Here is a 71397-nt window from a genome sequence, read left to right as displayed (position 1 = left end):
ACCCCAACCCCAGTCCCCATCCAGGGTTAGAGGCTGGGCTTCCCGCAGCCCCGGGGAAACAGGTCTGCTCCCCCTTGGTGGCATGGCCTGGAAGCTGTCATTATGCTACCAGCAGCAGCAGTGGCCTACCCTCTCTGTGCAGCCCACTTTGAAGCCTTCTCACACCCCCTTTGGTGGCACCCCATTTCACAAAGAAACTAGGGTTGCCAAATTGAGCAAAAAATAAAATACAACAAAAAAGAGGATGCCTAGTGAAACCTGAATTTCAGACAAGCAACACATACTTTTCAGTGTAATGTTGTACAATGCTTTATCTGTGAACTCAAAAGGAGCTCAAGCCCAGGGAGGTGCTGTGGCCCGCATGGGCCCTGTGCCTGGCCGTGCAGGGTTCCTGCCACTCAGCCACGGGCTTTCTACACCCCATGGTCTGCAAGCAGGTCAAGCTTGGTCACCGCTGTAGCACCTGCCCCAGAGTCATGGGTGCTCCCCTCTAGATTGTGAGGATACTGCTGCAAGAGGGGATAATGGTCTAACCCTACCTCAAAGGGAGGCAGATACTCTGCAGCCGTGGTTTCAAAACCTCATCATGGACCAGCAGCATCAGCACCTGTGTCCACTTGACAGTGTCACGTGGTGCCCAGACATTTGGTCAAATATTATTCTGGGTGTGTCTGAGAGGCTGTTTCTGGATGAGATTAACATTGCAATCCTTAGGCTGAGTAAAGCAGCGTGCCCTCCCCAATGGGGGTGGGCCTCATCTAGTCAGGTGAAGGCCTGAATATAACAAAAAGGTTGACCCTCCTGCAAATAAGGGGGCACTCCTCCTGCCTGACTGCTTTCGAGCTGGGACATCCGTTTTTCCTGCCTTTGGACTCAAACTGAAATATTAGCTCTTCCTGGGTATCAAGCCTGCTGACCATCAGACTGGAATTACATCATTGCTCTCCTGGGTCTCCAGCCTGCTGGCTGCTGATCTCAGGACTAAGGTCACCTCTAAACCACACATACGTAGCAACTGCTGTACAGTGATAACATCTAACGCTTACGGCATTGAGCAGAGTCCTGTAGGAAAACACTGCAAAAGATAAAACTAACCCAAATTAGACTCTCGATTCTATGTATTCTCAGCCTTCATAATCACGTGAACCAACTCTCTCTCTCTCTCTCTCTCTCTCTATACATATATATATTCCATTTAGACCCTCAATAGTATATATATATAGTATAGTATATATATTCTATATACTATATATATTATTTCTATATATTCTATATTCTATATATATAGTATATATATTCCATTTAGACCCCCAATAGTGTGTATACACATACACACCCCCCCCACATATATATTCCATTTAGACACTCAACAGATTGGACGATGCCACGTTAGTGAGGGTGACCTCCTTCACTCAGTCTACTGAGATTCAGATGCAGATCTCTTCCAGAAACACCCTCACAGACACACCCAGAAATAATATTTTACCGGCTGTTGTTGGGCATCCCACAGTCCAGTCAAGTTGACACATGAAATTAACCATCACAGGCACCCACGATCATTCTCTACTCCTCTCTACTCCACTCACCCTGTTTCTAAAAGATTCTCTTGCCTGGTCTGAGGCATCTGGTCCGTATTCTTGTTGGTTCTGTCTCGCACTGCAGAGCATTTTTGAACAAGTTTCTTCAGCTCTGTGTGCCTCAGTCTCCTCATCTGTAAGACAAGGAGGTTGAGCCTTACTTCACAGGGAAGTTGTAAGGGTTTAGCAAGCTTCTGAGGATTGAGCACGTGAGGTGGGGGAGCTGTTAAAATTACATGTTCACCCCCTTCTTGCGGCCACTTACATTGGGCATCATGTGTCACCAGAGGGATGGAAAGACTGGCTGGGTTGCACCAGGCCTGTGCACTGGACAACACGAAGGGCTCTGCAGCGGGCCCCGGCTGTAGCCACAAGCACCTCCTGCCACTTGGGCCATATGGTCCAGTAGGCCCCGTGGTGATGGAAGTATCGGTGGTGGGAAAACATGCCATGTAGGGTTGTGGCTGGTCCCAGTGGGAGAATCACAGTGAAGATCCTTGCAGCTCTGGAGCGAGGCCATGCCCTCTGGGCCAGAGAACTAAATGCCTTTTGAGAAACAACTTCTGGTATGTTTCTGGGCCCTGGAACAGACAGGATTTCTGAGCACAGGACATCAAGTGACGATGTGGCTGACACTGCCCATCGTGAACTGAGTCCTATCAGAATCACCAGATCATAAGGTTGAGCAGGCCAGCAGCACTCCGCAGTGAGATGGGAGGGCGCATCTCTGAGTGCAAGCAGGACCAGAGGGCACAGCAAGTGGGTAGCCCAGAAAGAAACCCCACGGCTCCCAGCACAGTTGCACCAGCGGCTGTAGGGAGGACCCTAAGTGACCAGCAGAAGGAGGAGAAAGAAAAACAAGCTTGCTTTCTGGATAGATTCCCTTGGTTATGTGGGTGTAAGCTGGAAATGGATGGCAGCCACCCTACAGACTCTAAATAACATAGGTTAGAGCATCATGGGTGTTGATTTTCATTAATTCATTTTCTCATCTATACATTAATTTCATCCATTCATTCTCTTTCATAAAGCACCTGTGGGTTGGCCCCAGTGCCTTCTGCCTCCTCCGGTAGGACCTGATGCTTTTACTCAGGTCTTCTCTCTAGCACATCTCTAGCACTTACCTTTATGTGGGACCCTTTCCATCAGAGTTTTAAAATGCTTACGTTTCTTTCACTTTAAAAACCCAAAACTTAGACTTTCTTGGAAAAAAAAGACCAAAGAAACAAAACTTCACCCCCTTTCCCTCTATGTCTATTGCCCATCTCTCTTCTCCTCTTTATGGCTGAACTTCTTTTTTTAAGTTTTCTTTTAAAAAATTAATTATTTATTTTGGCTGTGTTGAGTCTTCGTTGCTGCCCGCGGGCTTTCTCTAGTTGAGGTGAGCGGGGGCTACTCTTTGTTGCGGTGCGCGGGCTTCTCATTGTGGTGGCTTCTCTTGTTGCAGAGCACGGGCTCTAGGCACGTGGCCTTCAGTAGTTGTGGCATACGGGCTCAGTAGTTGTGGCTCGTGGGCTCTAGAGCACAGGCTCAGTAGTTGTGGCGCATAGGCTTAGTTGCTCCATGGCATGTGGGATCTTCCTGGACCAGGGATCGAACCCATGCTCCCTGCGTTGGCAGGCGGATTCTTAACTGCTGCACCATGCTGCATGCGGGATCTTACTTCCCCGACCAGGGACTGAACCCGTATCCCCTGCGTTGACAGTGCGGAGTCTTAACCATTGGATGGCCAGGGACATCCCCAAATAATGTTTTGTATTCCTTGGGTCTATCAGACACACAACAATCAGGATGGTCTTTTAAGAACATAAATCTTAGTATTTCATATGCTTTATTTGTCTGCTAGGGTTACCATATCAAAATACCACAGACTGGGGGGCTTAAACAACATAAATTAATTTTTTCACAGTCCTGGAGGCTGCAAGTCCAAGATCAAGGTGTTGGCAGGTTTGGTTCCTAGTGAGGATTTTCTCCTTGACCTGGAGGTGGCTGTCTTCTTGCTGTGCGTCCTCACTTGGCCTTTCCTTGTACAAGCCCATGCTGTCTCCTGGTGTCTCTTCCTCATCTTATATAAGAACACCAATCACGTTGGATTAGGGCCCCACGCATATGACCTCATTTAACCTTAATTACCTACTTAAAGGCCCTATTTCCAAATACAGTCACATTGGGGGGATTCGGGTTTCAGTATATGAATTGGCAGGGGACACAATTCAGTCCAGGACGGGCCAAAATTCTTTATATGGTCTTCAAGGTCCTGCATGATCTCCTGGCTCTTGTTTGTTCTCCTGTCTCATGTGATCAACTCTCCCCTGTCTTCTATTTATTTCTCAGTTCCTCAGACATGCAGGCTTCTTCCCTTTCTAGGGCCTTAGTACACTGTTTCTTCTGCTTGAAATGTTCCTTTTTACCACCCTCCCCCATGCCCTTAGCCTATATAATGCCTACTTATTCCTCAAAAATTAGCTCACATGTCTTACTCAAGGAAGTCTCCCATGACTCCAACACCAGGCCAGGGCCCCCAACTTATATTTCTTCCTCGCATGACTTACTTCTCTTATGACACTTAATACCATTGTAATTAAATCTTTAACTGTATAATTAATTGTTTAATACCTGTCTCCCTTCCATGGGGCGAAAGTTCCAAAATAATTAGGGACTATATCTGTTTTGTCCAGTGCTGTATCCCCAGCACCTAGCATAATGCACCATACACACTGAGACCTTAAAAACAAATTATTTAAATAATTAATTCACAAAGGTTGAAGGTAGATTCTTTATTGGATTTTCAGGTGAAGAGAAATGCCAGAATCATCAATAATTTAAAAACTCTCCCTCAGTGAACCTCTTTCTAGTCAGGAAAGCCAGGGTGGTGAGAATTATACCATCTTGGCCTATTTTGGAAATTACACAGAAGACTGGCTAAAACCTCAACATTAGATTTCTAATCTGCCCATGTTGCTCAATCATGCAAGATCATTTTCGAAGACAGTTGAAGCAATTTGTCCAATGTGATTTTGCAATATCCCATGGCTTGCTCTTCCTTCTAACAAGAGGGAGTGACAACTAGTCCTCTCCTTAAATCTGGACTGGCCCTGTGACTTGCTTTGGCCAGTAGAATTTGGCAGAAGTGATGCTACGTGAGTTTTTGGCCCCACCCACAATAGTCCTTACAGCATCGGCTTCCACGCTCTTGGAATGCTGCCCCAGGACCACCATGCAAAGTGGCTGGGTTAGCCTCTTGGAGGGTGAAAGAGCGAGTGAAGGGGAATCAAGGCAACCCAGTCGACAACCGGCACCAACCTCCAGACATGCAATCAAGAGACTCTTTCTGCTCAGCGAAACTTCCAGATGAAATTAACCACATGAGCAAGCCCAGGAGAAGCCAACAGAGGAACCCACAGAACTGAGAGAATAATAAATCTTTGCTGGGTAGTTTATTACCCAGAAATGGCTGAAAGGAATGTCAGTCCTCCTGACTTCCACCTAATAATTCCATTTCTCCTTCTCTAAACAGTCGTGCCCTCCCTCCGGACTCTCTCACCCTCACACTAGGTATGAATCATCAGAACACTGCAGAATGTCAATATTTCCAACTATAAATCCAAAAGGGAAAACAGACAAGATAAGTGATTCACACTGGGTTCTATATATGTGGGGTCTATATATGAGTCTGGATGTAGGGCGTTGTCAGGACCATATTCTTGGAAAGGGGGCCACAGTCACTCACCTAGGACATGGAGCTCCCCAGGCAGAAACAGGAGGCAGAGTCACGGTGCACACTTCATTTGCCCTTAGCTGCAATTTCGAAACTTGAAATGAAACCCAGGATTTTTGTCATGTGGAAAGCTCCTTCCCATGACACAGGTGGACATCTTAGAAACCCTTCCACGTGAACGCATCAGCCTGTCCGGTTGCAGGCAGCATGGTTTGTATCAGAAAAAACTTGAAATAAACCAAATGCCCAACAACAGGACAACGGGTAAATATTTACACAGTGGAATATTCTACAGGTAAAGTGAATGATCAATAGCTATGTCTCAAAAGACGTATCATTGAGTGAGAAGAGCAAGTTGCCGAAGTTATGTAAAGTATAATACTATTCGTGTAAAAATTTAAAACATGCAAAACTCCACCAACTATTCTTTAGGACACACTCATACGTAGTAAATTTGTAAGTACATCATATCTGAGGGAGGGAGGGTGGGGAACAGGATTGGGGAGGGGTACACAGGAGTTTCATCTGAACTAAAATAATTTGAAATAAACACGGGATATTCAAAGATTGGCAAAGCTGGTGGCAGATATTACTCTCTCTATATTTTTCTTACGTTTGAATCATTATGTGACAAAAAATATAAAGCACCCAGCTCCCACCCTCACCCCCCCCACTTCCTTCTGGTCAGGTACATCTTTCCTACAGTCCAAGGTTTTCAATATTGCTTTGCTGGCAGCCCTTCTGCCACTTGGGATAAAGTAAAAACATAAAGGTGCCAATGACCTGCTTAGTTTTATTTTATGACAATAGAACTTTAAGTCACGGAGAGTTTCAGAGGGAAAGGGAAGTCGCCTCCAGGGAGTGCTGTTTTCCCAGTGTGAGCTCAAGAAATGACTGCGGAGGGAGTGAATGGTTTTGGCAGTACTTCCTGTTCCGACAGCGCTCTGCCAGGCCTGCTGGCCCCTCATTAGCCACGGCAGGCACCTGCTGGCTTTAAAGACAGACACTGCCTGGTTAGAGAAGCTCACGCAGAGGCCTGCTTCTAGAAGGGAGCAGGTGATTCACTGAGGAGGGACAAGGGGATGAGGGGACAATTTGGGAAACCCACTTCAAGGAAGGGAGTGAACAACACAGTATTCACAGCCCAAGAGTTCTGGAGTCACTTCTCTGTGTGACCTGGGCAATTAGAAGACTCTCCGCTGGAGGACCCTGGAAATAGCACCGAGTTTTCAGGCTCCTCTGAGCCAGTGTGGTAGGTGGCTGCTGCCTCCAGCACAGAGTGTTCACCAGATTCTGGTTTCAACATTTACTGGCAGTGTCACCCTAGGCCCTTTACTTAAACTCGCTAATCTCTGTGTCCTTATCTCTGAGCGGTGGAGCTAATCATAGTGTAATGCAAACAAAAGTGGCCGGCTCTCTTCTAGCTCAGTTCTGGGTTGCCTCTAGAAGATGCATAACTCCAGCTCAAAAAAATCTTGAAAAGAAATGTCAATATGTATATAAATCCCCCAAAGAGGTGGCAAAAGGGAGCAATAGTGCAAAACACACAAGAAAAATTCCCTGAAGATCCTCTTTCCCCAGCAGATTCCCCAGAGCCCTGTCCTCTGGTAGCTCCTCTCCCAAATCTCTCTTCTCTCAATCTCCTCTCACACCCACTTCTCTCTGGACCTCTCCTCTGTCCTTCTGGACAAGTTGTTTTCTTCTGGGAGAAGCTCCAGGACCTTTTAAAATGTAAATCAACTTAGCCTTTTGGCTCCTTTCAATTCTCCTCTCCACTAATGATCACAAAGAAGAGTCTGCGGTCCAGTGGGCAAACCCAGAATTGCTCTGGAAAGGGGTGAAGGGGAGATGGCAGCTGGATAAGACTCTCAGTATCAGACACCTTTTGTCTCTGCCACAATCACACCTTGCTCAGGCTTTTTGTGAGAATTAGATGAGGTAATGCATGTCAAGAGCTTAATAGTAACTAACACATAAGTCCTCAAACGGTTACTTATTAATCCTATTATTATAATCACTGTCATTGGTATTATTATTTCTAAGGACTTATTTACTTTGCTTGAATTCCAAGAACTTTAGCCAAAAGTTTAAAAAATCCAATTGTAGTCAAGACGTTGTGGAACGTTCTCCATTGGGGATGAGCCACCACCATCTGCCCTCTCCTACCCGTCACCAGGGACATTGGCTGTAGTTGGTTCATGGAGATGCGAGGGGTCTGCTGGGCCACCCTCTCATGGTTCTGGGGAGCCCACTGAAGGGCTTTGCCTTCCCCTGGTCTCCCCTCGCGTGCTGGCCAGGATGCCAGGGTGCTTTACACCCTCACCATGCTGTATGGACCATCTTGGGCAGCTCAGCATCCATTGGACCTGAGACACCTTGGTGGCAGCACCTCTGCAGAGGGCCTTACCCTGCAGCCATCTGACTGGCCTGGCCGCAGAACCAGCAGGTCTGAAGACCACCCCTGGCTCAGCGTCCTGGCCTTGGGAGTGTCCCTTAAGGAGGGCTTAGGCAAACTGGTGTGCGCTGAGAGGCCGGCTCCCAGGAAGGCAGCCGGGACCTGCAGAAATTATGGGGTTCTGGAACAGCCTGAATACAGGAAAACTTGGTCAGAGAGTAATTTCCAAGAACTGAAGGCTGTTCTGCGACAAGGGAGAGACTCCTGTGTCACCTCAGACCCAGCTTCCAGGAGCCACAAGAGGGCGCTCTCCCTCAGGACAGTCTCAGCATGGGATGCTGTTCCCCCGTCCTGTCCTGCGTGCACGCGTGTTGCTGGGAGGGGTGGGGCAAGGCGAGGCTGGACGACCCTTCACTTAGGAATGACAGCTAAGAGTTTCCAGGTACTTACCACGTGCCAGGTTCTGTTGTAAACACTTGACACGCGACAGCTCACTTAACTCGCAATAGCCCAGTGATGGAGGCAGTGCTAATGCCCCGATGCACAGATGAGAAACTGAGGCAGAGGGAGACGCTGCCCAGACCACACGATGGTCAGCAGAGGCCGGGGAAAGCTGCAACCTGGCTACAGCACACGTTCCATCAACCCATGGCCACCATCCTTCCTCCAACATAAGGTGAGGACAAGCAGTGCTTCTCGGACTTTATGTTCAAACGAATCACCTGGAGATCGTGTTGACCCCTGGATTCTGAGTCTGTAGGGGCCTGGGCTGGGTTGGGGCCTGAGATTCTCTGTTTCCAACAAGCTTCCAAGAAATGCTAATGTTGCTGGTGCCTGACCACACTTTGAGCAGCAAAAGCCTTGAAGCCCACAGAATCCTTCGCAGCTGTAACGATCACGTGTGCCCTCAGGCCCTGTGGGCATCCAGGAGAGCTGGAGCCCTGTCTGGATTGTGGTGGGAGGGAAGAGAGCAGGGCAAGGGCCCTGGGGCATCAGGTCTCCAGAGAGTGGGCTCCCCCTCCTCCTAGACGGACACAGAGCCAGCCTTCCCCTCCCCTCCTCTCATAGCCACAGCAGGTGCCCTGTTTAGGGCATACCTCTCCCAGGAGGGTGGGCATGGGAGGTGAGCCGGCCCCAACACACAGACACATAGACACGCAGATACAGAAGACACACAGGCACAGATAGACACAGACACAGACAGACACTCATACATAGATAGACACACACATAGACACACCACAGACACATACAAACACACAGATACACACAGACACACAGATATAGGCACACATATGCAGACAGACACAGACAGACACAGACACAAATAGACACACAGGCACAGACACACATATACAGATAGACATAGACACATAGATACAGACACACACCCAACCCCTGCTGGGCCTGGCAGGCCAGATCTCTCCAGGGACTAGACAGAGTGCACATGGCAACCTCGCCTGCAGAAGGCCTTTCTCCAAGGCTCCCACTGACCGGGAGAGGAGGTGACAGACTGGGAAGTGACACCTCTCACAGGTCCTGTTGTTTTCCCAAACCTCCCCCTTCCACTCCATCCTTACTCTGCCTGGATGACCAGAGGGGCCTCCTAATCGGAAGCCTGCCTCTCTACTTCCCCTGCTTGGGCTGGCTCCCATATGCAGTTAGCGTGGCCTTATGACACAAAACATAACATGCCACCCACACTTTAAAATCTCTAATGGAATAACATATTTACATTAAAAAAAAAAAACTCAGGGACTTCCCTGGCGGTCCAGTGGTTAAGACTCCATGCTTCCAATGCAGGGGGCATGGGTTCAACCCCTGGTCAGGGTACTATGATCCCACAAGCCACGTGGCACGGCCAAAAAAAAAAAAAAAAAAAATTCAAAGACTTTTTATTGTCCACGGTATAAACTACTTACTTTCCATACAGAAAGGAGTTAGGTCTGACTGCTTATCCTTAAAAAGGCCTGCTCACCAGGCTGGCCCTTGTCTGGCATCTGGGAACAGAGATTTCGAGTCGGGGGGTTCCTACACATTAACTGAGAAGAGTGGCTCCCTGTCCCTAAATTGTCTGTAGAAACAGCCAATACGATTCATGTTGAACCCCTGCTTTCCTTCTAGGAGTCTGGAATTTGGGTACGTGCCAGGCAGAGGGTGCCTCTGGGGTCAGCCCTGTATTAGTCAGAGTTCTCTAGAGAAACAGAACCAATAGGATATATTTATGGAGAGGGGGCAAGCGATTCATTTTAAGGAATTGGCTCATGCAGTTGTGGGGTTGGCACGTTTGAACTCTGTAGGGGAGTCTGGCAGGCTGGAAATTCAAGAGTCGATGTTGAGGCATTTGAGCCCAAATTCTCCGGGCAACAGGCAGGACGTCTACGCTGCAGTCTTTAGGAGGATTCTCCCTTCTTACGGAAATCTCAGTCTTTGTTCTTAAGGCCTTCAACTGTTTGGATGAAGCCCATCTATATTATAGAGAATAATCAGCTTTACTCAAAGTCCACTGATTTATATGCTAATCTCTTCTAAAAAATACCTTCACCAGCAACATCTAGACTGGTGTTTGACCAAACTGGGCATGGTAGCCTGGCCAAGCTGACATAAAAAGTTAACCGGGCTTCCCTGGTGTCGCAGTGGTTGCGAGTCCACCTGCCGCTGCAGGGGACACGGGTTCGTGCTCCGGTCTGGGAAGATCCCACATGCCTCGGAGCGGCTGGGCCCGTGAGCCATGGCCGCTGAGCCTGCGCGTCCGGAGCCTGTGCTCCGCAGCGGGAGGGGCCGCGACTGTGAGAGGCCCGCGTACCGGAAAAAAAAAAAACGAAAAACTAACCATCACAGCTCCCAGTAAAAATCCCCGGCCCTGAGTCTCTAAGGAGCTTCTTTGGTTGGCAGTGTTTTATGCGCGTTGTCATAACTCATTGCTGGGGGAAGTAGGTGTGTCCTGTGTGGTTCCCTGGGAGAGGACTCTGACTGCATACCCTCAAGAACAATTTCCCTTGCACCTGCTGTCCCCTGACTTCGCCTCATGTGCCTTCCCTTTGCTAACCTTGTTTTGCCTCCTGTTGTTCTAATAAATCACAGCTGTGAGTACAGCTACCCACTGAGTCCTGTGAGTCCTCTTAGTGAATCGTCGCCTTGGGGATTCCCGGCCCATCCTCAGATGCTCTTATCTGGGCCTGGCCAGCCTCCTCAGTTCCAGCCTCTGCTTCTCTCCACCGTATACCCCACATTCCCGCCATACTGATCTATCTAGTACCTGAATATGCTATGCTATCTCATGCCTCCATACTCTAGAAGGCCCTTCTTTTCCTTTCTTGGTCTGGCTAACTTGTATGCAGCCATCAAGACAGCCTGTTTGGTTATCCATTCCTGTGGAACAAACCGTCCTGAAACATAGTGGCTTAAGACAGCAACAATGTATTATTTCTTATGATTCTGTGGGTTGACTCAGGCAGTTCTTCTCTTTCCCATGGTGTTGGCTGGAATGTTAAGAAGGGTTGGTGCTGGCCACCGGCTTGTAGTTTAGCTGTGGCTATTGGCCAGGGACCCAATTCTTTTCCATTTGGGTTTCTCCACTTGGCTAATTGAGTTTCCATAAAGCATGGCAGCCGGGTTCCAGGAAGAAGCACTCCAAAAGGGCAAGCCCCAATATGCAAATACTTATCAAGCTGTAGCTTGCATCATTCTTGCTGATGTCCCATTGCCTTAAGCTAGTCACATGGTCAAGCTCAGACTCATCATGGGAAGGGACCCCACAAGGAGATGAATACTGGGGGTGTGTGGTTCATTGAGGGCCACCAAAGTACCAACATAGCTCTTCGTTCAAGCCTTCTCTGGCCCCTCCCCTGTGCCTACCCATTTATAGCACTCACCACACTAGATTGAAATAGTTTAATTGTTATGACTATTGTACTGTATTGCCACTTGTATTTATGGACTGAAGCTGCTCTGAGGGCTGGGACTCTGTCAAATTGCTCCCTGGCACAGAGTATGTCTGCAGAATAAATGATTGAATGAGAGCAGCAACTGTCATTACCTCCTTCATATCTGCCTGGTTCAAGCCCTGTCCCTACCTCAATTTAGACACAGGAAGTTCAACAGCTGTGAGACGCCAACTATGTCAGGTCCTTGAGTGCCTTAAAGCATGGCAGCTAGCCCTATACCGAGGCATACAGGAGGCACCTAACACATGTTAGTGGAATGAAGGGATGAATGAATGAGTGAGTGGATTTCCTAGGCATATCACTGAGATTTCCAAGCTACAAATGCATCAACTTCTTGCTTAAACATACATTGTGACCAAGCTGATCAGAAATCACACAACTCCACTTTCCAGAGATGAAACAGTTCCATGTGAGAATTGTCGAAAAGAGAGATTTTTCAGTGTTCTCCTTTCTGATTGAGGACCCTCATGAAGAACAGTCTTTTTTGCTGAGCCATGTTCCACCATCCTGTGTGGCTGGAGCAGAAGCAGAGGTCCTGGAATGGTGGAGTGAACTGTATCCTTCATAGTCTCCCCACGACTGTGACATCTGCTCCCTAGATTGCCTGGTCCTGAGCAGTGGCTCCTAATAGAGGCTCTGTCTCATGCTATAAATAGTCACAGAGCCATCTTCAGTGATAACACACTGGAGTGTGGAAACCCATTGTGTATTCAACTCCTCCCTATTGCAAAATTCTGACATCATCAGAGAATAAAAGGAGTGAATCATCCCTGTATAAATACTTTGATTAGATCATTTGCTTTCAAGACTAAAAAAAATGGGAAGAGAAAAAATCTTGGTGTTATTGCCCTCTGGACTGACATAAGGGTGTAACATCTCCCACCCTGCTCAATGCTAACCCTGAGGTAGCTGTGAGAATAACTTATTCCTTTTTTTGTTTTTAATAAATTTAGTTATTTATTTTTGGCTGCGTTGGGTCTTCGTTGCTGTGCGTGGGCTTTCTCTAGTTGTGGTGAGTGGAGGCTACTCTTCGTTGCCGTGTGCGGGATTCTCATTGTGGTGGCTTCTCTTGTTGCGGAGCATGGGCTCTAGGTGTGCAGGCTTCAGTAGTTGTGGCACGCAGGCTCGGTAGCTGTGGCTCGCGGGCTCTAGAGCACAGGCTCAATAGTTGTGGCCCACGGGCTTAGCTGCTCCGTGGCATGTGGGACCTTCCCAGACCAGGGCTCGAACCCTCATTGGCAGGCGGATTCTTAACCACTGTGCCACCAGGGAAGTCCGAGAATAACTTATTCTTACTTAAGACTATGTTTCCCTAGTTTCCATCCTTTGGAATATTTCATCTTTTGGACCTCAGTATAAGTAACTCAAATAAAAGAAAGTTTTGAAAAATAAAATTCAAGAAAAAGGATTTTTTGTTTTATAAAATTATTTTTTCAGTTTATGAAAGGATTAACAATATTATTTTCTACAGGTGAGCCCTCTTGATCTGTAAAAAATGAAAGTCATCTAGTCAGGGGCCACAGACTTTTCTGCCTGGCCAAATCCAGCCTGTTCTGTTTGTGCCTTTTTTGGACAGCACAGTAGTTGGTTTTTAAATTCGGAACTTTTATTGCTTAGATAGGGCATGTTCTCTGGTTCCCCACAGTTTCCACCACTGCCATTATGTCTCACACACAGTTAACTGCAGGACCCCTGTGGACATTTGAGTTTCCAACCTGTGAGTTCTCTCTCTCATTTTACAGATGGGGAAACTGAGACCTGGAAAGGTTGATTTGCCCAAGGCTGTACAGCTAGGAACTGGAAGACCTAAAAAGTAAGTTTCCAGGTTCCGGGTACGAGGCTCTCTCTCTTCTGCTTACTACATCTCCCCATCACTTTCCGGTAGCTTTGGGGAAGTTAACAAATCTGTGTGAAATTTCAGCATCTGTCACAGAAACAGCAAGCATTACTGGGGTGGATTTTGTAAGAACACTTATGTAAGGGTGAATTCTTGTGACCTTCCTCTTTCCTTTCTGCCTTCCCATCCCTCAGGGTGAGACAAACCTCACCCCTCAATGTCTTCAGACAAACTCAGGCGTGGAAAGAGGAACATTTTCCTACTTCTCCCTCTCAACAAATGGCTCTGATTGGAACATTTCTTCACATAATACACACAGTAAATGTTTCAGATGGTGCAAATGGGCACCTCTTCTGGAAAAATCCTACTGCTTACCCAAAGCCTTGCTCAGCCGTGGACACCAGTGTGAAGCTGACTCCATCCTTCATTTACATATTAGGGAGGTCTTCTCCCATGGTGCGGGAGGGACAAGACTTCACTACCTGTTAGTCCTAAGCTTACTTATCTTTTGTGTCTTCACCTTCCCATCCACTCTCCTTTCAATCTACATTTACTGAATTGAATTGAGAGAATTGAGGTTGATATGAGAGTTTCAGAAAACAATCTACACCTCCCATTTTTCTACCAGAATCAGACAAGGACGAGATGTTGATTCCCTTTTCTGGAAAGGAAAATAAGACGCGTGCAAAAAGGCCCAAATAGCCTCACCTGTTCAAGAAAACATCGCCTAGTGTTGGGGTGAGAGCTGGACAGACTAGGGAGGGGGCTGCTGTTTAGGGTGACAGATGAAAAGTCCTAGAGGTGTCTGGCCTGGAAAGCAGTGATGGAAAGTGGACAGGGAGGTCCCAGATGGCCCCAAAGCACGCTGTTTATCTAAGTGTCTGAGCCTGTCTGAAATCCAGCAGTGAGTTTAGAACAAACAAATGGAAATCCTACCTCTAACCCCCACAGGAAGATTAAGGGGATCCAGGGGGTTCATATAAAGGTGACTCCCCAAAAGGGCGGCGAGGGAGGGAGTTGCCAGGAAGTCACCTGAGCTTGTAGACATCTTAGAGTGGTACTATCCAAGAGAAATACAATGTAACCTACATATGTAATTTAAAATGTTCTAGTTGTCACAGTAGCAAACAGAAAAAGGTAAAATTTATTTGAATTATATATCCAAATAGATCTAACATATTAAATCTCATATTTAAAAAAAATTCACTATATCCAAAATATCATGTCAACATGTAATTAATATAAAAATATTTCGTGGACTATATTATATGTTTTTCAATCTAAGCCTTTAAATTCTAGTGTTTATTGTACAGTTACAGCACATCTCAATTCAGATGCTAAATTTTCATCACAGATGCTCAATCTGTATTTAGATTTCAAAAAATTTCCGGTAAGAAAAAGTAGCTTCATATACTCAAGTTGCTTCAAACATACATAAACATTTCCCAATAACTGAAGCGAATATCAGTTTTTATTAATTTTTTATTGAAAAAACTTTTTGGTGGTCCATATCAGTATTTTTTTTAATAGGTCTTTATTGGAGGATAATTGCTTCACAACACTGTGTTAGTTCCTGTTGTACAACAAAGTGAATCAGCCATAGGCATACACATGTCCCCACATCCCCTCCTTCTTGAGCCTCCCTCCCATCCTCCCTATCCCACCCCTCTAGGTGGTCGCAAACACCAAGCTGATCTCCCCGTTCTATGATGCTGCTTCCCACTAGCTATTTTAAATTTGGTAGTGTATATATGTCGATGCTACTCTCACTTCGCCCCAGCTTCCCCCTCCTATCCCGTGTCCTCAAGTCCATTCTCTAGGTCTATGTCTCTGTTCCTGCCCTGCAACCAGGTTCATCAGTACCATTTTTTTCTTAAGATTGCATATATATGCGTTAGCATACAGTATATGCTTTTCTCTTTCTGAGTCACCTCACTCTGTATGACACACTCTAGGCCCATCCACCTCACTGCAAATAACTCAATTTCGTTTCTTTTTATGGCTGAGTAATATTCCATTGTATATATGTGCCATATCTTCTTTATCCATTCGCCTGTCAATGGACATTTAGGTTGCTTCCATGTCCTGGCTATTGTAAATAGAGCTGCAATGAACATTGTGGTACATGACTCTTTTTGAATTATGGTTTTCTCTGGGTATATGCCCAGTAGTGGGATTGCTGGGTCATATGGTAGTTCTATTTTTAGTTTTTAAGGAACCTCCATACTGTTTTCCATAGTGTTTGTATCAATCTACATTCCCACCAACAGTGCAGGAGGGTTCCCTTTTCACCACACCCTTTCCAGCATTTATTGTTTCTAGATTTTTTGATAATGGCCATTCTGACCAGTGTGAGGTGATAGCTCGTTGCAGTTTTGATTTGCATCTCTCCAATAACTAGAGATGTTGAGCCATCTTTTCATGTGCCTCTTAGCCATCTGTATGTCTTCCTTGGTGAAATGTCTATTTAGGTCTTCTGCTCATTTTTTAATTGGATTGTTTGTCTTTTTGATATTGAGCTCCATGAGCTGTCTGTATATTTTGGAGATTAATCCTTAGTCCATTGTTTCATTTACAAATATTCTCTCCCATTCTGAGGGTTGTCTTTTCATCTTGTTTATGGTTTCTTTTGCTGTGCAAAAGCTTTTAAGTTTAATTAAGTCCCATTTGTTTATTTTTCTTTTTACTTCCATTTCTCTAGGAGATGGGTCCAAAAAGATCTTGCTTGGTTTATGTCAAAGAGTGCTTTTCCTACGTTTTCCTCTAAGAGTTTTATAGTGTCTGGTCTTACATTTAGGTCTTTAATCCATTTGGAGTTTATTTTTCTGTATGGTGTTAGGTAGTGTTCTAATTTCATCTTTTACACGTAGCTGTCCAGTTTTCCCAGCACCACTTATTGAAGAGACTATCTTTTCTCCACTGTGCGTTCTTGCCTACTTTGTCGTAAATTAGGTGACCATATGTGTGTGGGTTTATCTCTGGGCATTCTATCCTTTACCATTGATCTATATTTCTGTTTTTGTGCCAATACCATACTGTCTTGATTACTGTAGTTTTGTGGTATAGTTTGAAGTCAGGGAGCCTGATTCCTCCAGCTCTGTTTTTCTTTCTCAAGATTGCTTTGGCTATTCGGGGTCTTTTGTGTTTCCATACGAAATGTAAAATTTTTTGTTCTAATTCTGTGAAGAATGCCATTGGTAGTTTGATAGGGATTGCATTGAATCTGTAGATTGCTTTGGGTAGTATAGTCATTTTCACAACGTTGATTCTTCCAATCCAAGAAAATGGTATATTTCTCCATCTGTTTATGTCATCTTTGATTTTTTTCAACAGTGTTTTATAGTTTTCTGAGTACCATGTCAGTATTAAATCAATTATTTCTCCAGCTTTATTGAGAAATAATTGACATATAACATTGTATAAGTTTAAGGTGTACAACGGTGGTGTTGATTTGATACACTTACATATTGCAAAATGATTACCACTATAGCAATAGCTAACACCTCCATCACATCACATCATTACCATTTCTTTTTTTTTTAATATTTATTTTTATTTGATTGCGCTGGGTCTTAGTTGTGGCTCGCCAGCACCTTAGTTGTGGCATGCGAACTCTTAGTTGTGGCACACATGTGGGATCTAGTTCCCTGACCTGGGATTGAACCCAAGTTCCCTGCATTGGGAGCTCAGAGTCTTAACCACTACACCAGAGAATTCTCAACCTGTGCTGAGAACATTTAGGAACTACTCTCTTGGCAACTGTCAAGTATATAATATAGTATTATTAACTAAAATCACCATGCTAGACATTAGATCCTTAGAACTTATTCATCTTCTAACTGGAAGTTTATACTCTTTGACCAACATTTCCCCTTTCCTCTACCATGAATATCAGCTTTTAAATTTAAATTTATTAAAATTATATAACATTGAAAATGGTTCTTTAGTGGTATCAGCAGGATTTCACACGTGGCTATCAGTTACTGGATTGGATGGTGCAGTTTTAGAGTGCTCAGGAGCTAGGCCCTGTTGCCCACTGCCAATTCCCCTTAGCATGACCCTGGGCTGGACAGACAGGGAGTCTGATCAGAGTTCAATGCCTACATTCCAAAGTTTAACATTCTAGCTATGGTGATTCTCCTGTGAGCACAGCCTCTCTGTCTTAGGCCTGGGTCAAACTGGGTCACAATCTCGGAACAGGGGAGGGGTGTTTGAATTGCTGTTACTTATAGCTTGAAGACCCCAGAAAGCAGTTTGAAGGCTCAGCTATGTAACTCATGGCTGAATGGGCCCAAACGGACCGTATGGGACCACTTAGGTTTTTCCATATGAAATAGTATGGCTAGGTCTAAAAGAGCCTTTCCCTTTTTAAAACTCATCGCATTGAGAAGGAAGGTTGACAATTTTCCTAGAGACCCTAAACTACTTGCTCAAATTAGAAATAATTTAAAAATTAAATGAGTGTCAGGAATGTCTATGGTATTGCTGGTTTCCAGTAAATGCTTATTGGTAAGTGAATTATTATTACTTCCAGTTATACCAGATTATCCAATAATGGCTTTCTTAACTGGGGGGAAGAGATGATTTTTGCAGTTCAAGTTATTTTACAACTTTCTGTATATTGTAATTAGGTTAAAAGAAATTCCATTGTTATATAAATTTGTAAGGTTCCACAGCTGTTATCTCTTCTAATCTCTTTTAGAAGTTACTATTTAACTAGGAAGGAATTAATTAATTTTTTAAGTGTATATGAAAAAAGTTCTATGTGTGTATAAATATATGTGAAGAATTTCTAAAGAAGCTGCTTGTGAAACAAATAGGGGTTTTACATCCTGTGAAACATCTTAAAATAAAAATAGTCATAAAATGCATGCTTTTTGGCTAGATAAGTTTTTATATAATCATATATAGAAAATATTTATAAAATATTTAAATATAATTATATATATATATATATATGTTTAAAAAAAACTCTGTAAATATTGCCACAAGATGGCACTAAAATCTAATGAACACTCCAGTCTCTGGCTGGTCTTGTCTCCGAAGAGTTGGGGGGTGATTTACAGGAGATCTGTAGGAGACAGTGAACAAAAAAGGCCAAATAAATAAGGCTGAAGGAAGATTGGAGGTAGATTAACATCTCCCTTTTGTCTGAAGGATAACTTCCCTCTCTCATTAGTGTGGGTATCTGTCATACAATGAATCTATAGGTTACTAAAGTTAACTATTAAAATGATTTGCTCTCCTTGACAAGTCAGTTTTATCCTTGCCCTTTGCCAGTGTATTGTGATGGGAGAGCAGCGGCAGTGAGGAGGCCATTAGGCACATCCCCTAGTTTGGGAGAGTTTATCCCGTGAGTGGTACAGTATTTGAAGTAGCCAGTCTTCACAGAGCTTGTCAAAGGATCCTGGACATGAAAATGAAGACCATGAAAAGAAGCTGCTGCAGAATACGGATTTTTCTACTTGTTTGCTTTGGAATAATTTATCAACTGAATATTTTTAGAAATTACTGCAATATTGAGATTCAAGCTTGGAACACCTCATATAATATGTCTGAGAGTCAGGAAATGAGTGAATTGAATCCCTCTTCCTGATTCTTTGTATTCCAGTTTTAAAAAAAAACATGGTACAAAACTTTAATTGTTTGATACTTTCTTAATATTTGAAGCTTAAGGACATAGCCAAGATTCCCAAGCTATATTAAGATAAAGGAAAGCAGTGTTAACAATACAGCTATAAAAGGTTTTGATTAAAGGAAGAAAAATTTAGATTTTTCTAACAGGCAAACTGAAATTAAAAGAAAAGAAAAAGTTGCTAGATTGGAGCCCTAAACAAATGATCCAAAAAAAAAAGAAAAAAGAAAAAAAAAAAAAACCCTTACTTTCTCCCATGGGATTCCACTTGGAGAAATTATTTACTTACTGACAGTTCAGTTCCTTAGATCTGAAAAACAAAATCAAAAAAACAAAAACATTAGGCATTGTAGTGGAGATAATCCAATGTGAGGGAAGCAGTTTTGGTCACTTGAATGAGGATGGGCTCTGGGGGTTAGTGGCACTAATGTCGTATTTGACCTGATTATATCTGCGGCATCCATTTGGGGACCTACATCTCAACATATGAATCATGTGTGAAAACACCATGGCTCAGCTACAGCTGGCTGCCCGGGTTTGGGTGGATGGTTGGTAAAGCAGTCTGGAGTCTGAGGTAGGAGACTCCAGAAAGTTCCAACTGAGTTCCTGAGCATTTAGGCGAATTTGCCACAGTCGTTTACTGATTCTTGCATAGGGTCAGGCATTATGCTAGGGCTTCAAGATGCTGAGATAAGACAGAATCCAGGCCCTCCAACAGCTTCCAGTCAGAGGGGGAGGCAGAAATATGAGGCAATAACCTCATCATGATGTAGTGGGTCTCTCATTTCTGAAAAACCAGTAAGCATCCCACGGCCTCCAGAATAGATATGGCCCAACCTGGGTAGTTGGTTCCTCCATGACTGGCCTCCATCCTGAGTTTCACCTCTCTCTCTCTCCACCGAGGGCAGCCACACTAAGATATTCCCTGTTCCTAGAACTTGTCCTACTCTTTCCCACATCTCTGCTTTTGTTCAAGCTGTTCCTCCTTCCTGGGAGATTCTCCCTCCCTCCCTCCCCCTTCCCACCTCTTCTGTCCATTGAGATCCATTGGCTTAGGTTCTTCTAGCTCAGACATAGGTGTCATCTCCTGCAGAATTCAAGGAATAGATGAATTAAGTCCTGGTGGGAGCAGAAGACTAGGGATCTAGCACCCCACCACACACTGATTTGCTGTGTCCCAGCCTGCAAGTTTCTCCTCCCACTCCCTGGGGCCGCAGTCTATTCTTGCCCAATGGGGTGTGGGGTGGCTGGATTTTATTGTACTATTTACTCCAGACAGTTCTCTACCTTATGACCAGGATCCTAATTAATCCTGCCAAACCAGGGCTGAGTCTGCCTTTTTCTGCCTGGTAACTTCCTCCAAGTGGACCTGAAGTTCTGCAACCAGCCTCGACCTTCGCTTTTCACTGCCCCCCCTTCCCCCAATCTTCACCTAGGGACCTAGGCTGGGTGCCGAGAAGGGGGTAGGAGGCAGGACTTGTTAGAGCCAGAGGCTGGGCCCAGGCCTACCCAACTTACAGCCACCCTCTCGGAGATCCAAACCCAGGGCTCAGGGCGAGTACCGGGTGGAGGGATGGGGGCGGCGGACTCGACCAAGGGAGGGGCCGCTTCTGAATTAAAAACAAAAAACCCCGACAACCTTGCTTGGAATCAAACGTGTGTGTGTGTGTATGTGTGCCTCTGTGTGTGTGCGTGTGCGTGTGTGTGTATTCAAAAACAAAACCACATTAAAGGAGCCGCTCCCTCCCCCACAGGTCCGACCACCCGCTGGGAGTTTGAGAAGCAAGAGGGCAATTTTGGGTGGGAGGGAGTCATCAACGGCCCGCAAAGTGCCGCCTCTCTCGGAACCGCTCGTCCAGGCTCCGCGGGCTCCGGGCAGCTAGCTCCAGCCCTCCCGCTTCGCGCGCACAAGCTGCGGCGAAGACGGGAACCCAGGTGCCGCCCGAGCCCCGCAGGGCCAGCCGCCGCGGCGTTAAGACTCCCCAGTCGCCGCCTCTCCCAGCCCGGCGGTCTGGGCCGTCAATCAAGCTCGCCCGGCCCCGCCCCTGGGCTGCAGCGGACGGCCAATCAGAGCCAAGCTCCGCAGCGATGAGCTCAGTCGGCTTGCTTCCCATTGGGCGGCTATATTAAGAAAGTCGCCGAACTCTTTAAATAGCGGGCGCTGGGGCCGCAGCCCGCATCTGCCACCGCAGTCTGGCGGCACTCGTGTGTTGTTTTGTACATTTGCTGAGGCCTAGAGAGACCCGGGAGGGAGCTAGGCCGGGTTCGCTGCTCTAGCCACTTTTTGCGCACAAAGGCGCCGACCCCAGGCCCGGGACGAGGCGAGCGGCCACCGCTCCGGAGCAGCGCGGAGACGCACGGCGCGCCCTATGCCCCGGCGCCCCCACCTACCCCGCCGCGGCAGCCCGAACACAGAGAGAGAACGCGCCACCCCGGGGCCTGGGTGCAGCTAGCAACCCTTTCCCCCAGCGCGCAGCCCGAGGTGAGCAGTGAGCGGCGAGCGGGACGGCAGCGAGGCGTTCGCGGGCCCCCTCCTGCTGCCCGGGCCCGGCCCGCTCATGGCGGCCATCCGTAAGAAGCTGGTGGTGGTGGGCGACGGCGCGTGCGGCAAGACGTGCCTGCTGATCGTGTTCAGTAAGGACGAGTTCCCCGAGGTGTACGTGCCCACCGTCTTCGAGAACTACGTGGCCGACATCGAGGTGGACGGCAAGCAGGTGGAGCTGGCGCTGTGGGACACGGCGGGCCAGGAGGACTACGACCGCCTGCGGCCACTCTCCTACCCGGACACCGACGTGATCCTCATGTGCTTCTCGGTGGACAGCCCGGATTCGCTGGAGAACATCCCCGAGAAGTGGGTGCCAGAGGTGAAGCACTTCTGCCCTAATGTGCCCATCATCCTGGTGGCCAACAAGAAAGACCTACGCAGCGACGAGCACGTCCGCACAGAGCTGGCGCGCATGAAGCAGGAACCGGTGCGCACGGATGACGGCCGTGCCATGGCCGTGCGCATCCAAGCCTACGACTACCTCGAGTGCTCGGCCAAGACCAAGGAGGGCGTGCGCGAGGTCTTCGAGACGGCCACGCGCGCCGCGCTGCAGAAGCGCTACGGCTCCCAGAACGGCTGCATCAACTGCTGCAAGGTGCTATGAGGGCCGCGCCCGCCCCGCCTTCCCCTGCCGGCGCGCCTCCCCCTCCCGGGCCCAGCCCCCACGAGCCCGGGGAAGGGGAGACCCGCGTGCCCCAAGGACCCCACCGGACTGCCTGGTGTCTGCCTTCAGCCCCGGCCGACGTGGCCCGGCGGCTGAGGCTCTGGCGCCGGGAATCCGCGTGGTAGGCACCGGGCGCCTGCTTTCCAAGTGTCTGTGCGTCCGGCTGTGTTGCACAGGCCTGGCCGCCCCGCTGAGTGCCAAGGGTCCCCTGACCACCCTTTAGGGAAGAGTCAAGCCTCTTCAGAGTGTGTGGCTGTGTGTATGTTCGACTCCCCGCCGCCGGGTTTTCACCCCATGCCCGCCTCTGCCTCCCGGAGACAAGCTTGGCACCGGGGTGCGGCCGCGCCCCATCAGATGTTCGTCCATAACCAGCGAGCGCCTGCTATCCCCTGTCTGTAACATAGACCCCGGGAACTGCGGGAGGGGAGGGCTGGGGAGGATGGGGTGTTATATAAATATAGATATAATTTTATTTTCGGAGGTAGGACGGTGTTATTTAATGGTGGTGGTGGGTGGAGTGACGGGGCGCTGGAACAGCTCCGGCCCAGCCTGGGTCAGGCGTCCATCCCAGCACGAACAAGACTTGGCCATCTTTCCAAACCCTGGGAAGACGTTTGCAGCCGACTTGGGGATGAGAGGACACAGCTTCTAGACTCATGGCTCCTGCGGGCCAGCCCCCCCGCCGCCCCCCCCCCCCCGCGAACCCCCTCACCAGACACAGGCAGGAGGAGGGAAAGTGTGCTGCAGGTCATTTTTGCCATAAGCGAACTTTGTGCCTGTCCTACAAGTGAAAATCGTTCAGTCCAAGAAACTGATGTTATTTGATTTATTTAAAGGCTAAAACTTGGGTGGGTTTTTTTTGGGGGGGTGGAAGAATTCTTTGCACAATTGTTTCATTGTTTGACATTTAATGCACTTGTCATTTGCATAAGACAGTAGCATTCTGACCACACTTGTACACTGTAACCTCATCTACTTCTGATGTTTTTAAAAAAATGATGACTTTTAAAAAAAAGAAGAAAAAGAAACCACTAATTTTTTTTCTTTTGAAAAAAGTGGCAACACTGTTCTGTTTTGCGATTTTATGTGTGCAGGTATGCGCACCCTTTTGAGAAAGGGCAGTAACAAGTGTTAGAGCCTATCTAAAACCTGTCAGTCTCTAAAGCTGTGTGAAATTTTCTCTGCATCTCTGTACAGAGAGTAAACCTGCCCCTAGTGTGTCTCTTTTCTCCCCCTCCCTTCCCCATCCAGTGGTACTTCTACTAAATTGTTGTGTTGTTTTTTATTTTTTAAATAAACTGACAAATGACAAAGTGGTGAGCTTATGATGTTTACATAAAAGTTCTATAAGCTGTGTATACAGTTTTTTATGTAAAATATTAAAAGACTATGATGACGACATTTATAAAATGGCTCCTGTGGTTTAATAATGTGTAAAATATTCTGGTGAATTTGGGGGCAAGGGCAGGATTCTGCAGTGGAGGTCCCACCAACTCAGTTTCCCTCATAGTGTTTGTAAGAAATGGGGATGAAATCCCTTCGAGGACGTGTGGGGTTGCGTGGCCATGGGGGACCAGGTTCCTCCCGTCCCAGTCCCGGAGGTTACCCCGGCACCCAGTGCCCAAACCTTTGACCTAACATGTACTGTTTGTATGTCTTAAGCACTTGTGTCGAAGTCTATTATGGGGCCGTTGCTGCCTATTCTTTGAAACTTGGAAAGGTGTCATTTAAAATTTAGATGACTTTTTTGTTGTTGTTGTTAATCACCGGTGTGGGACCAGGCTCTCTGTCCAAAAGACTGGTTCCTGGGTTCCCTTCAGATCCTCGTGGGGTTACACAATAACCCCACGATTGTAGGGTGTTATCTCTGGCCTGAGCTCCTGGGTGGAAGTTGGGGAGAGCCCAGATCAGAAGCTGATTCTTCTATCGTTCAAGTTTCATCTGAAGGTCTATATGTAGCCTAAAATGCTTTATTCTAAGTGCCAGGAGTGGCCGCATTACAGACAGAACACGAGGCTTTGGGTGGCTGTTATTGAAAGTTGGGGCAGGCACACTTTGACGTGGAATCATGATGAGCTCTAATTTCAGACAGTTAGCCTGCTGCAGTGGGTCCCAGAACCAGACAGGCAGATTTATCTTCAGAGACCGTATTAAAATCCCGCTCCAGGTATGACGGCTCAAATCTGCCAGCCTCAGCAGCTTCGAGGAAAGGTAGCAGATACTGCCAGCCTCTCCCAACTACCAAAGACGTGGTTTTTGTTTTTGGAATCAACACTTTCTGGGTTTCTAGCCCTTAGTTGCCTGCTGCCACTGCCCACCCCCGCCCCCCTTCCCCCCCCACCCCCGCCAGCTCACCTCCTCCAGGCAGAAGCAGAGAAGGCCCCTTTTGAATCCCTTTGCTTTAAAACTTGAGGCTTCTGTTTCCCTGTCTTTCCCTAGACTCCCAAGAGCTTTTGTTGAGTGAGGCAAGCCTGGTTGCTGGTGACTTTTCACCCACTTAAAAAACAAAACAAAACAAAACATTAACAGGGCCTCCTGCACAGCCAGGCTCATTGGCCGACAGAGGGGAATTGTCTGGGCAGCTCCAGGCACAGAGCAAGGAGAGGGTCCACCCAGGTTGGCTTCTCTAAGCCACTGCCTCATCCTTTCCTCAGCTCCTGGCCTCACCTCTAGCCCTCAGCCTACTTTTTCTTCTTCATTTTAAAGGCAAAAATTTCCACAGAAAAACAAAATGTTGATTTGCAAGTTTTACAGCTTGCAAATCCTTTGGTACCAGGGAGTGCAGGACTCTGTGAAGAGCTCAAGCTTGGGCTCAATGCCCAGTACTCAGCTTTGCAACCAGCCAAGAGCCTGGAGTCCCAGCCCCCGAAAGGGCCTTTTCTGGGTTTTCTGCCTGCTCAAATCTGCCTGGTACCTATAGCTGCCTTTTTTTTTTTTTTAATTTTAGGAAGACAACAAGCCAGGTGACACATGGCAGCCTGGGTTATGCTCATTTTAAAATGCATGGCATTTAATAATCCTGCCGGAACACACTCTTCTTGCTGCATTAGATCCAACTGGAAAATATAAAGACGAATTGCTGTAGGCTGGAAAATCAATTAGGAAAAAAGAGGTAAAACATCTGGTGTTAGGATATGAAAATTCATTTTGCACATTTAAAATAAATGTGCTGAGTTCATTTAATTGCCTGTTGAATGGTTTCGTGGAGAATAGTGGGGTGTTTCATTGATCCTGGGCATTTCGTAGCAAGGGGCATTGGCTTGGGTTCTTGTTTAATCTTAATTTGAAATCAATCTGGGCCGTATTTCTAGGGTCTTTTTCACATGTGTTTCAGTGTACTCAGAACAGTGGTTTTCAAACTTAGGCATGCATTAGAATCACATGGAGGGCTGGTTAAAACACAGATGGCTGGGCCTAGCTTCCAGAGTGTCTGATCAGTATGTCCGGGGTGGGGACCAAGTGATGCTGATGCTGCTGGTCTGGGGACCACACTTCGAGAACCACTGACTTAGAATAAAGGAGAGTTCATGTCATTGCACAGAGGATGGAGGTCATTTCAGCAGGAAAGTAAATCACATTCCCGAGGCTGAGGGTGTAGTGCCCTGTAGTCCCGACTGCCCTGCCTTAAAGAGCACAGCACTTTCAGAGAATTTCCCTCCCAGGATGACCCATACATAACCCCTATCTTCTCTTCTCCACATTCTTGTGCAACAGGGGGTTTAATGCCCTTCTAGAGATTTCTTTCTGCCATTCTGAATTCAGAACGCAACAGCACTCTGCTGAGACAAGGGATACAAAAGCAAACAGGACACAATCCTTGCCCTGGTGGGCCCGGCAGTTCTGGGAATGCATTCACTGAGCATGCTCAAATGGGGGCGTTAGGCCCAGGGCACAACAGGAGCCCAGGGGAAGGTGGGGAGGGTGTCATGGAAGAGGGGACATTTGACCTAAGTCCTAAAGCAGGAGTGGGCGATGTGCAGATGAAAGATACAGCTTCTTTATATTACTGTGGGGCCTGGCCTCTGGGGAATAAAGCTCTCTTGGGTGAGAACTACCTTCTACTTGTAGCCCTTCTGGTATACATTTCTTCAGTCAAGAAAAATGATGTTACCCAGCCAAGTCAAACAGCCTCTCCCTGGCCCTCCCTGTTCACACACAGGCCGGGGGAGAAGGTTGGTGATGACGGTTTCATTGTTTTCTCTGTGCCTCCCAGGGATGGGGGGCAGACACAAGGGCTAGCTTTGTGATAACTGTGTTCCTGGGAAACATGCAGCCTGGGCTCAAGGAGGCTGTGATACCACAAAGGGACCTCGTACTCCAGCTTGTTGGGGGACAGACCTTAGCCACTTTACTTGGTCCATCTTCTAGCTGGGGGGAGAAAGTGGGTACTCAGGCAGCTCCTTCAACTCTTAGCAGCCCCCTTCCTGGGCTGGGAGGTAAGAGCTGGCTAGAGGACCCCAGTTCATTCCTTCCAAATATTTATTGTTGACTAAAGGACTCTGTGCCTGGCACTGTGCTAGGAGCTTGGGACTCAGTAGACAAATAGGCAGGCATGGTCCCTCCCCTCACAGAGCTTTCAATCTCTATGTGTGTCTGCACAAGTAATAATATGGTGATGACAACAGCTAATGTAGGCATCAGGCACTGTTCTAAGCTCTCCATCTGTATTGTTTTATGTGTGTATTAATTATCTATCATTGTCTAACAAATTATCCCCAAACTTAGTGGTTTAGAACATTTATTTCTTCACCATTTCTGTGAGTCAGGAATCCAGGCACCCCTTAGCTGAGCCCTCTGGCTCAGGGTCTCTCCTGAAACTGTAGTCAAGGTGTTGGCTGCGGCTCGATCGATCTCCAGGCTTGACTGGGGAAGGGTCTGCTCCCCAGCCCACTCATATGGTTGCTGGTAGGATTCAGTTCCTCACTGGCCAAGGCCTCCTTTGAGCTCCTTGCCACGTGGGCCTCTCCGTTGGGCAGTCCAACATGGAAGCTTGCTTCATCACAGCAAACGAGAGAGAAGAGCCAGAGAGAGACAGTGTGGGCAAGGCAGAAGTCAAAATCTTTCCTAACTTAATCTGGGAAGTAACATCCCATTGCTTTTGCTGTATTCTTTTTATTAGAAGCAAGTAACGGGGTCCAGCCCACACTCAATGGGAGGGCATTACCCAAGGGCATTCATGGCAGAAGGTGGGGTCGTTGGAGCCATTTTGGAAGCTGCCTACCACAATCGTCCATGATGACTTTGAGGTCAGTGCTATTATTCTCAATTACTGATGAGGAAACTGAGCTGTAAGAGGTTGGATAACTTGCTCAGGGTCACAAAACTCATATGGATTTGGAAACCCAGGCAGTCTGGCTCCAGCACAACAAACTTACATATGTGGTGGGATGATGATTTGAGAAAAATCACCCTGAATGCAGTGTGGAGGATGGATTGGATGGAGAGGGGAAAACCAGAGGTCAAAGATCAGTGAGGGGCTTCCCTGGTGGCGCAGTGGTTGAGAGTCCGCCTGCCGATGCAGGGGACACGGGTTCGCGCCCCGGTCCGGGAAGATCCCACATGCTGCGGAGCGGCTGGGCCCGTGAGCCATGGCTGCTGAGCCTGCGCGTCCGGAGCCTGTGCTCCGCAATGGGAGAGGCCACAACAGTGAGAGGCCCGCATACCGCAAAAAAAAAAAAAAAAAAAAGACTGGGCTGCATGGAGGGTCCAACAGTCCTCCGATACCGCATGCTCGGAATCAAGCAGGTAAATCACTCTGTTTTGACATGAGCTACGTGTGACACAGCAATGACAAGTAACCAGCTGTTTATGGCGCAGGGGCTGAGTCCAGGGAAGTTAAGAAAGTGCTCCTGTGAGGCCAGGCTTTGGGCGCTGACAACACCAGCTGAGGGAAAGCCTTCTCTGGACCCCACCCCTGCCGAAATCACAAGGGACTCAGGCCCGGAGAGATCTCTGGGGAAGTCCTCCCAGTGATCCTGAGATGAGCAGGCAGTGGAAGCACATTTCTGGGGCTGCAGGCCACCCTCTGCAGGGTCACCTGGGGGACTAGCAGTGCTCAGCGGTTTGTCGATGCCGGGGCCGAGCTTCGAGCATCAGAGGAAGCTGGGCAGTTTTAGCTTCTGGGTTGGGAGCCTGGCACAACTGGCCATGTTTTTCATTTTAGAAACCATGATCCAAAAGCACAATTCTTTTCTTCTCTTTTTCTTTCTTTTCAGGATCTCTTTATATATATATATTTTCTAAATTTTTATCGGAGCAGAGTTGCTTTACAATGTTGTGTTAGTTTCTACTGTCCAGCAAAGCGTATCTGCTCTACGTAGACACAGATCCCCTCGTTTTTGGATTTCCTTCCCATTTAGGTCACCACAGAGCATTGTGTAAAGTTCCCTGTGTTCTTCAGCAGGTTCTCATTTGTTATGTATTTTATACGTAGTATCAATAGTGTATGTATGTCAATCCCGATCTCCCAATTCACAAAGCAGTAGTTAGATGCCACAAAGTAGGTGGCAGTGCCTTAATCGTATGTGTGCTGTCAGTCCCAAGGGCCTCTTCCATCCTTGTCAAGGGGAGTTCTAACATTCTCGCCTTTCATACAACACTGAAAGCACAATTCTAAGGGCTATGCAACTAGGCTTTGGGTTTTTATCACTCTGTGTGACCTCTGTCCTCTGGCTGTCATTTGGAGCTATTTTTCTTCTCCCTTCAATCCTGAAAAGGGAAGAAACAAATGTTCCCAGAAGCAAGTTTCTCATCACTTTGTTAATGATTGATTTCATTTGATTCCAGAACTTGTTTAACCTTTGGATAAACAATCGAAACCTTCTGGAGGCACCTAAGAGGAATGCAGGAATGCATGTGCTATTTAATTCTGGAGAGCTTATAAATGGGACTCTGACAGAATAAAAAGTATTATTTATATGAGTGCTAAAAAAAGTCACTTGTAAAATACACACTTGTCCGTAGCGGCCAAATATGGGAAAGTGTGAGATCTGGTCGCATAACCAGGCTGGCTCTGTAAATGGGACGTTCTGTCCATCCATCCTCTTCCTCTTGGTTGAGCAATTTTGTGGCTACAGATTTCCTCCAAGAAAGTCGAGCACTGTAGGCCAAATGGAGATCCAGCCTACACGCATAAGAAAACACGAACATAAATGAGCCAGCCCGGGATCTCTGAAGTTGTTCTTATCTGTGCCAAGGGAGAATTGTTCAAAGTTTTTACTTCATGGCTAATGGTAGAAATTACAGACTGTATAGTTGGTTACCTGCCAAATCGGAAAGAACGAATCTGAAATGCAGTGAAGGCATAAACAATTCAAAGGGAAAAAGAGTACTAATCGGGCTTAAAATGCCACGAATTCTCTAGCAGGCTGATAGGATCCAACCTCCGTCCATGACCTAGTGACCAACTAGTAAGCACCAGTTAGCCAAGGGAATTCAGAAGGCCCAGCACTACCATGAGTGGGGTGCAGAAGAGGCCCGACTCTGGGCGAGTGTAACCCTCTCATCCTCAGCTGGGTGTGGGAAGAAATCACGGGTGTGGGAAGAAATTGCAGCTCTGGGAGTTTGCCGGAGACCTCAAGAAAAAGGAACAGGGGTGGAGCAGTGCAGATGTGTCCCCCGTTCTGTCACGTCACTTCTCCCCCTGTATTGTTCATCTTTGTCACCTGCAGTAAAGGCAGTGTGCATGGTGGGAAAATCAAGGCTTACAGGCAGCAGCCCTCACTCTGTCCTTCACTGTCTGGACATTCTTGATCCAATTATTTTTACTCTCCACTGCCTCAGGTTCTTTATTTGTACAATGGAAATAATTCTGAAGATTAAACAAGATCAAACCAAGTACTCAGCACAGACCCAGCTCATTCTAAGTCCTCAATAAATCTTGATTCCCTTCCCTCTGTTGGACTCATCTTAGCACCTTAGGCACAAGTAGAGGTGGGATAAACTTTACTGGATAAGTGAGCGTATAGTGATAACCACTCTTTTGTTTGTTAGGGGCTTTTTCAACTGTAAGCTCCTCAGGGTATCACATTATACTCATTTTTAAAGCCCTAGCATCCAGCGCGGGGTCTGACACGTGGTAGGTACTTAGTAACTACTAAGTTACTGAATAAAAGCTCGAGTTCAGAGGGTCCTTGATAAACTGGAGATTCTCAGGGTCGCATAGGATGAATTTCGCACTCAGGGAAGAAGTGCCCACTGTGCCGGTCCCAGAGGATGTGGTGGTAGAATCTGAGCCATCTGAGTGCCAAAGGGAAGGCTATGGGGTCTGGGGAGCAGCAGGCTTTCTTCCTAGGAACACGGTGCTCATGTATCCTCAGCAGAGGTTGTACGGGCACTATACCAGTCTGTTGACCCGGTGACACATAGGGAGGAGCAGGGTGGACAGGGCGCAGAGCCCAGCAGAGCCTGCACACCCTCCCCTTGCTGACGTGGCCACAGAGCAAAGGAGAATCAGCAATTTCTCCAGGCGAAGCAAATACCAGGAAAAATGCTGACAACCTCTAAGTGATGGAGAAACGTATGCTAGAAAGATCCAGCCATGAGTCCTGTGCGTGCAAGACCCAGGGCTCAGCTGTTGCATTTGTAACCCGAGAAAGAGAGTCCCTGCCTGTTATGCAGCTCAGCAAAACCGGCACACCCCACACCCCACCATGAAAGGGAAAACAAAGAAATGAGGAGACTTGATCATCTGATCACAGCGCCTCTGACAGCAAGAGCCCACAGCTTTATTTCTGCGGGAGTTTTACCAAGCTTACCACAAGTGAGCTGGTACAGTAAGTGCTTTAAGTCTGGGCAAACTGGTTCTCCTGGCACGGAGGTAGGAGCCCAGCTTAATTAGACTGCGGGATTGGACTGGAGCAGAGGTCTTTGTTCAGAGTTAGCTCCAATTTTGTTTGTTTTTTTACTTTCTCATTAAATAAGAACAACAACAAAAATTGTATCGTCAGGGATAGAAGCACAGGAGGAGGGGTACAGCATGGAAATTCCTATTCAAATGTGAATCCCTCCCTGTTCACCCTTCCCATCTTTTGGCTTTTTCAGAAAGCTGACCTTGAACTTGAGTTCCTGGTAATGCCTGACCTTGATGGGATCTGGGTTAGTGTCCTGAGGAGGGCCGGTTGCTGAACGGAGACTTGTTTGTTCCCATCTCACTTTGGCAGGTTTTCTCCAGGTGACTTGGAAATAGATGCTTAAATCGGCTCAACTGTGCCAGCTTCCAGGTTCTGAGGAGTCTGGGCCAAATCTGGGGGTTTGTGGTCTGGTGACCTCCAGGCCTGGGGAGGTTGCACTCTGTCAGTCAGTGGTAGAAGGCGATGTCAGGGATGGTCACTTGCCTTATCATTTTTGGAAGCAAGGTCTAATTTCAGAGATTGGGTTGGAAGCAGCCATTGGGATGAGCTGGCTTATGGCGCATCCTCTTCAAACCACACTAAGATTTGTGAGGCCGCTCCTTGGTCAGTAGGCCAAAGGCTGAAATGCCATCTGAGTTCAAGGAGGCAGGACTGACACTGGATCTGAACTCGCTTTCTGAAGGGCGCTAGACTAGCCCATATGACGGGAGTAGCCCACCAGACCCTGGCAGTCCAGGAATCAGAGAGCGAGAAACTCAACCAGTTAGGGCTACCAGGAATGGGGTCAGGCCCTGATGAAAAAATTTGAGGGCTCCCTCACAAGGGCAGACAGGCTAAAGATCTACATGTGGGATTTGATCCAGCTCACATCTGGACCCCTGATCCCTGCTAATTAATATGGTCCCCCCATCATAATGGGCTCCGCGACGTGCCTGTGTGCGTGGCTGGTGAAGGGTGCTAAGCTAACGAGCGGGCTGAGGCAGCAGGCTTGGGGTGAGAGCAGTAGGATGGGCTCCGGGCTCGGGGCTAGGACCCTCGAGAGCTCTTCTGCAAGGAGAGCTGGGCTTCCTCTCTGGGGGAGACCTCCTGCCGCTTCTCAAACACAGCTGCTGTGCCTTCAAGTGATAAACCCCATCTTGATCTAGCTCATGCTTCTGGGCCCAGAGCTGGTGGGAGGAGGAAGGTGGGAAGCCGCACCCTCCCTCCCCTGCTTCCCAAAACGAAGGTCTGGTGCCCACCCCATCGCCCCCTTGTGTCTTTGCCCTTACCCTGGCTTCACCAGCCTTTCACAGCAAAGCTGGCTGGAGAGCGTCAGGACCAGGTGGGGGAAATCACCCAAAGGCTGCCTGGTCCATTCCACACACGTGGTTTGTACACCTACTGTGTGCCAGGCCTGGGCGAGCCCTGGGGGAAATTCCCACCTCTAGGAGCTCTCTGTGGTAGTGCTTCCTTCACCATCCCAGTATTTCAATAAACAGAATAGAGGGCAGGGCTGCCAAAATTAGAATCCTCTAGTATTTGTGTCTTGGGAATAAACGTGGTATTTAAAGGGTAATTGTCTTTCCATTTCCTGTGGGTAGTGGCTGCTCTGTGCCTCTGGGGCCTAGACAGGTTTGCTCCGTAGGCTTTGCGGTAAATATCACTTCCTTTGGGAAGCCTTCCCTTGACCTCTCAAGACTGGGTGGGATAGCCCACCTACATGCTCTCCAGTGCCTTGCCTTCCCCTTATCCCAACACTTACCATCGTATTCCAGAAGCCACCAGCAGACTGTGAGCCCTGGAGGGCCGAGACCATGCCTAGCATGCTGGCTGGGACACGGACGGTCTGGTGGGTGAACGAGTTGATTGGTCCAGTCTATGTGGGCTTCAAGGGAAGAACCAACAGGAAATGTTCAAGGGGCAGATTTTGGCTCAAAAGAAAGAAAGATACTATAGCGGTCAGAACATGAGTCAAAGGTCATGAACTCTGTATCACTGAACATGTTCTTGCCGCAGCTGGATGACCCCAGTTCAGAATGTCATAGAGGGAATTCAAGTATCAGATGGCGGAGCTCTCAGGAGGCAAGACCTGCTGAAGGTGCTCCCAGGTGCTGGAGAAGAACAGGATGAGGGGAGTTAGCTAGGGGTGCTCCTTGCAGAGGTCCCCATGAAGAGACAAGCCTGAGTTTTGTTCCCACTAAGTCTTCAAAGCAGGGCTCAGACGTCATCTGCCTTCCCTGACTTCCTCTATCTTCCTCTTCTGCTCAAAACACATTGTTCCTTTCCTACCATTTCTTATCCATTTTATTTTTATTTTTATTTATTTATTTATTTGGTTGCACTGGGTCTTCACTGCAGCACGTGGGATCTCCGTTGCTGCGTGTGGGATCTTTAGTTGCGGCATGCGGGATCTAGTTCCCTGACCAGGGATCGAACCCGGACCCACTGCATTGGGAGCATGGAGTCTTAGCCACTGGACCACCAGGGAAGTCCCTCTCATTCATTTTCGATGGGATCTCCTAGAGTATGGGGACCGTGTCTTACTTATAATGACTTGTATCCCGGGCATATAGACCTGGGCCTGGCACAGGTGCTGAGTAAACATTTGTTGAATGACGGACTACATGAGGACCTTTCGTGTAAGACAAAGAGCTTGGGGCCCTACTGGGGATGCAAAAATAGCACATGTGCAAAGAATTCAAGGAACAATTTAATATTGAACTGTATGGCTTTCTGCCCCAGCAGTTGGTTCATGAAGGAGATAGCTCAGAGTCAGCTGGCCTGCCAGCCATGTCTGAAAGGTCTGGGGAGGGACGGAAGCAAGATGCTTCTTCTCCTGCTAGAACGTGAGCGCCACGTGGGCACGGCCTTTGCTCACTGCTGGGTGCCTGGCACGAAGTAGGTGCTCAATAAATATTCACGGAATGGAGGCACTTTAGTTATTATAGTTTAGTTTTCTTAAAGCAGATAGAAATGGTGTTGACGATTAACTTGTCCTCAGACTATGAAGGTGAACTCCAATAGGAAATACACAGAATCAGAACATCCCTGCAGAAAGCGCTGGCGTCATGGCACATGACCTGTGCAGTCACACAGAGCCAGCGCTCAGAGGAGCCCTGATCTTAGATAATGTGATGCTGTTGCCATCTCGAAATTCTCAGTTTTTGAACAGGGAGCCCATGTTTTAATTTTGCATTGGATCCACAAGTTATGTAGCCAATTCTGTCCGCAGAAGGGGATACTGTCAATCCATAGCCTGGGCTGGCAGAAGCAAGGAAGACTCTTTGGCTCTGGGCACTCACCTGGCAAACTGACTTGCCCTGTGGACTCCGGGCAGCTCACGGGGGCTGTGGGCAGCCATTCAGGTGCTGTCTCCTCTTTTCTGCCTGGTCCAAATCTGCAGCTGTTTCTGTTTTGTTCCATCTGCCCTGAAGTGACCTCAGGGAGTGGCAGAGCAGCCACAGCCAGTGACTCACACCTCCTGTCACTCCATTGTGCTGTCACTGCCATGGGGAGGACTCTCTCCCTACCAGTCGGACCCTTTTTTGGCACGCTTCATAAAGAGTGGCCTCACCAGTAGGGTTCTAACAGGAACCCCCCACCCTACCCTTTCAAGGAATTTGGGGCATTTTGCCTCCTGTGTTGGAGGACATTGAGTGGCACCCCCAGAGTATCATTTTCCAGCTCTTTAGGGGGTGAATCCAAGGAATCTTCTAGCTAAGAATGAGTTTACGGACAACTGGAGCACCATCTCAGGGTGGGGGTGATTTTTCTCTCCCTCTGGTTCAAGGTCTTTGATTCTTGCTGGGCTGGAGCCCTCCTGCAATGCCCAGAGCCCTGCTCATTTCTCTTAGGGACACCACCGAGTTGTCATGCTTATAAGGCACGTGGTGGCAGAGTTTCACAGGACGAGCACCTTCTGTCCCAGGGATCTGTACCTGCTGGTCTGGTGGGATGAGCTGGCCACTGGTAAGAGTCACACTGGATCCTGAGAAAAGCCACCCTCTGTCCCTAGAACACAAAACAGTTAGGGTGGCTGGGCTTTGAAAAGGGGATCCCAAGAGCCATACCCATGCTGCCCAGCCCCTGTTGCCCACTGTCTCCTGCTGCCCTGGGGCAGGGCCCGGGATGGAACCAGTAGGCTCATGATGTCCCTGAAAGGCTGCTTTGGTGAGTTTCCAGATATACTCTGGTTGTCCAGTGAGCAGTCATGAGTGTGTGTCCCTGGCATTGTTTTATCATGAACTTTTCTGGCTGTAGTCAAGGCTCACTAACAGGACAGGTGCATGCCAGATGTTTAAATTTGCCCCAGAGTACTTCTTAACATTTGCTACTTAGAAAACAGAAAAATGGGAATTCAAGTTCATGAATAGAAAACAAAGATTGTGAAGGTAGATTTTTACAATTTCAAAGTCAATGCCGTTACTAGAATTAAGATTTTTTCCCGTAAGTTACTATTGTTTTAAATTTCCTTTCTTTAAAATTAAAAACAAAATTATTTATTTGGCTGCTTCGGGTCTTAGTTGAGGCACACGGGCTTTTCTCTAGCTGCGGCTTGTGGGCTTACTTGCCCCGCGGCATTCGGGATCTTAGTTTCCTGACCAGGGATCCAACCGGAGTCCCCAGCATTGGAAGGTGGATTCTTTACCACTGGACCACCGGGGAAGTCCCTTAAATTTCTATACACTGTCAGAAGTGGGAGGGAGACCACAGGTTATTCAGTCCAACCCCTTCTTTTTTTTTTTTTTTTTTGCGGTACACAGGCCTCTCACTGTTGTGGCCTCTCCCGTTGCGGAGCACAGGCTCCGGACGTGCAGGCTCAGCGGCCATGGCTCACGGGTCCAGCCACTCCGCGGCATGTGGGATCTTCCCGGACCGGGACACGAACCCGTGTCCCCTGCATCGGCAGCATCGGCAGGCGGACCCTCAACCACTGCGCCACCAGGGAAGCCCCAACCCCTTCATTTTAAAGATGGAAAACTGAGGTCCATGGAGGGTGGGGGGGCTGCCCAAAGTCACACAGCTCATTAGGAGCAGAAGTAAGAACCCTGGTCCCCTCCAACCCCCCAGGCCCCTGCTCTCGCTCCAACATAAGTTTCTTAAGATATTTTAGTTATTAACTAAACATTCACAAAGATCTGAGCAGTAGCTGGAGCAGGGCATGCTATGTTTTCAGTCCATTGGCAGTATAACCTCAGTGGATTTTATGAGTACAGATGGTCCCTGGCTTACCACGCTTCGACTTTGGCTTTTTCGACTTTTACGATGGTGTAAAAGTGATACACATTCAGTAGAAACCATACTTTGAATTCTGATTTTTTCTGGGCTAGTGATATGCAGTGATACCCTCTTATGATGCTGGGCAGTGGCAGCCACAGCCCCCAGTCAGCCGTACGCTCATGAGGGTGAACAGCTGACACACTTACAATCACTCTGTACTCAGACCCATCCTGTTTTTCACTTTCAGTACAGTATTCAACTAATCACGTGAGACAGTCAGCACTTTGTTACAAAATAAGCTTTGCATGAGATGGTTTCGCCCAGCTGTAGGCTAATGTAAATGGTCTGAGCATGTTTAAGCTGGGCTAGGCTAAGCTATGATATTTGGTAGGTTGGTGTATTAAATGCACTTTCTACTTAAAATATTTTCAACTTATGATGGGTTTATCGGGACACAAACCCATGGTAAGTGGAGGAAGATCTGTATCGTTCTTTTATTTCATCATTTATCACCAACACTTTTGTGAGCAAATGCTTTGTGCCAGGTCCTGGGGTCAGTACTAGGAATACCAAGTAGAATCAGATACGGTTTAAGCTCTCAAAGGCAACTTGTACCAAAAGTGTGTGTGTGTGTGTGTGTGTTCGTGCACGTGGATGCGTGTGCCCCCAGCTAGAAGCCCCGTCCATAGTGTCTTTTACAAGAGATCACTTTGCCTTCCAGTTAGGAAACTGGCTTCGATAGCTCTGGTCCAGTGACTTTGAAAGTCAGAAGAGTTAGCATTCCCAGTGTCCCATTAGGTAAAAGTGTCTTTCTCTGTTTTATTTCCAGCCAGAGCTGGAGGAGGATTCACTGGTCCTGAGCGTGCTGTCTCATTGGCTGATGGAGGCGTCTGTGCCGATGATTAGACACGAACATATGTGAGATCACACACACCCCCCCCCCATGCAGAACGAGTTCTAGAAGCGCAGACTCTTAGTTCTGGATTATATGCTTCTTCTTTGTCAGATGAGAAAATTGAGACCCAGAGTAGCTTAGCCACTTGCTTAACTTGCTAATTAGTTAATCCAGATAGCTAGTGGATTCCTTAAACCATTTAAACTTTTAGTTTATTCAGGAACTAGAAAAAGGGAAGTGGTTTCTCTTAGAAGTGACTTCATCTGAAATGTCACTGCTCCTAAGATAACATCTTGGAGCGGCATCAAGGCGGCCGTGGCCTCTGCAGTTCTCTCATAGAACCCCAGGAAGTCACAGCTGTTAGGGAGGATTCCAAGCCACTGGAAGTCAGATCAGACTGTCCCAGATGCCAGTTGCCCCCTCTGACAGAGGCCTGAGACACCCCAGCTGGGGCTGGGGCAGGTGCTGGGCAAGCTTCCATCTCCCCCCACTTCCAGTCCATAGAGTCCCTATGGGGAGCTGGCAGGGTGGCGGGAAGGATGAAGGGTGTGTTCACAGCACAGGTCCAAACACAAGTTGTTTTGGTTTAAGCATGGGATTATTGTTCTCTCTTCAAAGCCCAGTGATAAAAGCCTCTCAGGTATGCCCTGCAGAGGCAGGAGGCTTTGCTGCCAGGCCCTCTCTCAGTTAGTAAGTTAGTAAGTTAGTAAGTTAGTAAGTTAGCCCATCCACAGTCTCAGAACCCAGGGCTCCTTGAGTGGGAGAGACATCCTAGTCGACTGAGTACAAGTTCCCACTGATGGCTTCCTTCCAGAGTATTCTGCTCGTGCTTGCACTCCTCCAGAGACAGGGCATGTGTTCCTTTACAAGAGCACTGTTTCCAGCGTTCATGGGGAAAGGCCACTTTCCTGTAGTGTCGATCTGGGGTCTCAGCCCTGCAGCCGGGGGGCTCACCCTGCTCTCTGTTGTCTGCTGCCCTGTGGAGGTTTGAGTCCGGTGTGTATAGCGCTCCAGGCCAGTCATCCACAGGTCAGTGCTTGGCCACCCGTCCTAGACGTGGCTGTGAGACCCTCGCCCTCCTCTGCACAGGGGGCTCCTTAAAGGGTGAGCTCCAGAACTGCTGGAAAACCAAAAGCCAAAAAGTCCAGTCGCAGACTGACCAAATCAGAGATAAATAGGGCTGTGGTCTCCCTGGCCTCAAGGGTTCTCAACAACATGGAACATAGAAGCCGCAGAGCGATTGGGATTTCCTACCTACTGCCTTGCAAACTCTGCCATAAGTGCATCTTCTCAGCCCGGGAGCTCGGTTAGACGCCCCAGAGCTGCGGCCTCTCCTCTATTCCTCTCTGAATCCTCCCTCTCAGCATAAATTCTAGCTGGAGGCAGGGAGCTTTCTGGGTGTTTTAGAAATAGAGTACGAACCACTATACTGCCTGCTGTCGCTGATTTTATGGGCTCCAGCTTGGGGATTCAAGACTGCAGGCTCACGCAGCACTGTGTTCTGGGCCACTGGTCACAGGAGCCCGTGGTCAGGGGAGCAGTGGAAGTGAGTGGAGATCTGTGCGCTGCGGCAGGAACCCCAGCTCCAGAGTCATGTAAGACTTGATGGTTAACCACCGGCCACTTGGCTGGCATCAGGTAAATGGCGGAGGCCAAGGCTGGGCCAGGTTGCAGCGCATCTGGGGGACCTCTCGGAACAGAGTGTGACCCTGATGTCCCAGAGGTGACTCTGGAGGACTGGGCAGTGTTTGCCTGGACTGTTTCTTTTTTTGTTTTTGTTTTTTGCGGTACGCGGGCATTTCACTGCTGTGACCTCTCCCGTTGTGGAGCACAGGCTCTGGACACGCAGGCTCAGCGGCCGTGGCTCACGGGCCCAGCTGCTCCGCGGCATGTGGGATCTTCCCGGACCGGGGCACGAACCCGCCTCCCCTGCATCAGCAGGCGGACTCTCAACCACTGCGCCACCAGGGAAGCCCTGGACTGTTTCTTAATGAACTCTCCCAGGCACCTTTCACCCACTCAGCAACATTTATATTCAGCAGAGTAATCCTGGCGAAAACGATTCTTTGATTGCCTGCCTAACTGGAAGAGCAAACCCCCTAGGGGTTATTTGAACAGGAGTATAAACGATCTCAAGAATGTGACCTGACCTAGTAAGTACAGGGGAAAATAAGGAAAGCTTCTGTGAGGTCTTTGGGGATTAAGTGGTGGGCGTGAGGGGTGGGTGGATGACTCTGTCTGTGTCCTGTTTCTTATGCACCAATAGGGGCACCATCTAGAAGCAGAAAGAACAAAGGGGAGTTCACCTGCTCTGCAGTGGGCTAGGTAGCTGCGCAAGCCTGCGCACTTAGAAAAATGCTGTTTACGCTTCCCATCAACACACAGTAATGACTCTGGGAATTAATGTTTGTGCTTGGGAGAATGTGTGTGTGTGTGTGTGTGTGTGTGTGTGTGTGTGTGTCTTCATTTGATGACCTACAAGAATGAGGGGGCTATTTGTCCTGTACATGGGTGGAGAGACGACCTAGGAAAAACCCCAAATGTAGTATCGCAAAGCCCAAGGCCGATGTGAATTGTCCTGCTGATCCGCAGCCCAACTTGAATTATCCTGCTAGGCCGACAATGGCACTGGATTACAGTTACACTAAATAATTCAGCCTGGGAGGTAGACTGCTAAGGATTATGGTGTCTCCCAGATTACTTAAAGAAAGAAGAAAGTGGAAGAGGCAGATCATCCTAGGGTCAGACCACTTCGTGTCCACTCAGGGAGATGGCTTGGGGTTTCCCTCAAGTAGGGAGGGAGGTCCACTCTGTAGAGGTGGAACTCTGGAGTTGCTCTCAGGAAGAGTCATGGATCTGAGCTTGAGCTCTGTTCAGCCCTCGGTCTGTGTGAAGAGGAAAAGCCCATCGAACTCAGCCACTGCCTCATTCAGGGTGAGGACCCTCTTGTGATTGGGAGACCCTTTTAGTAGCAACCGCCCTGTCTTGATTCCAGCTACTCTCAGCCCAAGGCTGCCACCTAGGCTGCTGTCACCAGGCCTATTCCCTGAGGAGCAGAGACGTTGGCTACTGTGCCCAATCCCCCTCAGATACCAAGGGACGAGGATGACTATATACTGCTTTATACTGCTTACTCAGAGGCAGTTTATTTGAAACTGATACAGAATTCTTAAAATTAGTAAAGAATTTTATAATTTATAAAATAATTTTAATTATACTCCAATAAAGATGTTAAAAAAAAAAAGGCAGTATGGTACTGGCACAAAAACAGAAATACAGATCAATGGTACAGGATAGAAAACCCAGAGATAAACCCATGCATATATGGTCACCTAATTTATGAGAAAGGAGGCAAGAACATGCAATGGAGAAAAGACAGCCTCTTCAGTAAGTGGTGCTGGGAAAACTTGACAGCTACATGTAAAAGTATGAGATTAGATCACTCCCTAACACCATACACAAAAATAAACTCCAAATGGATTAAAGACCTAAATGTAAAACTAGACACTATAAAACTCTTAGAGGAAAACATAGGAAAAACACTCTTTGACATAAACCACAGCAAGATCTTTTTTGACCCACCTCCTAGAGAAATGGAAATAAAAAGAAAAATAAACAAATGGGACTTAATTAAACTTAAAAGCTTTTGCACAGCAAAGGAAACCACAAACGAGATGAAAAGAAAACCCTCAGATGGGAGAAAATATTTGCAAATGAAACAACAGAAAAAAGATTAATCTCCAAAATATACAAACATCTCATGGAGCTCAATATCAAAAAACAAACAATCCAATTAAAAAATGGGTGGAAGATCTAAATAGACATTTTACCAAAGAAGACATATGGATGGCCACAAGGCACAGGAAAGTATGCTCAACATCACTAATTTTTAGAGAAATGCAAACCAAAACTACAATGAGCTATCACCTCACACCAGTCAGAATGGCCATTATCAAAAAAATCTAGAAACTGTAAATGCTGGAAAGGGTGTGGTGAAAAGGGAACCCTCCTGCACTGTTGGTGGGAATGTAGATTGATACAACCTCTATGGAGAACAGTATGAAGGTTCCTTAAAAAACTAAAAAATAGAACTACCATATGACCCAGCAATCCCACTACTGGGCATATACCCTGAGAAAACCATAATTCAAAAAGAGTCACGTACCACAATGTTCATTGCAGCTCTATTTACAATAGCCAGGACGTGGAAGCAACCTAAATGTCCATCGACAGATGAATGGATAAAGAAGATGTGGCACATATATACAATGGAATATTACTCAGCCATAAAAAGAAATGAAAATGAGTTATTTGTAGTGAGGTGGATGGACCTCGAGTCTGTCATATATAGTTAAGTAAGTCAGAAAGAGAAAAACAAATACCGTATGCTAACACATATATATGGAATCTAAAAAAAAAAAATGTGATGAACCTAGTGGCAGGGCAGGAATAAAGACGTAGACATAGAGAATGGACTTGAGGACACTGGGAGGGGAGGGGGAAGCTGGGGTGAAGTGAGAGTAGCATCGACATACATACACTACCAACTGTAAAACAGCTAGTGGGAAGCAGCCGCATAGCACAGGGAGATCAGCTCGGTGCTTTGTGACCACCTAGACGGGTGGGATAGGGAGGGTGGGAGGGAGGCTCAAGAGGGAGGGGATATGGGGACATGTGTATGCCTATGGCTGATTCACTTTGTTGTACAACAGAGACTAACACAGTATTGTGAAGCAATTATACTCCAATAAAGATCTATTTTAAAAAAAAGACAATCTAGAGTGTATGCTCTCTTAGGGCAGGAATGATCATCCTACTTTACAGTACTTTGCATGAGTTGATGTTCAATAAATGTTTCTTGAGTTGAAATAAAAAAAAAAAAGAGGGCTTCCCTGGTGGCGCAGTGGTTGAGAGTCCGCCTGCCGATGCAGGGGACATGGGTTTGTGCCCCGGTCCGGGAAGATCCCACATGCCGCAGAGCGGCTGGGCCTGTGAGCCATGGCCGCTGGGCCTGCGCGTCCGGAGCCTGTGCTCCGCAACGGGAGAGGCCACAACAGTGAGAGACCCGCATACCGCAAAAAAAAAAAAAAAAAAGAATAAATAAATTTATAAAAAGATAAATAAAATTCCAGGCTCCTGAAATAACCATCATTAGCAAACATTGTGGAAGAGCATTAATGATATCACCATAGAACATTCTAGTTAAAACATGACCTTTTCGTTTTTGCTTCAAATCCGTTTTATATACTGTTAAAAGTCATTTTATAGGAAATGTTTTACTTTTTAAAATTCTTTTTAGAGCTCTTTGCTCACATGTGAATATGGCATTTGATCTTTGCAGCAGTCTTGGGCGATAGGAAGGACGGTGACATTTTGTTATTCCCATCTTACAGCTGAGCACATGAAGGCTGAGTGCATTTCCAAATCCACGTAGCTGAGAAGGCACTGATCTGCGATTCCATGCCTGATGCCTTTCCACTGCCCCAAGGTGGGGAAGCCGGGCCATCAGAGTGTAAAATTTTCTTTTTGCTCCACCAAATGAGAGGTGGCACTCAATCTGGTCCTCATAGAAATGCTGTTATAAGGCAGGTCCCGAACAGCTCGGCAATTACCAGGGAGAGGGTATAATTTGGGGAACTCAGCCTGGGTGGGCTTTATTCTGGAAATCTCACTTGTGATTAACTCTACTATTATCAGACAAGATTACGTGTGGGAACCAGAAGCAGTTGGTTTTGACTCTGTTCCTGGCTCAGAGTCATGCTGTACTCTGTGCTCCTCGGGCTACTCCCCGGATTCCACGTCTGAGGCCACTCACTCTCCCTAAGCTCAGTGTGAAAGCTGCCAAGTGAAACTCGGGCATCACGTCCCCGTGGTGACCACTGCTCTCCAGGTCCCACGGTGGCCACGCCCCTTCCTCCCCAGGGCAATGCTCCGGCCCTGGTGTGGGCTGTGCCGGAGCCGATGGCCTGGGCCGTGACTCCAGGTGGGAATCTCAGTTGCAGCTTTGGTGAATGGCTATTTCACCTCTGATTTTTACCCCAAAACACCGACTTTTTCTATCTCAGTTTCTTAATCTATAAAACGGGTGTTTGAGCAGCTGCCATATTACCACATAGCAGCTGTGATATTCTAGGGGGTAACACGGAGACCCACACGGTGGGCTCCTGCTCTGAGCTCTGCGTTATCTTATTTGTTCTTCAAAACCACCCTCTGGGTAGATATTCTTACCCCCATTTTACGGATGGAGAAATTTTGACATGGAGAGATTTAGTAACCTGGTGAGAAATTGAAACAGAGCAGCCCCTGACGTTTGGAAGCTAGACTCCCATTCACAGCCAGCGGTGCTCTTCTCCTGTTGGACATAAACAATCTCACAGGATACCAGCCTCTCACAGGGCACCCTGAGACCAGGCTAAGATGGACCCAGCAAGACCTCCTTGTAGTTTTGTCTAAGCACAGACAAAAACACCGCTGTGCCACCCACAAAATACCTCTGCCCCTGTGTCCCGGAAGAGTGACGGCAGCTTCTTTACAGCGTGATCCTCGACGTAGCCCTCCTTGTAGAAAGATTTACTGAGATACCCAGTCATAGACTTGTTCCACTTTCTAACAACATCCAAACTCCCACTTCCTTAGACCCCCCCCCCGCACCCCAAGCCGCCCAACAAAATCCAAACCCTGTAATTGGTTCTTTCTAACACCCTCTTACTGGGACACCCCTGGTGTGCGTTCTCTCTTGCTGCAATGAGGAATAAACCCAACTTGTTCAACTACAGGTGTGATCCTGGTGGATTTCCTGGAGGGCGCTGACCCTTGTCCAGGGTCCCGCAGTTGATGAAGGATGAAGACAGGATTTAAACTGAGGAATCAGACTTTTCTGATTCCAGAGCCTGTGCAGTACCATATGGGACTTCTAGTCTAGGAGAGCGGTGAGAACGAGTAATCTCAGCCCGGTCAAGTGCTTCAAGCTCTCAAGGGAAACTCACAATCAGATGGAGGATCAAAGCTCTGGCATCCACTCCTGGTGGCCTTGACACCCTGAACTTCCCATATGCGCAGGAATCACCCCTGCTTGATGGTTTTCTACATGCTGACTGTTGGAAAGAGGAAACAGTGAATGCAAACACTTCTAACCTGTCATGTGGTCATACCCCTTGGACAGGCCACCAGAAGGGGGACGCCCACGGCCTGCAGAGTGAATGCCCCACCCGCCTCCAAGGCCAACCTCTTGGTGCCTGACACATGGAGGCTGCCATGTGCTCTGCTGGTGAGGACAGCCAAAACCCCTTCCCAGTATTGTCCTTTGTTCCTGACGATGCCTACAGCAGTGTCTTTGATCCCAGCAGGACACTGGCCTGAGATGTAAGGAGATGACTAGCCATCCTCACAGACCCCTAGAGCCCAGCGGTCCATATACTTGATGGCTCTTGACCCAGACTTTGGCATAGCTCCCACCTGAGAGCATCTGGTACCAATACCAGGGAATCACCCTTGACGCTGCAGCTGCTAAAGTAACGACAATTACTGTGGTCACCGTTTACCAGCACCATTTGTAGTACTATGCCAGGACATTTTCTATACTTCTGTGATCCTCATAAAAAACCCTATAAGGTGGATATTATAGGTGGATTTTACAGATGGAGAAGCTGAGACTCAGAAAGTTTGATACTAATCTAAGCTGACAGATTGTAAGTGGCAGGGCCAAGATGTGGCTCGAGATCTGTCTCCCAGCCACTCTACTGCTTCCTCCTCTCTGGTCTCTGAGCATCCGGCTGTCCTACTTGCACCCGGGTGCCTGCACAGATCATTCGAGACCATGGTGGTTGCTATGCTCCACCCGACCCCCACTCAGGACAGAAGGACTTCACCCCCAGTTACTGGGACTGCAGCTGGCCGACGGCCTCTTTGGGAATCGCCCTCTGCTCAAGGCAGCAGCCTTGCTGATGGCTGTGCCCCTTCTAGGGCACAGCCCACATCCAGTGACTGATCAGTGGGGGAAGGTAGACAGGCCTGGCTCTTGCCTCAGCTGGGTACAACTCCGACGGCTACCCCAACTTCAGAGTTCCCTGTGGGGTCAGCTGAGGCCTTGTTGGGACTGCAGTGCAGCCCACCTTCTCCCCCTGCCCAACCCCGTTTCCTTCCTTCTCACATAGGTGGTCACCCTGAAGGCGCTCCCTGGGAAACTTCTTGCACACTGTTCTCCATCCCAGAGTCCACTTTCTGGGGGGGGGCACCCCCTGTGACAAGGATGTTTTACAGGATTAGCTGGGGGTTTGCAGATTTACCCGCTGGCTTCCGTAAGTACTTTCAGTGTCTATAAGAGGCTGGTGTCCCCAGAAGGAATGATAGGCATTCTTGTGTCCTTGGCGTCAGTCAGCATGGCCTGAAGCCTGGGATCCATCTGATGGACTCTAGGCTCTGACCCATTTAAAGGACGTTTTCTGCCACAAAGTTTTGCTAAACGTATTTTTAGTAGGAAAGCCCAGAGTTAGCCTTTTCTTTGAAAAAATAATTTGCAGATTAGAGGGCCTGACAGTCCAAGTTTATTTTTAAGGTAAATGAAGGATATCCTCTTTTATAGTTTAACCCCTAAAGCACAATCAATGATTTACAATGCCTTGACCAAAGCAAACAGTGTGGTAATGAAGATATTATTACCTGGGACTTCCCTGGTGTCGGCCTGCCAATGCAGGGGACACGGGTTCGATCCCTGGTCCAGGAAGATCCTACATGCCATGGAACAACTAAGCCCTTGCGCCACAACTATTGAGCCTGTGCTCTAGAGCCCGTGAGCCACAACTACTGAGCCCGCGTGCCACAGCTACTGAAGCCCTGGCGCCTAGAGCCTGTACTCCGCAACAAAAGAAGCCATCGCAATGAGAAGCCCACGCACCACAACGAAGAGAAGCCCCTGCTCGCCGCAACTAGAGAGAAAAGTCCGCGTGCAGCTATGAAGGCCCAACGCAGCCAAAAATAAAATAAATAAATTAAATTAAATTTAAAAAAAAGATATCATTACGTGATTTCACAGTTGGTTACCTATTTAGTTCTTTCTGCTGGCCTCTGTGCTAGGGGCTAGTCAGGGAGACACAGATGAAAGTTTCTGCGTTTGGAGGAGCTTACCATCTAGTAGGAGAGCTGACATCAAACCTGTCATAATGAAAAATACAATGATGATGGTTTTGAGGATCTAGAGTCTCATTTAAAATGTTGAATGAAAAAAAATAGTGGACATTGTATTTCCATACTAATTCAATAAAAGTTATGAAGAGACAGATAAGAAACTGTCATCCAGAGCTATTACAAAGAGGAGTATGATTTAGGAGTTTGCTCATCTGTCTCCCTAGCTCCAGGCAAGCCTCGGCTGTAAGCTGACTTTGGGGCTGCCCAGAACCTTTAAGAGAAATCTTCTTCAGCTTGAATTGTGTGTGAAAGTGCTTGATGAGTTTGTCCCCTTCAGGCCACCTGCTGGTGTCTCAAGCGTTATTGTCCTAAAATATTGATTGTATCTCCTTCCTGCTCAGAAATCTCTAATGCCTCTCCTTCCACCCCCATTGCCTCCTGGATATAAAGTTCAACCCCTCTTCTTCCATTATTTCCCCCAGAATGTTCCTCTGTGGTCCAATTGGTCCACTCTCTGGACTCCAAACTCAGGGGACCCTTCAAAGAGTCCTGGTCTCCTTGCCTTTACTCAGGCCAGTCCCCTCTCCTGGAATGTCCTCTTCACTTCTCTTGACCTGTCCAAATAGCACACATATTTCAGGCCAGCCAGAATTTTATCTCCTCCGTAAAGTCTTCCCCGAACATCCCAACCTGAAGTGACCTGTCACTTCTGAGAGGTCTTGCATTATCCCTTTATGGGACAATGAAACCCCATTGTCCTGTGATAGCCCTTCATTCTGCCCTTGAACTGTCATTTAGATGTGTTCTCTCAGTCTTCCGGGAGTCTACATGTCTCCCCAGAACTAAGCTGGAAGGGTCAGGCTTGGTGTCCCAAGAAGTGTCCCTTCGGGGAGCAGCATTGCCTGTCCTCTGTGCTGTAAATTATAGGGCCAGGCTAGAAACGAGAAGCTTCTCCCTTCAGCTCTTCATGAAGATTTGGCACATTTGGCTTCTCCAAATATTGAATAGAATCGAGCCAGCTACTTTGGAGGAAAGAGATAGCATTTTTCACTGTTGAGAATAAACTAATCCAACTTCCTTTCTTTTTTAAGGAAAGTAATACATCGAAAGGAAAAAAAGAGACTTATATGACCCTAACTTGGTTCTCTGGGAACAGTGTCCCCTGGCCTCAGTCCCAAAGAGAGGAAAGAAAATGTTTTTCAAAATGCTAGTGGCCCTACGCATTTGAGATCCATTTCAGTTTTTTTTTAGAAAAGTGAATTGTGATCCATGTGTATGTTTGTGTGTGTGTGTAAGGGTGCCTGCCTGTGTGTGGTATGTGTCCTGATGTATGTGTGTCCAAATATCTGGTCATGATGCCCTTGAACTTTTCTTAAGTTGAAACAGATCCGGAATGGTGTCCCTACAGCTCCAAGGGATGCCCGGGCCCAGCCTTCATGGGACAGGGCAGGAAGCAGACCCACAGTAGAGAAGGACTTACAAGGGACACAGGGTGTCAGCTGCAGCCAAAGCTGTTATTTTTAAAAGGCAGACACAGAAACCCACAGGACTACACCCTGCTCTTTCTGCCTCCCTAGGCCACGGGTGTGTCCTGGCAAAGGGGAGTCCCTGACACACTTTGCCAGGCTCAGCGGCGGGGAGGGCCCTGAACTAAACTACTCCTTGACCTTCGCTGCTTCAGTAAAAGCAGAAACCACAACAGCCCTCCTCCCAGCAGGGTCCAGGGCCTGGGCTCCAGACACTTCTGAAAGGCCTCCTGCCTGCCTGTCTGGGTACCAAGCCCAGACCCTGGACTTGTTCATTCTTCTCTGGGGCTGCTTTGGCCTCTCTGTTAGGTCCCTCACCTTCCCAAGACAGCCAAGAGGAAACTGAAGTGCCCATCAGTTTGAGGCATGTCTGTTGACACTTTCTCTTGAGAACCCTAAACCTGGGGGTGGGAGGAGCATTTCACTCATGCGGGGTAGGAGGCTCCAAGAGGGGGAGTGGTGCCCGACGGCACCCCAGCCCAAGCCAGTCGTGGAAACTTGGACTTAACGCAGGAGAGAGACTTGATGGGGTTCCTAAGGGCTTGGCTCAGACTGAGGAACCCACCAATTCTGCTTCTGTCTCTGCTCCTCCCAGGGCCTGGGAAGATGGGCACGTGGCAGGGGCAGTCAGAGAGGAGGTGGACAGTTATTCTGAACAAACTCTCCAGGGGCCAAGCCCAGTGTGAGGTGCCCCCACATGCACCATCTCCTCCAACTGCTGCTGTGATAGCCAAGCAAGGAGCAGGGCAGTCAGGCTCCGGGAGATCAAAGCCCGAGGGAGGCCAGGGATGCCCCTGCTCACTTGTGACCGTGTCCGAGTGGCATCTATGAGGACCTCCATACCCGCCACGACAGCAAAAAAGAAGTTGTGTGTGTATCATACAAGGACAGGCTGTTAGGACGTAGTTTGAGGATGGGACTGGTAGGAAGTGCACTAGGGAATTATCAGCGTGGCCAGTGTCAGGAGGGCTGTTGCTCTGGGGATGGCCCTGAATCTGGGCTTGCTCTGTCCCTGCCCCTTGTTTCTTCGGATTCCCTGCGTCCACCAGGTAGAACAAGTAGAAGGCCTGGCACTCAGGAGAGGGGTCCAGGATGCAGACGTGCGTTTGGGAAGAAAGAGCCACAGGCTGATATGGCCTGAGTGTAGGTGTCCCCCAAATTTATATGCTGAAGCTCTAACCCCATAGGAGATGGTATTTGGAAGTAGGGCCTTTGGGAGATAACTAGGTTTAGATGCGGCCATGGAGTCAGGGCCCCTGTGGTAGGATTAGTGTCCTTATAAGGCAGGGTAGAGACTGGAGCTAGCTTTCTCCCCACCATACGAGGACACAGTGAGAGGGCATCTGCAAGCGAGGAAGAGGGCTCTTTCCAGAATCTGACCATGCTGACACCCAGCCTCCAGAGCTGTGAGGAATAAATGTCTGTTGTTTTAGCCACCCTGTCTATGATATTCTGTTATGGCAGCCAGAGCTAACTAAGGCCTGACCTTACACTCTGAGTTCTGGGGAAACTGAGACAATGGTGCAGGCACGAGCTCCCAGCAGTGGGGGGATGGGGGCATGTCGGGGAGGGTGGCTGTGAAGCAGACCGGGCTGGTGATAGGACTCGGAGTGCACCCAGACTCTTGTCTGGCCGTGCCAGCCTACCCCTCACCCCCCTTCTGCCTGGGCTGGCTGAGACAGGTAACTTCCTCAGACACCTGCTTTGGACGAAGCAGTGACTCCTGGGCCAGACGTGCACTTTAGCTCCCGCTGTGTAATTAAAGGATAAACAGCAATGGGGAGCTGAGCCTGGCACGCAGCTCTCTGTCCGTGGAGATGCTTGGAGGTGTCTGGCCACGTAGTGGCTCAGCTGACCTTGGGTACCTCCCCTCCCCTCCCCTTCCCTTCCTCCCCCCACCCCCCCCCCGAGGGAATTCTCCCTCTCAGAGCTTTACTCCTAGGGCAGCTGAGTAGTAGGGGAGAAATAACTGAGTCTCCTGGGTGGATAGAGCCTTCAGACCTGCGCGCAGGGCCTCCCTCCGGCACTCTCCTGATGAGCCCAGCCTCCCCCGCCCCTCCCCGCCCCCCACCCCGGTCTCCGCTGAATTTCTGGCCGATGAGTCCTTCTAATGTGGAGGGCCTGGGACCAGGGCCTCCTGACTACGGAGGGTTTGGCCTCACATGGTATCAGACGGAGTACCGACTTGGTCCCCAATGTGAGGTTGTGGAAGGACGCACTTCGGGACAGGGCCATCCATCAATAAGGAGCCTGGGTGGGCGGAGAGCCTGGGGGTGGGGGGTGTCCTGCGGCCTATCGGGGAGACCACGGCCAGATTTCTGCGCTGAGTCAACATACAGGTTCCTTCCAGCTGGAAAACCCTGTGTTCTGTAAGCTTCCTCTTTTATTATTTTATTTTTATTTTATTTTATTTTATTCATTTTTTGGTAATACAGCAGGTTCTTATTAGTTATCCATTTTATACATATTAGTGTATATATGTCAATCCCAATCTCCCAATTCATCACACCACCACTTTCCCCACTTGGTGTCCACACGTTTGTTCTCCACATCTGTGTCTCTATTTCTATCCTGCAAACCGGCTCATCTGTACCATTTTTCTAGGCTCCACATATATGCGTTAATATACGATCTTTGTTCTTCTCTTTCTGACTTACTTCACTCTGTCTGACAGTCTCTAGATCCATCCACGTCTCTACAAATGACCCAATTTCATTCCTTTTATGGCTGAGTAATATTCCATTGTACATATGTACCACATCTTCTTTATCCATTCGTCTGTCGATGGGCATTTAGGTTGCTTCCACGACCTGGCTATTGTAAATAGTGCTGCAGTGAACGTTGGGGTGCGTGTGTCTTTTTAAATTTTCTCTGGGTACATGCCCAGTAGTGCGATTGCTGGGTCATATGGTTGAACTTCCTCTTTTAAAGGGCTCAGTGGAGCTGATTTCCAGCTTCTCTTATATCTGCATCCTGAAGGTGCTTTCTGTGGCTCTAGAAGTCTGAGCAGCTTGTTTAAACCTGCCTTGGACAGTTGACCAGGTGGTGGTGTGGGTCAGCAAGGAGGATTGGGAAGAGGGAGGGGGAGGGTAAGGCAGGGAGGTTGTAGACTAGGGTGGTGATATTTAAGAAGGATCTGCCCAAACCCGGAGCTATGGACACCTGGGCAGCCCCAGTTCTGTGCTTTTGAGGTGCTGGTTTGGATACTCCATTTCCTGGTGCCTTTTAGGAAATGAAAGACACTTAAGAATTCAGACATCGGCAAGAGGCAACCTCGCTCCTGTCCCTCTGCTCAGCCCTGCAGCCGGCCTGCCTCCCCACAAACACCCACTTCCTGTCCCCTGTTTGGCTCCTGCCCGGGAGCACAGCCAGAGGGAAGTGTCCAGCCCTGGACATGCTTCCAGGTGAGGGAGGACGAGCTTCATCAGATCTGACAGCCTGCTCCTCCAAGATGCCCAGGGAGTGTTGACAGATTTGGCTGCATTTTAAACTGCTTGGTGCAGCCTTTTACCAGTCAGGTGAGGTGTTCCAGCAGGCCTAGCCACACTAGCGCCCACCCTGTGTGTTGTACAGCCGAGGGGACCGAGGCCAGGAGAGGCAAACGGTCCTGCCTGGGTCCTAAGCTTCCTGGGCAGGACGCAGGGCTTGTTCCTGCTGAGGCTAGCTTGTTGTGCTCTGATGGACCCTCCCCTGCATGCCCGTGGCCCCCTCTTGGGTGTCTGGCTTGGTCCAGGTCTCCAGGCCTGTGGGACAGGCGCCTGAGGGCTGCTGGTTTAGCATCCGCAGCAGCAACTCAGAGCCTCAGCCTGATGCCTGGGTCCTGGCTCGTAGATGGTCGTCCTCATGTCCATTCCTTCTTGAGTGCGGGTTGTGGGTGCCCCGCGATGCGGAGGCTCAGGTAGCCTGCAAAACACTGAAATGTGAAAGGGGCAGCACAGTTGGGGGATGGAGCCCCAGGCAGCCTCGGGAAATGGGCTCATCCCCTGTTGTGTCATGCAGATCTTCTAAGGTGCATCTTCTCCCCCACTGCACCCGTTTGCTTGGTGAAGGGGTTGAGTGGATGCCCGAAGGCCTGACACCGGGCTGCAGGGCTGCTGCTTGCTCTCTGTATCGCTTCCTTTCAATCTCTCTCTCCCTCTCCCTCCCTGCCCTTCTCCCCACCTCCCTCCCCCACCTCTTGTCAACTAGGACTCCCAAGCCACAGTCTGAACAAACAAGGAGGACCCTAGCCCTTTTTACTATTACTTTCTCTGAGGAAAAATCTTCTAAGCCAAAGGGAAACCCAATTTCTGTGCCCTTTCGTCTTTTTAAAAAAATTACTCCCTAATCTATCTATTAAAAAACAACCTCAAGCAGGATCCTAAATAAATGAGCTTTAAGCAAGGAAGTTATTGATGTGATTCATTCTCCCTAGGGGCGGATATGCAATTTATCTTTCAGCAAAGTGCACAGTGACTTAACCTAAGAACAATGGCCATCAGTCCCATCTGTCTCCATGAGAAAGAAGCAGCATTCCCCATCAGCACCAGGGGCTCTGGCCCCATTAGGGACTTCTCTGGAGGTGCTCCTCTAATGGTGACACTCAATTAAAATGGGCTCAGAGAACGCAGAGCCTCGGGCAGGGGAAGGATGCATGTGGACCCCCGGGGCTGAGAGCTGGGCAAGGGGTCACCTCTCCTTTCTAAGGGGGGACCTGTCCACCTCAGGAGCCTGTGCTGATTGGCTCAACCTCTTCCTCTTCCTCTCTTGCACCCTGGAGTCTCCTTCTAGGTTGCTGCAAGGAGAAGGGTGCCCCCCGGCACGGGGCGTTCACTCCCCTGGTTTTCTGTGCCCTCAGTGCAGTTGTGGGGCTGCCCTGAAGGAGTAGGGGGATAGGGGTCGGGGTAGAGGGGTAATATTCCTGTGGTTGGCACTACATTGGCACCTAGGCACTTGGCGCTGTAGCAGCTGCTACCCTGCTCCACAGTCACTGAATCATGGGCTGGAACAGGACCAGGGACGTGGAATTGAATCCATTCTTCTTTTTCTTTCCAGAGGAGATAACTGTCATTCCTCTTTCTCAGTTCAACTTGGGGACAAGGCTGCTTCCTGCCCTGGACTTGTCTGAATTGTCACAGCCCCAGCCCCTCACCTGGTTTGCCAGACCTATGAGCTCAGGCTCTCCCTGCCAGCATCACCCACGGCACCCTGCTTTCTGGAAGCCCAGCATCCAGGGACCTGTGGGTGCTGCCGTGGTAGCGTTACAGGCTAAATTATGAGTAAACCTTCCAGGAGCCATGGAACCTCATGGAAACAGAAGCACTTAGCAATTTAAAGCATTCTTAGAACATTTAAAGCATCGGAGAAAAATAGGACCTCACATTTGGAAGAGATTATTAAAGTAATATATCTCCTTCCAGCACAGCGGCCTCATCCATCTTCTTCCTTTCTTCGTCATCTGCTGCCTCTGAAAGGAAGCTTGTCCTCGTGGTAGACAAGCTTCTCCTTGCCTCTGGGAGCTGTGGGATCCCACACTTTGTAGCACCCTTGCAGTTTGGAAGGGCCGAGTGGCACTTCTGCCTGTGAAATACGAGCACAAGGAACGTGTGTTCCACTTCTAAGTAGAGGCCCCGAAAAGTCATCTTCTCTGGTGTCCCTCTTCCCTCTCAGCATTGGTGCAGCCAAGTGTGTGTTGAGATGGCAGGGCCACAGATCAAAGCTACCTGGGTCATGAAGACATGGCATGGAGGACAGTGCCCTGGAGAGAGGCCAGAGCTCTAGCAGCCTTTATGTGAGCGAGAGGTAAACTTGTTGAGATTTGGAAGCCATTGGTTACCACAGTATAACATAGCCTGTCCTGGCTGTGATATTGTGATTTATAATAGGAAATAGATATATATTTGGTCTTCCTCACCATTCCTGGCCCCTCTGCGCTCCTAAGTCCCTTGGAATTTCATAAGTGCAGAAAGCTGAAAAGGTGGCTTTTGTTATGTTATTGAGGCAACTTTTGGACCTCCATCTAAGAATGGGGGCTGGTTGCCTGGAGAACCAATCAGGGGATTAAAGGGTTGGAACTTTCTGTCCCATGCCCCAACCTTGGGGGAGGGGTAAGGGACTTGAGCTTGTGTTCAGTAACCAATGGCCAATGACGTAATCAGTCATGCCTATGTAATGAAGCTTCCATAAAAACCCAAAAGGACAGCGTTCTGAGAGCTTCTGGCTTGTTGAATATGTGGAGATTCGGGAAGAGTGGTACGCTCGGAGGGGGCAGGGAAGCTCCATGCCCCTTCCCACATACCTTGCCCTACACGTTTCTTCCACCTGGCTGTTCCTGAGTTATATAATTTTGTAATAAACCGGTAATTTAGTAAGCAAAATGGTTTTCTGAGTTCTGTGAGCAGCTCTAGCAAATTAATCGAACCCAAAGGGGGCAGTTATTGAAACCTCTGGTCTATAGCCAGTTGGTCAGAAGTACAGGTTTGGGTTTCATCTGGTGTCTGAAGTTGGGGGGAGGGGAGGCACAATCTTGTGGGACTGAGCCCTTAACCTGTGGAATCTGATGCTATCTACAGGTAGCTAGTGTCAGAATTGAGTTGAATTGTAGGACAAACAGCTGGTGTTTGGAGCATTGCCTAGTGGTGGTGGAGCGGGGAGCCTCCCGCCATTGAAATTGCTACTGGAACCCCAAATACTGGCTAATATACCCAGCATGTGTTCCAAACTTATAGGAATGGGAATTCACCATGATTGAGGTTTTGGGGTTCATTGCTGAGCAGCTGTCAGAAAGTTCATTTTCCCCTTGAAGTGAAATCTGCTTCTCAAAACTCCCTCATTTCCCAACCCAAGGAGGTGAAATTCATCCCTAGAACTCTCCTATCTCTCTGTATTGTGGTTCTCAAACTTGAACATGCATTTGAATCCCTTGGGGGGCTTGTTAAAACACAGTTGGCTAGGCTCCATCCACAGTTTCTGATTCAGTAGGCTTGGGACCAGGCCTGGGAGTTTGCATTTTTTAAAAAAATAAATTTATTTATTTATTTATTTTGGGCTGTGTTGGGTCTTCATTGCTGCGCACGGGCTTTCTCTAGTTGCGGCGAGCGGGGGCTACTCTTCCTTGCGGTGCGCACAGGCTTCTCATTGTGGTGACTTCTCTTGTTGCAGAGCACGAGCTCAAGAGCGCAGGCTCAACAGCTGTGGCTCGTGGGCTCTAGAGTGTGGGCTCGGTAGTTGTGGCGCGCGGGTTTAGTTGCTCCGCGGCATGTGGGATCTTCCCGGACCAGGGCTCGAACCCATGTCCCCTGCATTGGCAGGCGGACTCTTAACCACTGTGCCACCAGGGAAGTCCCAGGAGTTTGCATTTTTAATATGTTCCCAGGGGATGCTGCTGCTGGTGGTCTGGGGACCACACTTTGAGGACAACTGCTCTGTAACTTCTGTTAGAGCTCCACGCCCCAGGAGCCGACTAGCCTTGCCGGTCATGGCTGCAGAGGTACTCCCGCTCTGCTCAGCCCCACAGAACAGAATCCTGTGCTTTGACACCCACGATGAGCTGGGAACATTCTGCCCCAAACCCACTCCCCCATGGGCTGTGGGCCTCCCTGGGCAGGGCCCACAGTGTATTTTTTTGTTTTAGTATTTATTTATTTTTGGCTGTGTTGGGTCTTAGCTGTGGCATGCGGGCTCTTCATTGTGGCACACGGGCTTCTCTCTAGTTGTGGTGTGTGGGCTCCAGAGCACGTGGGCTTAGCTGCCCCGTGGCATGTGGGATCTCAGTTCCCCAACCAGGGATCGAACCTGCGTCCCCTGCATTGGAAGGCAGATTCTTAACCACTGGACCACCAGGGAAGCCCCAGAGCTCACAATGTATTCATCTCTGTGGCCCTCAGCCTGACACCGGGAGGATCACAGCAGTAAGTAGGCACTCAGTAAATGCTTACTGAGTGGATAGAATATGGTGTCCTCACCCCTGAAATCTCACTAACCTTCAGGCTCTTGGTATGGAGATCCCCGTGGAACTCACACTACCTACCTTGAGGGTGTCAGGGCTGATGCCAGCTTACAGGTGCGTTGGACAGGAGATGGTGAACACGGGGTGTGCATCAAGCTGTCCTTCAGTAGGTGAATGGATACATAAACTGGTACATCCAGACAATGGACTATTATTCAATGCTAGAGAGAAATGGAATATCAAACCATGAAAAGACATGGAGAAAAATTAAGTGCATATTACCAAGCGAAAGCAGCCAATCCGCAAAGACTACACACTGTATGAGTCCAATTCTATGACATTTTGGAAAAGGCAAAACCATAGAGCTAGTAAAAGGATCCCAGGGGTTGGCAGGGGTGAGGCAAACTGGAGCACAGGGGATGTTTAGGGCAGTGAAAATACTGTGTACGATAGTACAAGATGGATGCATGTCAATTTACATCTGTCAAACTCCACAGAATATACAACACAAGAGTGAGCCCCGATGTCAGCTATGGACTTTGGGCTATAATGATGTCATCGATTGTGACAAACACCCCACTCCGGTGGGGGACGTCGATGGCCGGGGAGGATGTGCCTGTGTGGGGCAGGAGATACATGAGAACTCTGCACCTTCCTCTCAGTTTTGCTGTGAATCTAAAGCTTCTCTAAAAAGTCTTATCAGAAACCCCAAAAGCCCCCCAAACAGGAGTGTGCCTCTCTTCTCTCCAGGAGGGCTCGAAGCCGGCGGTCCGATGAGGAGTGTCCTACTCCTGTGAAGACCCAACTTGGCCAGCCTGCTCCTGCCGCCGGATCTGCGAATGACTCCCCAGTGCTCTCATGGGCCAATTCTGACTTCTGGGAAGGACTGTGTGGTCTCGATTGTTGCAAACTCAGACAGGCTAACTCATGCTTGGCGGTATTGCAGATGGCATGGGCTGCAGCTTCCTGGGGGGGGCCTGCTGAGCCAGGCCCTCAGCTTTTCTGCCCAGAATCGATGAGCTACTTCTTAAGGCACCATTGCTGATCACGTGCCTGGCTGGGGCTCCTGGAAAGGAGGCCCCCAAAGCCATGGACTGTGATTCCACTCCTGCTGGGCGCTAGCTCTGAGAGCCGGGGAGGGCTATCTCCAGGCAGGACTGCACCAGGAGCGGCCTGTTAATACGAGGACCTCCGATCCTTAGGACAGGAAGTTTCAAGGCTGGCTTTGGGGTGTCCGTCTCTGTTCCCAGGAGAGGGCTGACCCTACTGGAAGTCTGTGATGCCTTAGCCCAGCTCCGTAGCTCTGGAAACCAGGCGCACTCTGGAGGGGTCCTTCCAAATTCCAAGTGCTTACTCATGACTCGTAGAGAAATAGGCAGCCTCACCCTGAGGCTCTTCTTGGGTCAGACTGCTGTCTAGGGCTTTCTGGCTGGGTCTTCACAGTGGTCAGTGGCCAGAGTTGACCCCAGGCTCTATATGCTAAGCTCCAGCCTCGTCCAGAGTCACACACCTTCCCCGTCTTCCAACTCCTCCTTCTTCTTCTTTTTAAAAACTTTATTATCAAAGTACTTAACCATACATACAGAAAGTTGAGAGGACAGTTTATACCCACCACCTAGATATAACAATTATTAACATTTTGCAACATTTGCTTCACATACTTTTTTTTTTTTTTTTTGCAGTACGCGGGCCTCTCACTGTTGTGGCCTCTCCCATTGCATAGCACAGGCTCCAGGCGCGCAGGTTCAGCGGCCATGGCTCACGGGCCCAGCCGCTCCGCGGCGTGTGGGATCTTCCTGGACCGGGGCACGAACCCGTGTCGCCTGCATCGGCAGGCGGACTCTCAACCACTGAGCCACCAGGGAAGCCTACTTCACATACATTTTTGCTTAAGTATTTTAAAGCAGACTACTGACATGCATTTTACCCCTAAATATTTCATTGTGCGTCTCTAAAAAAAAAAAAAAAAGAGTTGTTACATAGTAGTATCATTGTCACATCCATCAAAATTAACAATTCCTTAATTTGTCTAATACCCTGTCCCATTCAAATTTCTGCAATGCTAGCAAAACTGTCTTTTGTGGTTGGTTTACTCAAATCAGAATTCAAGCCAGATCCATGCTTTGCATTAGGTCATTATATCTCTTAAGTCTCTTTTAAACTAAGTCTATACCATCCTTCCCATGGTATAGACAGGTTGAAGAAACCAGGTCAGCTGTGCAGGTCAAACCCAGTCTCATGACCTGTAGATTCCCAGACAGAGGTGCAGAGGGAGAGGCTCTGCTCCTTTCTTCCTGGGCCTGGGAATCCCCAGCAGACAGCACACTGAAGAGGGGCAGGGTCCCTTGTGGCCCTGAGGTGTTTCTGCTTTGAGGCCCAGATCCTCAGAGAAGCTCTCCCTCCTTGGGGAGCCACTGTGACATGAAAAAGGGGCCAGAGAAGATGGCTCAGACCGAGAATGAAGCTTTGAGACATTCGTAGTCACACCAGATCCCTCTGGGAGGGAAGAGTCACACTGAGTTCTCTGGGAAGGACCTTTGAAGATGAAGGTCAATGACTCAAAGCTTGTCAAAGCCAGGCACTCTGGTACCTCCGATCCCTCTGGGAAAAGGGGCCTGGCCGGGCCTGGCAGCCTCCCCTCCCGCCCACACACAGTCCCGTTTGATGGATGCTTGGCCCTGCCCTTTGGCTCCCAAGGGGCCCCTACCCAGGGCAGCTTCTCTTCTGTCTCCAGTTGTGTAGCAGCTGTCGTCATCCACCCACAGTTGCTGTGGCAGCAGCTGTGACATTGTCCAGACTGCTTCCTCCCTGTGTGTAGGGCTGCAGCTCCCCTTACCCCCTGCTCCCTGCCCCAGCCTTCCCCAGCTCTCCCTGCGCCTTCCAGGCTTGTGCCTCTGTGCGTGCTCACTGTGAACAAACAGAGCTTCCCAAATCAGTCTGGCAGTTCACACCCGCTCACGGTGAGAGGCCGGACAGGACTCAGGAGGAAATTGTCAAGCAACGGTAAAAAAGAGGAGGCAACATTTTCCTCTATAGATGAGAAAAATTACTTTAAAAGTTGATAACCTCCAGCGTTGCCAAGGGTGTGGGGAAGCAACCGCTTGCTGTCTCAGCGGAGTATAAATTGGTCAGCCTTTTGGAAAATAAATTGGCAACACCTATCAACATTAAAAATGTACATGTTGGACTTCCCTGGTGGCGCAGTGGTTAAGAATCTGCCTGCCAGTGCAGGGGACACGGGTTCCATCCCTGGTCCGGGAAGATCCCACATGCCGCGGAGCAACTAAGCCCGTGCACCACAACTACTGAGTCTGCGCTCTAGAGCCCGCGAGCCACAACTACTGAGCCCACATGCCTCGAGCCCATGCTCCTCAATGAGAAGCCACCGCAATGAGAAGCCCGCGCACCACAACGAAGAGTAGCCCCCACTCACCACAACTAGAGAAAGCCCGCATGCAGCAACGAAGACCCAACGCAGCCAAAAATAAATAAATAAAATAAATAAATTTTAAAATGTACATGTCTTTTCATCTGTTCCTTCATTCAACAAATATTTACTGAGTCCCGCTATGTGCCAGATACTATTGTAGTTGAGTGTTGGGGGCACAGAAGTGAATCAGACCGCTAAGACATCTGCTCCCATGAAGCTTATATTTTAGTGAGAAAAGCAGACAATAAACGAGTAAGTCTGTACTATAATTTATAGTAAATGCTATCAGTAAAAATAAATCCAGTATGGAGATCAGGTGTAGGGTGAGTTGTGGCTCCTTCAGTCCTTTCGCATAGGAATTCCACTTCTAGGAAACGCTCAGAAATGCTTACACACGTGCATGAAGACACGCACAAATGTTCATAAGAGCAAAACGTGTAGACGCCTAGATGCCTAAAAATAGAGGGGATGGTCGATGAATTGTCCATCCACACAAATGGATAATCTGCAGCCATTGAAAGAAGGAAGCAGCTCCACATGGCTGAAGACATGCTATTAAGCAAAACCAGGATGTCTTAGAATAATATATACAGTAGGACCCGTATTAGTAGAATGATACTTACACATATCTGCAAATGCAGAGGAAAAAGTTCTTCAAATAATTAACGGTGCTTTCTGGTATAAGAAAGGTAAGTAATTGTAAGGGGGTAATTGTAAAACGGGATTTGCACTTCTTACGCAAAATACTCCTGTATTGTTTGAATTCTTTGACAAAAAATACCACCAGCATATATTTATCCATGGGTTAAGTAAAAAACAAAGCAGAATATCAGAAGTAGATGCTCCACATCGCAGCAAAGATGCCTTCCCTCAGGATTCTGAGATCCTGATGAAGAAAGTTAAACGGCTCCTCAGTTTGTCAAATTGACCCTGACCTGCAGCTTTTCGTCCTGAGGGACAAAGTGAAGGGAAATGAGTGTCTGCTCCCTAAATCCAAAACTCTCAACAGCCTCTGTAGCCCCAAATTGCAGAGTTAAGAGGGTAGGGAAAGGACAGGAGGTGAAGGACCTGCTTTTACTGAACAGGGTGCTGGGCCAGGAGTTTAGCTGTGTCCACGGGGAAAATGCTCTTCCCGCTATTTGGAGATGAGGAAACTGAGGTTCAGAAAGTAGCTCACCCAGGGTCACGGGCTGCTGAGTGAGAGTCAGGGTTTGAAACTACATCTGTTGAGCTCCAGAGTTCGTGCCCTTGTCTGGTGTAGATGGGCATGGTCTAGGCAACAACACTTCCCCTCCAGGGGGACCCAGCAGTGGGCGGGTCCCTCTTCTGCTCTAATGGCAGATGAGGACCCTCCAGCCAAGCTGGGTGTTGACCCATCCCTAAGCCCAGGGCCTAAGGAGGCCATCATCTTCTGGGCCCCTAAGTCCTGGCTCCTGGGAAACTGGGGACCCGTGGTAGCTTCAACCTGCAACCGTGACCATAATCAGAGTTGAGAAATGATAGTGGAAGTACTAGTGACAATAATAACCAATACAGAACGTATAGTGAAAATAGTGATGGGCATTGTTCTAAGCATTCTGCAAACGTTGACCCATCTAATCCTTTACTATTTTAGCTAGTATCGCCCCCTTTTACGATGAGAAACCTGAAGCACAAAGCATTTAATAACTGGCCCAAAGTCACGCAGCTAGAAAAGGACAGAGCCAGGATCCAAATTCGTGTAATCTACAGAGCCTGTGCTCTTGACTGCTGTTACACTGACTCCCCCAAAGCTAGTCAACACGTGCAGTCCTTACTGTGCGGGATATTGTTATAGGTACTTTAAGTATATCCACGTATTAATTGTTCTGAGACAATTGTAAGTGGTAGGTACTATGAGTAGCTTCATTTTTACGGATGAGGAAACTAAGCACAGAGAAGTTAAGTCACTTGCCCAAGGTCACACAGCATGTAAATGTAAAACGTGGAATTTGAGCCCACACCTTCTGACTCTAGTGTTTGTACTCTATAACATTGCACTATATTGACAGATAGGCCCTGAGACTCTGATGCCCTCAACATACATTTCCTATTTCTAGAGAGGAGTCCTGAGAGTTCCCTAGGGGCATTTTGGCATTCACTGGAGGAAGAACAACTGGTAATTCCTGATCTCTGTGTTCTGTGGTTGAGGAGCTAGTTGACTCACTGTGCTGGGATGCACAGACTAATCCCTTTACAGTCCAGCTGATGCCCGCAGTGACACGCCATCATGCTGCAGGAACAGGGAGGGGCTGCAGCTCCAGGATTGGAGGAGGGTGGAGGATGGGGGAAGGGGTTGTTCAGGGGACAGACTGCCCAGACCCCTTCTCTCTCCCTCACTTCCATTCTGTTTCTACTTCATTAGGATGAAAAGACAAAAGCAATTCCCAGGACATGTAGTAGAAGCGTCTGTCCAGCTGCACTCATGTCCTGGCAAAAGGAGCAGACCAAGCCTGCGGCCTCACCGTACCTCACCTGCGGTACTCCCACTGAGAGACAGAGCAGGCCCAGGGCACCAAGCACTGCTCTAGGGTCACCGGAAGCTCAAGGAAGGCTCACGCAGTGGGTGCCTGGCTCAGAAGCAGGCTGCTGCCAGGCAGCTTTGTGCATTTCGTGGCTTCATTGGAAACTCATCAAGCTCTTGGCACAAACACTTCCCTCCTCCAGAGACAGGAGCTCACACTTCAGGAAGCATCAAACTGCTCTGAAATGTGATATCGGCGTCTGTCAATTTCTGCACAGGGAATGCTGTTTTCTACAGCGGGACTGTCTGTGTTGGCCTTCAGGAACTGTATGGGCTTCCAGATCCCCCACTCCCTGGAGCAAGGTTTGGGTGGTAGATGGGGTAGAAGAGGGGAGGGCAAGGTGGAGGAGAGGTGGTGGAGAGCTCACAGGAGCAGCTACCTCTCTGCGCTCCATTTGTGGGGTGGCGGGAAGAGGGAGGGTTCTGGGGACATTCCTTAGCCAGGCAGCAGGCACAGCTGTGAATGACAGCAGCTGCAGAGCCCAGAGTGGGTCTGAGCTTGGCCTCTCCTCCCCAGGCCTGGCAGACAGCCTCCTGTTCCCCGGCCACATTGCTGCCTCTGGCTAGCAGCACAGGGCACTCAGCCTTCCCCCTGCAGTGAGGCTTGAGCAGGTGCAGTGGGGAGGGTGTCTTAGGAGGTGAAGGACAATGGGAACAAAAATGCAGAGGTGGCATTGTGCCTGGTGTTTACAGGACTGAAGGGAGGACACGTTCATTGTTTGGATGCATTTGTAATTTAAAGCCTAAATCTTTCCTAAAGAAGGGGCTGCTGGAATAGGGTGAGTGCTGAGCAAACATTGAACCGTTTTGAGCAGGGTAGGAACAAGATCAGGAGGCAAGCCTGCCTGTGGGTAGAGGGAAGTGGGATGGAACACACACACACTGGAGGCTGCCCAGTGGTCCAGGTAGGAGGCCACTGTGGACCGGACAAGGAAGGGGGTGGTGGGAATAGAGAGAGGGGAGCACGGCAGGATTCAGGGCTTGGGCAGAGCGCATAGGATTTGGGGTGTGCTGTTCCCCTCTGTCCTTAGCCCCAGTACAACAATATGCTTAAGGCTGTCCCCTCCCCTTTCAGGAGCTCAGTGGACCCCCAAAGGTCTTGAAAAAACTGACAAAGGTTATCCGACAAGAAGCTTAGCGGAAATGTCTCTTAGGAAAGGTGAGGATTCTTCCTGCCGATGCTGTAAAGATCAGGGATGACGGAGCACCCATCTGAGTGCATTCCTGGGTGATGATGCGGGGGGTGGTCCTTGCCCTCAGCCACTGCTCCTGGTGTCCCAAGACTCCCACAGCAGTCCTTTATCAGGCCAGCAGCCATGGCAGCTCATGGATTTAAGCCCGTTTGGTGTACTTTTATCCAATGGGGTTATTTTCCTAATTATGTTCAAATTGTCCCATTCTTAGCTGGTTGGAGCTTATTCAAGTTAGCTTTTGAATCCTTCTGACACGATCTCAGTAGATCATGGCTTTGGTATGGCAAGAAGCTTTAGGCTCTCATACATTTCCCTCCTCAGACCTGGAATCAGCCATTTCTCCAAATGGCCTTGGTTTCCTTTTAGTGGGAAACGGGTATTGAGAGATCACAATCTAGGTATATTTGTATCCCTCGCTTATTGGACAAACAGGTGTATAGTATAAACCCAGATCTACACCTAGATTTTCCCCGTAACCTCATAGGGACAGATCATTCAGCAGCAGTCAGTGGAGGTAGCCCTCATTCCTTGTTACAGCTGCATAATAACCCACTTGGTAGATGGACATTTAACTAGTCCTTCACTGATGAATATCTGAGTTGGTCCCAGCTTTTCAGTATTATAAATTGTCCTACAATGGATAGCTTTGTGCGTATATCTTTTTTGTATCTTTGCCAATGTATCTTTAGGATAGATCCCTAAAAGTGGGATTTCTGACAAAGGATAAATGCACATGTAATTTTCCTGGACACTGCCCTTTGTGGGGTTGTAACATTTTTCATTCCTAGTATCTCAGGGTTGTTAACAATTTGCATCTCTCTTACTATGAATAAAGTTGAGTAGTTTTTAAAGTATATATGTATATATATGAGCCATTTGTCCATTTAAAAATTGGATCGTCCTTATCTCCTTTAGTTTTAGAAGCTCTTTATTTATTAGGATATTAACCTTTGTCTTTTATATAAGTTGCAAATATTTTTCCTAGTTTTGCATTGGTCTTTTTACTTTGTTTATGGTGTTTTTCGTCACTCAAAAGTTTTTGTTTGGCAGAAACAGAATCACAGACATAGAGAACAGACTGGTGGTTGCCAAGGGGGAGGGGGTTGGGGGAGGGATGGAGTGGGAATTTGGGGTTCGCAGATGTAAGCTTTTATATACAGAATGGATAAACAACAAGGTCCTACTGTATAGCACAGAGAAACTACATTCAATATCCTATGATAAACCATAATGGAAAAGAATATAAAAAAAATTGATATAACTGAATCACTTTGCTGTACAGCAGTAATTAACACAACATTTTAAATCAACTACACTTCAGTAAAAAAAAGTTTTTGTTTTATTTTGTTTTTTGTAAAGATCTTGACTTCATAACCTAGATTGCAAAGATGGACTTCAAGGAGTCTGAATCCCTTGTCATTTGTGCAAATTTCAGAGTATAAAAGCACATACGCATTTCCCTGGGAAAACATTGTTTCTTTCATTAGCACCCCATCATTTAAGAGCTTACTTTTAGATTCTCAAAATCTAGGAGTCCTTGCTCTTAAGCTTTGACAAGTGCCCCGCCTCAGCCATCTCAGACCTCAGTTTCTCCACTGAACAGCGAGGGGGGTGGGCAAAGGACCGTTTCGGGCCTTTCTCCAAAGTTTGGGCATGCCCAGGCTCCCCTGCAACAGCTCCCAAACCTGACTCCTGGCCTTTCGGTGAGAGGTACCACTCTCACTTGCTAAATTCAGGATCCATCCTCCCCAGTCATCCCCCAGGAGACCTAGGGATCGGATGAGTTGCCTTTCTATTGGGAAAGGTCTCCCTGGGTTAGCCACGAGTGTTGCCAGAAGTTCAAGGTGAATGAAGTGCCTAAGAAACGAAGTAATACCCAAGTTACTGCCCCAGAATGAAGAGGATTTGGCACTCAGGAATATAATAGCCAGTGGCGGTTAATGAATAATTAGACATTAATTCTTTGTGAATGGAAACGAATTAAACTTCACTTCGGTGGAGAAGGAACCAGGCTGCCTGTGGGATGCACTGTCCTTACCTCCAGAGGCTTAATCTTCTCACCTGGGGGTGGGGTGGGGGATGACTAATTACGATTTTTTTTTTTTTTTTTGTCTCTTCAATGTAGCAAAAGCCCCCAAATCTGAAATCCCCTCGGAAAAGAACAATCCACAAATCTTCAAATTGTTCCTCTGTTTACATCTCATTTAAGGCCCTGTTGGTGGATGTCTGGGGGAAGCAGGTCTGGTATCCCAGGAATCACAATGACCACCCACAGAGAAGGGATCAGACCCGTTTAGACGTTGGCCATCACTGAGAGTCTCCAACCCAAATAGGTCACTTGTCTTTCCCTGCAGAGCACACAGAGCTGGCAGACCTGCGACAAGCAGCCCTTCTCTGGACCCTAGGCCTCTAACGTGGAGCTTCTTGTGGGCTGAGGCTGCCCTGGGCGGAGCTGGCCACTTAGCTTGGCTTCTCAGCTTTCACAGAGGAGTAGGTCAGGGGTTAGAGAGGAAACTGGGCCGATCGGCCAGCAGCCAGCCTGGGGCAGGGCACGGAGCGACCACTAAGCAAAGTGTGGTGAATGAATGTGGGTGTGTGTGTGCAGAAGGCATGATGAGCGCCCCACAACTGCACAGCCAAGCAGGGCAGTGGTGGAAAGTGTGACCCGGTGCTTCCCTCCAGCACGCAGAAAGTACCAGAGAGGTTCTGTTTCTGCAGCTCAACTTCTGCAAGCCTTGCATTTTCCAGAGTGACCCCCATATCCGCTGCCCCCTCAAATCCATGAAAACAAACCAGTATTAATCCCCCACCTCTCACCACCCCACAAGGCCATTCCAGAAAGGGGCAGCAAGCTGACATGAGAGCCCAGGGCCCTGAAAGATTCTGGTCCAGCCACCTGCCCCCCAGCCCTGAGCTCTGCCTGGCAGGTACCTCCCTGCTTCCCTTTTCCTAAACTTCACGGCGCCCAAATATTCAAAGTCAACCAGGAACCCCTGCCAGCAGGGGCTGTTTGCTGGGCAGCGGGGGCCCGATGGGCCTGGTGCAATTGCTCTTACTGGGCTCTTTTGGAAACACTTGTGCTGCCATGGCCGTCATCTGTCCAATGAGGGTGTTTTGGGGGCTCTCTGAGCACCCGCCATGCTCTCTCCACCTTTTGTGTGTCTAGGCCACGCCTTGCCAGGCCCTGCTCAGGCTCAGAAGGGCTCTCTTGAGCAGGGTCCACTTTCTAGTGCCCTCAGAGTTTCTTATGCTCTTGGCCGTCCTCGGTGCAGGGGTCACGGAAGTGAAGGCCCAAGAGTGGGTTTGTGCTGCAGGTGGGGGAGGGGCAAGGTGAGTACTGGGTCTCTGGACCTAGGACACCTGCTCTTACACTGGATGGGCCTCTGGCCAGTGGTGCGACCTTGGCTGGTCACAGGAGAGGGGCTGAGAAGCCAAGCCCACCACCCCCTCCTCTGAGCAAGGCATGGTCAGCCTGCCCAGCATAGTTCCCTCCATTGAATTCCCTGAGCATGGCTGCCTCAGCTGTAAGACGGGGGTAATAATTCCTTCCCCACTGAGTTTTGGTAGGAGTGGATTTAAGAGGTAAATTACAGGGAACCCACCACAGAGCGATTTGCTGATGTCAGTGAGGATAATCCTAGTTGTCTGGGTCCTAGTCATGGCCTTCATTTGGGGTCTAATTCTTCCTCCCTGTGGAAGATGGGGACTGTCTTCTGTGACACTGAGGTTCTCACACCCAGGCCATTGGCGGGAGGGAGGCTGGTGGGTAAGTACAGGGCTGAGACTGCTTCCCTAGCTCTGAGATGATACCAGTGCTCTGGCCCAGCCTACTTCCCCCATCCTCACCATAATGGTGAAGGGAGGGTATGCCCTGGGGAAAGTAGGTGAAACCTGGAATATTAGGCCTCTACTGATTATGAGCTATAGAATCTCAGGCAAGTTGACTTCTCTGAGCCTCAGTTTCCTATAAAGTGGAGATAATAATTGTACCCACCTCACAGGGCTGTTGTGAGGATTAAATGAGTAGGTTCTGACACTCACGTAGAGCCTAATAAAAGTTACCAGACTTCATTCACTTCACTACAATGCACAAGACATTGTTTCATTACTTTTTTGTCTACATAAGTGGAAAAAGAACCTAATACAGCTATTTTGTTTTTTACTTTTTTCTTTTCTTACGGTAGCAGAACCTAAAGAAATAGAGAAACATACTATGTTCATGGATTGAGAAACCCAGCATAGTAAGGATGTCATTTCTCCCTCAATTGATCTATAGGTTAAATGCAGTTTCCATCAAATTTCTAGCAAAATTTCCTGTAGACTTAGACAAGTTTATTCTAAAATTTATATGGAAATGCACAAGATCTAGAATAGCTAAAATAATCTTGAAAAAGAGGAATAAAGTAGGAGCAATCACTCTACTCAATATTAAGCCTTACTATATAGCTACAGTAAGCAAGACGGTATGGTACTGGCAGGGGATAGGCCCAGAAATCAATAGAGAACCCAGATATAGACCCACACATATATAACCTGTTGCTATCTGACAAAGGTGCAAAAGTAACTGAATGGATGAAGGATAGCCTTTTCAACAAATGGTGCAGGAGTGATTGGATATCCATCAGCAAAAGAATGAACCTCAACTTAAAACTCACACCTTATACAAAAATTAACTCAAAATGGATTGTGAGCTTAAATGTAATATGTAAAACTGTAAGATTTTTAGACAAAAATAGGAGAGATCTTTGTGATCTAGGGCTAGGCAAAGAGTTCTTAGACTTGGCAGCAAAAGCATGATCCTTAAGAGGAAAAACTGATAACGTGAACCTCATCAAAATTAAAAAGTTTGCTCTACGAAAGACCCATTAAGATGGTGAAAAGGCAAACTACAAACTGGGAGAAAATATTTGTAAACTATATATCCAACAAAAGACTAGTATTTAGACTATATAAGAGCTCCTAAAATTCAACAGTAAAAAAACCCCACAAAAAATCCAATTAGAAAATGGGTAAAAGGCGTGAAGAGGCATTTCAGAGAAAAGGGTATAGACGTGGAAAATAAGTAAATGAGATGTTCATCATCATTGGGAAATGCAAATTAAAACACAATGCGATTTCCCTACATGCCTATCGGAATGGCTAAAATGACAAAGAGTGACGTCATGGTCGCACAGCTAGAGAGGCATCTCTGGGTGTCCAGCTAGAGCTGTTCTGAAGTCAAGACCGGGAGGATTCAGTCCGGAGAGTGGACTTGGCCCTGTCCAGAAGAGCCCGCCTCTGCGGCCCTGGCCACCCACTGCGGCGTCCAGCAGCCCCACTACCTGCAGTGTGGAGCCAGCCAGGGTCCAGCTGCCCTTGATCCAGCTAGAAGCCAGGCTCCCTGGTCTGCCTCTTTGGACAACTCAGGACAAGCTGTTTCCAAAATCAGTTTATTATAGAATTCCCAGCCTGGTAACTTAGTCCAGGATTCCATGGGAGTGACAGCTTTCCTTTTGGTCGTCTCAATTTCCTTTCATGCTACAGTAGTTCCCCCTTTTAACTGCACAGATAGTAGCGAACCCTATATACACTCTTGGGTATATTTCCTATACATGCATACCTATGGTAAAGTTTAATTTATAAATTAGGCACAGTAAGAGATTAAGAACAATGATAATAAAATAGAACAATTATAACAGCAATAATAATGAGTGATGTGAATGTGTTTTCTCTCTCTCTCTCAAAATGTCTTACTGTACAAATTTAATGCCTTTTCCATCTTAACTAAGCACTTGTCACACACTGTGGCTGTAACTTTTGTAGTTTGAGGTGTGACAGCAAACCTAGAACGAATTTCTTTTTCTTTCTTCACAGTTTCACAGAGAGAAGATTTGTTCTTACCATAGATATTAGCACCCTCAGCATATGATTTTTTTTCTTTCTTTATTGAGAACATCCCCTTTCACTTAAAGGAAGCACTTATGGCTTCTCTTTGGCATATTCGAATTGCCAGCATCACTACTCTTATGCTTTGGGGCCATTATTAAGTCAAATAAGGGTTGCTTAAACAGCAGCACTGTGTTACCTTGACAGTTGGTCTGATAACCAACAGGGCTGCTAAGTGATTAACTGGCGGGATAAGCTAGGCAAAGGGATGATTCACGTCCCTGGCCAGACGGACTGGGACTGTGAGAGATTTCATCACTCTACTCAGAATGGCGCGCAATTTAAAACTTAAGAATTGTTTATTTTTGGAATTTTCCATTTAATATTTTTGGACTATGGTTGACTACGGGTAACTGAAACTATGGAAAGTGAAACTGTGGATAAGAAGGGACTACTGTATTTATGAAAGAAATCATACAATTTTAAATAGTGAGATGAAAGTTTTAAAATAATTAATCTTTTACACTATTTTCAATTCAGTAAAATGATAGCAGTTACTGTTCATATGCTTGTCTGTGTGCCAGGCCCTGTGCTAAGAACTTTATATTTATCACCTGAGTTCTTACAACCACTTTGTGAGTAGGTAGATTATTCTCTTTTTTCAAATGGGTAAACAGGTTCAGAGAGGTTAAGTAACTTGCCTGAGGTCACACAGCTAGTAAGTGGCAGGATCAAGAAATATCCAGCTATACCTCATTCCAAAGCCTCCACTGCATGCTGCCTACCAGAAAGCAGGATAAATGCCAGTGTCACAGCTATTAACTCAGGATGAGCTTACTGCTGGAACAGGCAACCCCGCATGTCAGTGGTAAACACGTAATGCCATTGGTCAGAATGTAGTTGCATAGACCACGCCTAATTGCAAAGGAGGGTGGGAAATGTGGTCCTACTATGCACCCAGGACACAGGAATTGGTTAACACATAACAATGTGTCACCCAAATTCACCTCTAGGGATATTTTTCTTTTTACCTGAACTCAAGCCCAAAGTCAATGTCAGGATGGTCTGATAGGGTGCAAATCAGCCAGTCTTTGCACAACGCCATGAACAGATAAGCCACTTCTTGTTCCTGGTAGAGCAAGGGCAAGGCACCATGTTCCCTGCAGACACTTAGAGAATAGATTCTCAGTCCCCTTTGTCCTGCATCCTTTCTTGTCCTAACACAGGGAAGCTTTGCTGGCCATGCTGGGCTGGAGGGTGGATGGGGCAGAAAGAGGCCCAGGTGCTGTGTTCATGCAGGCTGAACAGGAGCCATGGCCCTCTTACCACCCTGTCCACCTCTGAGCTCCTTGCTCGACTTAGCCAGGCAACACGTGTGAGTAGCTTGGACCAGTTGGGCATTGGCACCAACCGCACCCTTTGTGCGCACCTGCCAGCCAAGAGCACATACAAGTACGACCTGAGCGAAGGCCTCCAGCAGCCCAGGCAGAGGGTATTGATACATGTGCTCTTTGCTGCTGCCTCCCCTGCCTCGGCCTATTGGACCTGCCAAGTCAGCCTATTTTGTAGAGAGCTCAACTCTCAGAGACATCAGGAATTTGCACTAATTCAATTAAGCAATTAGCCTATCAAGCGGCAGGAAATGCTTTGACTATACCCTCTGTTGAAGGGAGCAGGACTGCAGAGCTTCTGTTAAAAGGCGGTTAGGAGCTCGCCCACGATCATGCCGGTCTCCCTGCAAGGTTATATGCCAGAAACAGTGACCTGTCTGAAGGTGATCTGGTTCATACATTTTATTGGGTGTGCTGTAAGGCAGAGCTGGAAACCAGGAAACCAAGCTCGAGGGCTGGCTCAGTCATGGACTTTTTGTGACTCTGGACAAATCCTTTTTGAGCTCTGGGCCTCAGTTTGCTCACCTGTAAAATGGGAATAAGTAATGTCTGGTCTTCCCACCTTGCAAGATGGGGTAATTTGGCAGAGCTGGGGAATGTGGGATTCTAAAAGGCAGCCAGCATATACAGATAGAAGACTCGAGGTCACGATTATCCTTGTGGCAGACTGTTGGATGGATGACCCGACAACTGTCCCCATCCTTTTTCCCATTCAGCTCTCAAGGCTAACAAGGCAGCACCTCATTTTCTTAGCCTCTGGGTGGGGCAGCTAGGGGTGGCCATGTGAGGCAATTCTGGCCAGTGAACATAAGGGGAGTGTGTTGGAGGCTCCTGGAAGGGCTTCAGCTCTCCTGATTAAAAACAACAACAGCAGATGGGGCTGACCTGACTCTTCTTCCTTCCTGCTTCTTTCTACCTTGAATTCTGAAGAGACGCCAGAAGACCATGAAGAGACTTATGGCCTATCCTAATCAAGTATGGCCGCACTTTAATTACATCTGCAGAGATCCTATTCTAAGTAAGGTCGCATTCTGAGGTTCCTGGTAGAGATGAGTTCCGGAGGGTGTTATTTAACCCGCTACAATCCCTCATTCTCAAAATCTAATCCATCAGCAAATTCCATTCACCTTGCCTCC

At 48.2% G+C, this 71397-nt stretch overlaps 1 protein-coding gene, 2 long non-coding RNA genes and 1 other non-coding gene across 4 annotated transcripts; 2 read left to right on the top strand and 2 right to left on the bottom strand.

The window, feature by feature from the left end:
* The first annotated feature begins 11806 nt into the window (after positions 1-11806).
* On the top strand, positions 11807-47161 carry LOC111175035 (uncharacterized). Its single transcript, XR_016395512.1, has 3 exons — positions 11807-12649; positions 13380-13450; positions 37199-47161. It is a non-coding gene; the product is annotated as an uncharacterized LOC111175035 (long non-coding RNA).
* RHOB (ras homolog family member B) lies at positions 21267-23728 on the top strand. Its single transcript, XM_022574364.3, has one exon. It carries the CDS (start codon positions 21668-21670, stop codon positions 22256-22258), a length of 591 nt encoding a protein of 196 aa, XP_022430072.1. The 5' UTR covers positions 21267-21667; the 3' UTR covers positions 22259-23728.
* On the bottom strand, positions 25361-34751 carry LOC149747802 (uncharacterized). Its single transcript, XR_016395511.1, has 3 exons — positions 34452-34751; positions 32912-33260; positions 25361-31609 (listed from the first exon to the last, which is right to left on the bottom strand). It is a non-coding gene; the product is annotated as an uncharacterized LOC149747802 (long non-coding RNA).
* Positions 28792-28917, bottom strand: LOC115803462 (U6atac minor spliceosomal RNA). Its single transcript, XR_004024212.1, has one exon. It is a non-coding gene; the product is annotated as a U6atac minor spliceosomal RNA (small nuclear RNA).
* Positions 47162-71397: the final 24236 nt, after the last annotated feature.

Source organism: Delphinapterus leucas, chromosome 13 (assembly GCF_059928025.1).
Source record: "Delphinapterus leucas isolate spDelLeu-1000000601 "Yukka" chromosome 13, BTC_Dleu_Yukka2, whole genome shotgun sequence".
Classification (NCBI taxonomy): domain Eukaryota; kingdom Metazoa; phylum Chordata; class Mammalia; order Artiodactyla; family Monodontidae; genus Delphinapterus; species Delphinapterus leucas.
The sequence above is the reverse complement of the archived record's forward strand: the minus strand, read 5'-3'. Positions and strand labels throughout refer to the sequence as shown.

Coding starts and splice junctions, on each gene's coding strand:
- RHOB (XM_022574364.3), top strand. CDS start 21,668: ATGGCGGCCATCCGTAAGAAGCTGGTGGTGGTGGGCGACGGCGCGTGC.